The sequence below is a fragment of the Syzygium oleosum genome, unplaced genomic scaffold, assembly GCF_021117445.2.
Source record: "Syzygium oleosum isolate NSW1041296 unplaced genomic scaffold, Sole_v2.1 Sole_v2.20, whole genome shotgun sequence".
NCBI classification, from domain to species: domain Eukaryota; kingdom Viridiplantae; phylum Streptophyta; class Magnoliopsida; order Myrtales; family Myrtaceae; genus Syzygium; species Syzygium oleosum.
Genome location: NW_026607504.1, coordinates 3,563,010 through 3,625,422, shown reverse-complemented (window position 1 = coordinate 3,625,422; position 62,413 = coordinate 3,563,010). Strand labels below are relative to the sequence as shown.

The following is a 62,413-nucleotide window of genomic DNA, read 5'->3' as shown; positions in this document are numbered from 1 at the left end:
TTAAAAAAAAATTGAGACTCCATTTGTTTCGTGAAAAATGTGATATTTTTTGAAAATATTTTCCATAAAATCATTTTTCAAGAAAATGGCAATATTTTTCGGATTTTGGCCGAAACCTGAAAATGAACTAGAAAATACATTTCACCATTTGGTATAAAAAATCTTAATTGATTTTCCTTCGTGCACCCCTTTTTATCATTTTTATTTTTCAAAAACTAGAATTTTTAATTATTATTATTATTTTTTATTTTTGCTTCACTTTTGGCCGGCAACTTGCCACATGCGAGGAATGAGCTTGCCCGATTCCGGCTAGCTGAGCCTCGCCAACCTCGGGCGAAGTCGAGCTTGCCTGAGGTTGTCAAGCTAGAGCTCGCTCAAAGCCGGCAAACTCAAGGCTTGATCAATCGATGAGGCTCGAGTCTCGCCTAAGACCAGTGAGCTCATTTCTTGCTAAAATGAAGGAATAAAAAAAAGAAAATAAAAGAAAACATAAAAAAAGAGAAAAAGAGAAAAAATCAAAATAATTTCGATTTTTAAAATATATATTTTTTAAGGCAAAGAGGGAGAGAGTGGTGTGGGCCTAATGGGGTAGAAATGGATTCTAAACTCAACCCATTTAGACCTATTTATTTTAGGTTTAAAATTTTAAAACCCATTTAAAATAGGCTATTCAAAATTAAAGTGACCTATATATGATCAATTTATTTTTTCAATGGATCATATGTGGGTTTAAGATCCATTTTGACAGGTCTAGTATATTGCAATCAAGTCCTAAAATTTATCACGAAAGTACAATTGAGTTCTCAAATTTTCAAAAAGTATAATCAAGTCCTAAAACTTGTCAAATTGATCAAATTAAGTTCTTCCGTTAATTACACTATTTGAAATTTTTAGGGCTCGATTGCACTTTTGTGACAAGTTTTAGGACTTGATCGCATTTTTTGAAATTTTATAACTCGATTGCACTTTTGTTACAAGTTTTAGGACTTGATTGCACTTTTTGAAAGTTTTAGGACTCGATTGCACTTTCACGATAAATTTTAAGACTGAATTGCACTTTTTGAAAGTTTTAGGATTCGATTGCACTTTCACGACAAATTTTAAGACTGAATTGCACTTTTTCACGATAAGTTTTAAGACATTAAGTGAACTTATCCCATCTTTATTCTACTTGAGGACAAATTCTGAATGAAGTTTAGTAAAAGTGAGGCAAAACCTGGTTTCCCTTAATGTATAGAAGATATATCATTCGTATATAACTTTTTATTAGCATCATGCCAAGCAATTGAACAATTAATGAAGGGACTTTGAGGTTTCCATAGGTTCTTAGTCGCATGTTTCTAGCCTTGATTTGCAATTTTGAGGGTTTAATTTAAGTTACGCTAGAGGTGGTGCACCGGCTGTGTCTCTTTCGTGGGACAGTATGCGGATGACGAAAATGTTCAGCGACCGTCGACACCACGTGCCATGGAGAAAAATGATCAGCGAGCGTCGCACACCACGTGCCAATAGGTTAGACATGGACGACGAGTCGCGATCGCGGTGGTCACAAAGCAAATCAGTTGACAGCGATGTGGTGCGAGACGCGCGCTCTTATGCAATGTTTTGTTGTGGTGACGAGTTCATTTGAGGATTTAATGCGGAGATTAGTGCCGAAGGACAATAATATGTTGTCTGGGGATCGACGCAATCACCTCAATGCATCGGAATTGCTTCAACTTGGAGCAAACATTGGTCGCCCTCTTTTTGGCCCTTCCGCGTGACTTTACTTCTTGTTATAGCAATCTAAATAGGTGATTTCGATATTCCACATGAATCCCAATAGGCTGGTGGGGCGTGCCAGACAAAGTATTAAAATCACAGTGACTAGAGTGAAGTTCACATGATTCAAAACCTTGAGAAGTGATTGAGAAACCGAAATTTAATTCTAGGTCTATATTCCAATCTTCTCGATTAATGCATATTATATTCATGCTAGTACGAATGTTTGATCCTACTTTGTCGCTTTACTTCCCCCTTGGTAAATGCAGAGAATTGCTTGACAATTATGCATCCAAAGTGGTGTCGCAAGTAGTGTGTTGCGGGTGTTTCGGAAAGGGTACTGCTTTTTTGTTGTTGTAATGTTATGCAGGGTAAATAAGTGCTGCTGTCCATGATCACTATATCAATTTATTGGTTATAAATTTTGGCCGTTCTGAGCATGTCGTTGAGGTAAATTCACAGCTGCTGTGTTGCCTTGCTTTGTCCTCTCCAATTATAATCCTAAGTTCGATCGCTCTTTGAGACGGCGCCCCATCGTTGCGCCTTTGGGTGCCGACATCGAGTTCAGCCATGGGATTTTCACTGGTCCCCCAAAATGCTCGTGAACTGTGGAAGGAGTGGGAGCTGCGGTTCCTCGTCCTCCTCAGCTTGTTCCTCCAATTGACCCTTGCGACTCAGGGCAGCCGGAGGAAATCCATGTACAAGTACTGGATCCAAGTCGTAGTCTGGACAACGTATCTATCGGCCGACTCCATCGCGACCCTCACGCTCGGCGTCCTCTCGAACCGTCTGGCCAACATCAAGGAAGCGAAGGGGATGATCGATCCGAAGAGCCAGATCACAGCGTTGTGGGCACCGTTCCTTCTCCTCCACTTGGGCGGGCCCGACACAATCACCATTCACCGCATATGCCCTGGAGGACAATGAGCTATGGCTGAGGCAGTTGGCACGGCTTTGCGTCCAGGTGGGACTAGCTTGTTACATTTACTTCCTGGCCTTGTCGGGGACAACACTGTCGATATTAGCGGCTGGCATGATCCTGGTGGGGTTCATCAAATATGCAGAGAGGACATGGTGTTTTTGTACTTGGCAAGCAAAGATCGATTTCGAGATTCGATGTTTTCGCTTCCCGATTTTCGTCCCATATACCCCAGGATAATGGAGCAGTACACTCTGAAGACAGAGGAGGGTTACCGAGTCAGCATTGACGAGGTCACGGAGGTTCCGGTTCCGGAGGATCTCTCATTGAAGATCAGTCAAGCCGGCGACGAAGAGAAAGCCACGACCCTGGTCAAAGCCTATGAGTTGTTCAAGATCTTCAAGCTTCTCTTCATGGGCCTTATTCTCAACTCTGGCGACCTGGAGGCCAGTAAGCGCATGTTCAAGAACCCTGGCGCCATGGACTCAGCTATGGCTTTTGGGATTGTGGAGATCGAGCGCGGGTTCATGTACGATCTGCTGTACACCAAGGCACTGTTGCTGAACCGTGCTTGGGGCATCATTCGTTGGGTCATTAACCTCTCGGTGCCGTGTGCCGTGTTGGTATTCTTCTCCTTACAGGATAGGAAGGATTACCCCAAAGTTGACATATGTATCACCTTCTTGCTGGTAACTGTGGCTATTCTTTTAGAGATTTACTCGGTTCTTCTCGCAATTTCATCCGATTGGGTTGACCACTGGCGGCTTCAGAGACCCAGGGGATCCACAATTTCATCTGCCGTGGCTTTTCTCCGGATCTGCCCACACAAAAGATGGTCGAATTCCGTGGCCCAGTTCAGCCTCTTGGGATTATCTTTGCGGAAAAGAAACGGGATCTTCCGCAAGTGTCCGTGCCTCGCAAAGTTAGAAGAGAAGTTGGAGAAGAACTTCTGCATCGATTACAAAGTGTTCAAGACCAACATAAAAGAATGGATCTTAGGTCACATGAGGGCTACGATAAACGATCTGGAAAGGAAAGACGGATTGAAAATTGGGTTGACGGGTCTTAAGCTGGAGGCCAGCGAAGTACTGAAGAGGTCCAACAACGTTCACCTGAACTGGAGTGTGGAAGGTATGGAGTTCGACCAGAGCATCCTCATCTGGCACATTGCTACTGAGCTCTGCCACTACAAGGACCACGGCAAGAGGCAGGACCAAATCTCGGACGACGTCACAAACTACAAGATGTGTAAGTTGGTCTCACGATACATGCTCTATCTTTTAGTACTCCATCCTTCCATGTTGCCAACAGGGATAGGGGTGCTCCGATATGAAGATACTTCGGTCGACGCTCAGAAGTTCTTTGAGGACAAGCTAGCGGTGTCGTCAAAGAAAGAAAACAACATCATCTCATCGAATGTCAAGAAGTGGGTGAAGAAATTATTCAAGAAAGAGGAACATGCCCACCCCGGTGCTCAATGCTGCAAGAGGGCGCACAAGTCAACAGAGTCGCGTGATCTATGTGAAGTCTGCCATCTTCTGCTCCAACTGGGAACTAAGCTGCCCACCAGGAAAATAGGCGGTGGCAAAAACAGGTCGGTGCTGTTTGATGCATGCCATCTCGCATACCAGTTGAATGAAATCGAGTTGAAAAACTTCGGCAGGAAATGGGACTTGATCGGCAAAGTCTGGGCGAAGTTCTTGATATACGCGGCTTGCCAGAGCAATAGCTCCAAACACCGCGAGAGCCTGAGCAGAGGAGGAGAGCTTCTCAGCCACGTTTGGCTTCTCATGGCGCATCTCGGCATAGCGGACCCGGTACAAACTTCCGAAGCACAATGCATTACCAAACTGATCCTGAACTAAAAACTTTCAGGTGGAACGTGTCCCTTGGTTAACCTACAGTTGTTGTTTGAGTAAGATAAAATAAGTTAAGCTCATCATCTTGAGATGGTGAGGGAGTTATTTCAATATATGTTGTACTTGAGGAGTCAGGAAATAATGAAACTGTGAATCGGTTGTTCTTCACCAGAGGCATTACCCTGAAGCCAGCCAAATTGGGACGGAGAATTCGAGTCCCTCAAAGTGGTTTGTAACTTTAGGCATATCAGCACAGAAATTAGCCACTCCTCAAAAGTGTCAAGTAACTTTTCATGTTGATTTGCTTAGCAACTCCTTAGCAACTCCTTAACGTAATTGATTTTCACCCCGGTTTTTACAATTTTAATTTGGGAAAGCGAGTATGTATCTATATGCAAGACCGGGACTGGTAATTTTTTTAGAGCGATTCGTAAGTTGGAATTAAAAAAGAGTAAGTTTTAACCTATCATAAATTCGTCGCTAGCTTGTCTACGTGGTTAATAACATTTTACTTAGAAAAATCCAGTTCGGGCCAGTTTTTCCCTATTTAACACTTCTAGTTATGACTTTCTCCAAAAAGTTTAAAAATAAAAAAAATATTTTGAGTTTTGAAACATAATGAAAAACTCGCTCTAAATGGTTAGACCTGACAATATTGAATACTTTGAAAAGTTTCAAGTGTTTCATAACATATAAAAATCAAAATATGAGCGTCGCAAAATTCATGGAAAATTAAGAAGTACCTCTTTATTCCTTAAAGTGGCTAGTACATCTCACATTCAAATTTTAAACGGTTTGATTTTCTCTATCTTTTTTTATCTCCACAATATTATGCAGCAACTTCTCCGTCTACACTTATATTTTTTAGGGTTAATACCACAAATAACCCCAAACTGATATATCTATAACAAATTTATCTCAAATTAATTTTTTAACCATCAAAAGCCCCAAACTGATACATTTATGACAAATTTAAATTTTACAGTCAAATTACTGAATTGAATGACATGTAACAATTGACAGGTGTATTAGTTTGGGATTTTACTCTCTGTTTATCACATGTGTACTGGTTTGTAGTTGTTCGTAGTATTAATACAATCCAAAGGAAACTAATGGAGGGTAAATTTGTTAAAAATGTACTAGTTTAGAATTTTTTGTTGTAAAAAAATTAGTTTGAATTATATTTGTTAAAGGTGTACCAGTTTGGAGGTCCACATATAAAATGATTGGTTGACAATTGGAACAAAAAGAAAATGGCTCGAGGCTGTGAACCCATGTTAAGGGATAGTCGATGCAAAAGCTGAATTTGCTACGTGTGGAGAAGAAAAACATGTACATGATAGTCATTGAAATTACATATTTAGTTACCGTTTGTTTCGCAGAAAATAAATAGTTTAAAAAATATTTTTCTGAAGATGACGGCTCGTATCGCTTACAAAAATGGATGAAAAAAAAATTAAAATATCACCTATGAAAATGTTTAGATATACATTATTGTCAATAATGAAACATTTTTCGTTAACTAATTATTTCAAATGATATAAACGACCAATAAAGAAAGCACGCTCGGAATGTTCTGATTTGATGCTATTTGATTGTGCAGATGGTGTGGAAATAGCAATTAAGCTTGATTTTTTTTGTCGAAAGAAAATTATATTAATCACTCAAAAGAATACATGAGAAGTACATAGATTTCATGGCAAATCAAAGCAAAGTCCAAAATACTGCAAAACAAAGGCAAATCTAGAAAACAAAGAGGATGAGCAAGGAACGAGTAGGGTTAAGCATATGTTTGCTCCGGAAGAACAATTTGTAAAGTCAAATAATTCGCGGTCTATCACTAGATCTTAAATCTTCATCATTGATGAGCACACATCGGAAATTCCTTCTCCAATGACTACGGCGTTCCCAGTTAGCGATGCACATCTAGGTTTGGCTTCCTCTACGCCATCGCCGTATGGAGACAACAAAAACAGGTTGAACGAACATAAATCTAATATTTGGGAGAGCAAATCTTCGTGGTTCAACTAGATACTAGAGCTCCCGCGATCACCATTGAAGCTGGTGCAAGAAGGTTTGGGGTAGAAGAAGAAACCACTCCACTTAATTTAGATGAGAAATCGCTCCACTTGAGGGGTAGAAGAAGGAACCGCTCCACTTGGGAGTTGATTTTAAGGAGAACACTTTAGACTTTGGGGTTATGTGTTGCGATCACTTCTGGATGGCGACGCTCCGAGCTACAACCTGCGATCACTAGCGAAGAGAAAATATATTCTAATTTTTAAAACTTGCCATCTTAAAAGAGTCATCCAAGAATACAAGTTGCGAACACTTCTAGTGGGTGAGACTCCGAGTCTACAACTTGTGATCACTTGTAGAGACTATTATATAAACTCACCATCTTAAAAGAGTCGCATGAGGCTACAAGCTGTGAATACTTCCGGAGGGTAAGACTCCGAGGTTACAACCTATGATCACTTGCAAAGACTATGATATAAACCCACCATCCTAAACGAGTCATATGAGGCTACAAGCGGCGAACACTTCCGGATGGTGAGACTCCGAGGTTACCACCGTGATCACTTGCAGAGAATATATCAAAACAAATGCCTTGGTGGCATTGGCATTCTTGGTGCAATCAATATAACAATATCATCAAATTCGCAATTGAGTTAATATCATGCAAAAATTCCGAGATCGCATGGGTAAGTCAAACGGAATGTGTCAAATAACGTGCAACTAGTAGCAAAAGCGTGCTCGGCACAATCAATACAAGAAAGCATCAAGCTAAATTGATCTAATTTTGGAAAATTTTGAATGTCATTCATTATCATGAAATTGTCAACCAGTTTTGGTAAATGCCATCAATTATCAAATTCCTTTGGAAAAGAATTATCGACAGGATAATCTTGACATGTTTAAAGGTTTTGTTAGAAATGCCAAATGAAAGCACCTTAGTCGGAAATGTCTTTTCACAATCTCTCAAAGAATAGGCTTTTGATCCCATCTGTGGGAATTCAATCTAATCGCTGAAGCTGAAATTTTCGTATTACTTATTTATATTCTTCATACTTATTTATTTTTTCAAGCTGAAATTTTCACACACAAAAAATAAAATGGTGGCTCGTTGGGAAGGCCCAGCAGCCCATTTTTTTCCCTCCAGCAAGCTTAGGCACTTGCTGTAGCGGGGAAAAGTACCAAAAAAAGTAAAAAAACCTATTACATTGGTACCAATTCAGTCTTAAATCTTTCAATTGGATTAATTTAGTCTTAAACCTTTTTGCATTAGCCGTAAATCGCTGACATGGACGCCGGCGGTCTTAGTGGCATTGGCCAGCTCTGATGTAGACAAATTTTATAATAGGACCCGACGCCCTCGCCTGTGGCTGGCGAGGGCACGGGGGCCCTCACGCAGACCAAGCGAGGGTCGCCGACCCTTGTCTGTGGCCGACAATGGTCAGTCGGCGACTTTGCCGGCCAATAGTTTCTAGAAAAAGAAAAAAGAAAGAAAAGAAAAGAGAAAAAAAAGAAAAAAAATTAAAAAATCTGAAAAAAATTATTAAAAAATTATAAATTTTGTCCGTGTCAGTACTAGCCGTGCCATGTAGGACTGCTAGTGTCTATGTAAGTGATTTCCGGCCTAAATTGACTCGATGGACTGAATTGGTATCAATACAAAAATGTTTACAAATAAATTGGTCTAATTGAAAGGTTTAGGATTAAATTGATACAAATGTAATAGGTTTATGACTTTTTTGGTACTTTTCCTGCCGAAGCGTGCAAGTTTGGGCCCTACAGTGCCTCTAAAAGTTAGGCTCGAGCCCCACCAAGTATACCTAATAAGTAGGTTTGCCAAGGGGAAAAGTACAAAAAAAGTCTTAAACCTATTGTATTAGTATTAATTCAATCCTAAACCTTTTAATTGGATTAATTTAGTCTTAAACCTTTTTACATTGGTACCAATTAAGTCCATCCGGCCATTTTAGGCCGGAAATTGCTGAAGTGGATGCCATCCGTCCCGCTGGTTCTTTATCGAAAACCCATTTATATCAACGCTTAAATCGGAGCGAGTACGGGTCCAAAACGTGGACCAACTTGCCTTGACATTTTAAAATAACTTTAAAATAATTTTTCAAATTTTTTTTTGCTTTTTTATTTTATTTTCCTTTTCTTTATTTCTTCTCTTTTCTTTTTTTTTCTTTTCTTCCTCTTCCCTATGCCATCTTCCTCCACGATGATCGAGACAGAGGCCAAGGGCCGGATGCCCTCGCCGGCCACATGAGGAGGACCTTGGCAAGGTCTGTGCCCGAGCTTTATAAGCTGGCAAGATAATAGACAAACGGGCCCGTGCCCTTGCCGGATGGTCCGGCAAATCCGGGCCACCTTGTGAGAATGAGGCCTGGCCATCCTCCCTTTTTGAATTTCTACGATCATTGAGCGGACATGCCTTTGTCTCCGTGGCCTTTCTGGTCTGGCCTCTTTTTTTTTTTTTGCTTTGTCTCAACATGGTCTCCCTTCTTTTCAAATCCTTTTTTTTTTTTTTCATTTCTTTTTCTTTTTTTTTTTTTTTTTTTATGGCGGCTTTGCCCTTGCCAGGGGCTAGGCCTCCGCGGTTTTTTTCCCTGTTATTCTTGCCGCGCTTGTAGCCCTTAGGCCAGTTCCTACATGTGCTGACCGGTGAGGGTGCCCTCGCCCTTGCCGGCGGCCTTCGCCAATCATCGTGGAGGTTGGCGGCTAGCAGAGGGAAGAGGAAGGAAAGAAAACAAGAAAAAAAAGAAAAGGGAAAATAAAAGAAAAAATTAATTAAAAAAATTCGAAAAGTTATTTTAAAATGTTCATTCTAACGTTGGTCGTGCCACGTAGAATGGGTGGCGTCTACGTAAGCGATTTCCAGCCTAAATTGACCGGATGGACTGAATTGGTACTAATGTAAAAATGTTTAAGACTAAATTGGTCCACTTAAAATGTTTAAGACTGAATTGGTACAAATGTAATAAGTTTATAACTTTTTTGGTACTTTTCTCGTCTACCAAGTGATAGCACATTGCTTCCACACAGGTGTGATAACTTCCTAGTCCAGGGAGATACCCTTACCCTTCAATAACCCTTTCGTTTTCTTATGAATTTTTCGGAGATAAAATCAAGGATTCATATAATATGCTCCCAGCTGGATGTTCTGAATCTCATGATTTACTCATAACCAGAATAATATCCCGAGATCGCTACTTTCGGCTTTCGAATTTGGGTATAAATTCAACTTACTGACTAATTTGAGCCATCGTGCGATACAAGACGGTTTGAATTTTGATAAACACTAGTTAACACACCATAAAGTATGTGGTTTTTGAATAGGGGAATACATCAGATACCTACCTCTCGAGTTCCAAAATTGCGAATTGGTTTAAGCTCCGAGTGATTAGCGGGTCTTGTTTGCCACACTGGGTGATTAGTTGTTGTAAATAATAAAAGTTGAATGTAGTGAATTGAATACTGTCTATCAACTCACCGCTCAATCTTTGAAAACGCCTAATGATACACGTGATCTCTCGCAACCGCATTCATAGGACCGATACGATCATCTCGATTTTGCATGTAAAGAGGTAACATGTCTCTGCATGTGGACATCCTTAGTTGCAAGGTCAAAGATATAGTTCACCCACTAACATAACGTAGGAGAGAGAAAACATAAAAAAAATGATACGTCAGTATTTTCTATTAGCCAAATCGACGGAGTTAACGAGAGGACTTAATTGCATAAATTTGATAAGTTTTAAGTCTTAATGGCACTTTTTAGAAATTTGAGGAGTCAATTGCACTTGCGCAACAAGTTTTAGAACTTATGGCATCACTATAAGTTAAATATTTATAAAATTACCAAAGTGAATTCTTCTAGGTTCTAATTTGCGTTGCGCTTAATTTTACAAAATTGTATACCGCTACCTTGGATTTTCTTCCTTTTATCTTGTCCTTTACAGATTGCATAATAAATAATGTATGGTATGTGTCGTGACCCTCACGCAAGGTGCACCGATTAGGAGTTGATTAATGGATTACTAAGTTTACACCTTGCTCGGGCTCCTTCAAGCTCATACCAATTCACAACTTAGGTTCAATATTTAACATGCAAATCATTTTATTTTGGAATCACGATTAATCAGTTTATGGTGGGTTGATTGGAAAATGAAGTAAAGTATTGAGAGATTTATTTTACTTTTACGAACCAAAGATTAAATGGATTCGGGAACTTAATTAGACTAGATTTCTCTAATGCCCTATCGTTACATTTTCTCTCCGTTAGTTTCGGAGAGTAAATTTGTCATAGGTATACCAGTTTGGAGTTTTTGGTAATCAAAAAATTAGTTTGGTGTAAATTTATCATGGGCGTACCAGTTTGGGATTTTTCGTGGTATTAACCCAATTTTTTATGCCATGAATCCTAAATGATTGGCCAAAATTTAGGTGCCAACGGTATGAAGGGTGAGAGGCTTATTTTGCTTGTCTTATGATGTATAAATGGATATTTTTTTTTTGTGTGGGGATTGGGGGAAGGAGTTAGAAAATGCTTGGACCGGGATAAAGCGTATGCATATCTCTGGTCACAACAAAGACCGTTTTCCCACCACCACTAGTTATTTCAGACAATTTGAAAACTTAAGATTGGCCCTCGTGCACGCGCTACCTGAGTGTACGATTACTTTCGCGTCCTTCCTTCGAGAGTGAATAGATGAAGGATAACTATATTGACTGGCGAAGGATTATGTAGGATTAATCGATCGATCAAAGAAGATGCGGGCGCACGTCGTACGTGCGTATATGTTCATTTTCGCGTCCTTTGAGAGTGAATAGATGAAGGATCAACATATTGCCTCAGAAACGACTGCGTAGGATTATTTGGTTAATCAAAGAAGACGTGACCTTCTCTTATTAGAAATAAAGAGATAGATAGATGCCATATGTGCTGCTAACCTCTCGGGGAAATGAATATGAACAGTCGATTATGTAAAAGGCAAAAGGCCGGGATTTGGGACCAACCATTGCCTTGCTGGATTTCAATTAACAAGACTAAAGCAAAACAACTAAATAAGTGGATATTTTGCAATATGATAGATTGATGTTTGCAGCAACTTATGGAAGATAAAGCAAAGAGATGAACGTACAGATGATCGAAGAAGAGCAGTGGAGTGGCAGAAGGTGGATAGTTACAAGTTTCGGTTTTGAGTAGCGTTTTCTGTGTGGAAGAAGGTAAAATTGCACTTTTTTAGTTCTACTGGTTTCGCCTTTTTTGAAAGGAAGCAACCTACTACAACGAAAAAAATAATAATTATGGACTCTCAGATTCCACTCATATGGAGATGGTGCCCAAGGATATGATACTATGCTGCCTGGGAATCGAAGCAATCAACTCAATGCATCGGAGTTGCTTCAACTTAGAGTGAGCATTTATCCACTCTTTTGGCTTTTTTGCTTGTCTTTACTTGTTATCGCAACCCACGCAGGTGATTTCGATATTCCACATGAACCACGTTGGGCTGGTGGGGCATGCCAAACAAAGTGTTAAGATGACAACGATTTGAGCGAAGTTTATAGGATTCGAAATCTTGAGAAGTGATTGAGAAACCAAACTTTAACTGCAGGCCTATATTCCGATCTTCTCAATTAAAGCATATTATACTCATGCTAGTATGAATGCCGAAACTTGATTTTGTCGCTTTACTTCCCCCTCGGGCAAATGCAGAGAATTGCTTCACAATTATGCATCCAAAAGTGGTGTGGCGAGTACTGTGCCGCGGCTGTTTCCAAAAAGCGCACTGCTTTATTCGTTCCCGTAATGTTGTGCAGGGTACATAGTGCTTCTGTATCTGATTCCTTTTTCAAGTTATTGGTTATAAAGAGTGGCCGGTCTGAGGATGTTGCTGAGGTAAATTCGAGGCTAATGCTGTTTTGCTTTGCTTTGTCCTCTCCATTTATAATCCTAAGTTTGACCGCTCTTTGAGACGGTGCCCGATCGTTGTGCCCTTCGGTGCCCACATCGAGCTCAACCATGGGATTTTCGCTGGTCCCCCAAAACGCTCGTGAACTGTGGAAGGAGTGGGAGCTGCGGGTGCTCGTCCTCCTCAGCTTGTTCCTCCAATTGACCCTCGCGACTCAGGGCAGCCGGAGGAGATCCATGTACAAGTACTGGATCCAAGTCGTGGTCTGGACGACATACCTATCGGCTGACTCCATCGCGACCCTCACGCTCGGCGTCCTCTCGAACCGTCTAGCCAACATCAAGGAAGCGAAGGGGATGATCGATCCGAAGAGCCAGATCACAGCGTTCTGGGCACCGTTCCTTCTCCTCCACTTGGGCGGTCCCGACACAATCACCGCATATGCCCTGGAGGACAATGAGCTATGGCTGAGGCAGTTGGCACGGCTTTGCGTCCAGGTAGGACTAGCTTGTTACATTTACTTCATGGCCTTGTCGGGGACAACACTATCGATATTAGCAGCTGGTATGAGCCTGGTGGGGTTCATCAAATATGCAGAGAGAACATGGTGTCTGTACTTTGCAAGCGAAGGTCGACTTCGAGATTCGATGCTTTCGCTTCCCGATTTTGGTCCCATATACCCCAGGATAATGGAGCAGTACACTCTGAAGAAAGAGGAGGGTTACCGAGTCGGCATTGATGAGGTCACGGAGGTTCTGGCTCCGGAGGATCTCTCAGTTAACAGCAGTCAAGCCATTGACGAAGAGAAAGCCACGACTCTGGTCAAAGCCTATGAGTTGTTCAAGATCTTCAAGCTTCTCTTCGTGGGCCTTATCCTCAACTTTGGCGACCTGGAGGCCAGTAAGCGCATGTTCATGAACCGAAACATGGATTCCACGATGGCTTTTGGGATCGTGGAGATCGAGCTCGGGTTCATGTACGATCTGCTCTACACCAAGGCACTGTTGCTGAACCGTGCTTGGGGCACCATTCGTTGGGTCATTAACCTCTCGGTGCCGTGTGCCGTGCTGGTATTCTTCTCCTTACAGGATAGGAAGGATTACCCCAAAGTTGACGTCTGTATCACCTTCTTGCTGGTAAGTGTGGCGATACTTTTAGAGATGTACTCGGTTCTTCTCGCAATTTCATCCGATTGGGTTGACCACTGGCGGCTTCAGAGACCTGAGGCATCCACAATGTCATCTGCCGTGGCTTTTCTCCAGATCTGCCCGAGCAAAAGATGGTCGAATTCCGTGGCCCAGTTCAGCCTCTTGGGATTATCTATCAGGAAAAGAAACAGGATCTTCCACAAGTGTCCGAGGCTCGCAAAGTTAAATGAGAAGTTGGAGAAGAACTTCCACATCGATTACAAAGTGTTCAAGACCAACATGAAAGAATGGATCTTAGGTCACATGAGGGATACGGTCGATTATCTGGCACAGAACAGATCGAACGGCGGGTTGACGAGTCTTAAGATGGAGGCTAGCGATGTACTGAAGACGTCAAATAACGTTCACCTGAACTGGAGTGTGAAAGAGATAGAGTTCGACCAGAGCGTCCTCATCTGGCACATAGCCACTGAGCTCTGCCACTACAATGACCATGACAAGAGGCAGAACCATAGCTCGGAAGACGTCACGAACTACAAGATGAGTAAGTTGGTCTCTCGGTACATGCTCTATCTTTTAGTACTGCATCCTTCTATGTTGCCAACAGGGATAGGGGTGCTCCGATATGAAGATACTTCGGTCGACGCTCAGAAGTTCTTTGAGGACAAGCTAGCGGTATTGTCAAAGAAAGAAACCATCACCATCTCATCGATTGTCAAGAAGTGGGTGATGAATTTATTCAAGAAAGAGGAACATGTCCACACCAACGTCAAAAGCTGCAACAAGGCGCACAAGTCAACAGAGTCCCGCGATCTATGCGAAGTCTGCCATCATCTGCTCCAAGTTGCAACTCAGCTGCCCGCCAAGAAAATAAGCCGTGGCCAAAGCAGGTCGGTGCTGTTTGATGCGTGCCATCTCGCATCCCAGTTGAACAAAATCGAGTCGAGGGACTTCGGCAGGAAATGGTACTTGATCGGCAAGGTCTGGGCGAAGTTTCTGATATACGCGGCTAGCCAGAGCAAAGGCAACGAACACTCCGAGAGCCTGAGCAGAGGAGGAGAGCTGCTCAGCCATGTTTGGCTTCTAATGGCACATCTCGGCGTAGCGGAGCCAGTGCAAACTTCCGAAGCACAGTGCATTACCAAACTGATCGTGAACTAGAACTTTCAGGTGGAAAGTGTTTCTTTGGTTAATCTACTGTTGTTGTTTGAGTAGGATAAAAGAAGTTAAGCTCATCATCTTGAGATGGTGAGGGAGTTGTTTCCATATTTGATGTGCTTGAGGAGTGGGGAAATAATGAAACTGTGTGTATCAGTGGTTGTGAACCCAGTTTGGGGTTTTTCACCCGGTTTTTACACTTTTAACTTTGGGAAAGATTCTACCAAATAAAAAAAAAAAACTTTGGGAAAGCTAGTATGTATTTATTTGCGAGATCAGGCCTGGTAATTTTTTTAGAGTGATTCGTAAATTTCAATTTAAAAAAAGAAAGAGCAACTTTTAACCTATCATAAATTAGTAGCTAGCTTGTATATGTGCTTAATGACATTTTACTTAGAAGAATCCAGTTTAGGGCTGGTTTTTGCCTTTTTATCACTTCTAGTTATGACTTTCTTTAAAAAAATTAAAAAATGTAAAAAATTATTTTAAGTTCCTAAAAAATAATGAAAAACTCGCTATACATGGTTCCGCGTGATAATATTTGAATACCTTGGAAAGTTTCAAGTTTTTCATAATATATAAAATTCAAAATTTGAGCACCGCAAAATTCATGGAAAATTAAAAGTAACTCTTTATTCCTTAAATTGGTTAGCAAATCTCACACTCTAATTTTAGACGGTTTGATTTTCTCTGTCTTTCTGTTTATCTCCACAATATCATGCAGCAACTTCTCCTTCTCCACATATTTTAAAGGTAAGTTATGGCTCTCGCAACTGACATTTCCTTGCTAATTAATTCTCATTTTACGAAATTTTAATACAACGATTGTTTATAATCCATGGCCTTGATGGCCACGAGCTAAGGTGCCCTTGCCTCGCCCTCTGCCGAGCCTGCGGACACTATCACGAGGCGTGGCCAAAGGTGAGGCCTTCGCGGCCCTCGTCCATTGGCCAGGGAGCTCCGGCGACCCTCGTTGGCCACGGTGCAAAAAAAAAAGGAAAAGAAGGAAGGAAAAGAAAGAAACAAATAATTCGAAAAGATTATTTAAAAATGTTCACGTCAGCGTCGGTTGTGCCACGTAAGATGGCCGGCGTGCACGTCAGAGATTTCCGGCCAAAATTGGCCATATGGACTTAATTGGCAAAACGTGAAAATGTTTAGAACTGTATTAACATAATTAAAGGATTTGTAATTGAATTGGCACAAATATAATAGGTTTAGGACTTTTTTTTGGTAATTATCCCCTCAATTCCCGACCCCGCGCCATCAAGCCTTTTTGTTGTAGCAGTCCAACTCGCCACTGTATTGACGAGCCCGGATCACCCACCGTCCAAGTAGCTTTTTGCCGTGAGGCAAAGTCCAGCGAGCTTTTTTCGTGCAGGTTTCCTGACGTTCACTGGTTGGTGATTCAATCTCGTCACCATGAATAGTGCCCAACGCAGCCTTGCCTCCTCCTCCTCGCCGGTGTACCTCACCACCGGCCCTCACCACTTGCCAGTCGTGCGCCTTCCACCGTCTCTGAGCCCGCCGCAGCCGGTCCGTTTTGGAAAGAAAGTCCTGCTTAAACCAAATTCAATATGTCTATTTCATTGCCTAATTTGCAACTATCGAATCTAACATGATTTCCCATAGATTTTCAAGCATTATCCAATTAGGGGATTTTATGTATAAAAATCATTATAATCACTAATTGAACCGAGAGACTTCTAAATCATTTTTTTGACTATCTTGATTTTTCATGTTGAGTGTTGATGAATATTGCATTGTGGGTTTGATACATTTCATATTTCTTTTAATTTGATGCGCTTTCTTATGTTGAAATACAAAAAAAAAAAGAAAAAGAAATTGCCCTACATTAGGATAGAGTAGTTTCTTATTTAGAATTGCATGTTTAGGAAGTATGTGATAATTTAGCAAATTTTCCAAGTTCGAATAGGATTCAATAAATTAATTCCCAGTTTAAATTAGATAATCTCACACTTTCAATAGTTTTTATATCTTGAATTTAGAAGAAAATCAAACAAAAAAAAAAACATGTGCATATCATATATAGTTGCCACGTCATCTAGCCATGTCATTGTGCCATGTCATCACGTTTGCCACGTCATCGCCATGTCACATTTTTCATGTCATTTATATATTGCATGTTTAAGTTCATTGAATTTAAATTGCATGCTGTGTTAGAATAGTTCATTTTTCTTTGCTTATCATCAGAATTAGGTTATATAGATTGCATATTACATGTCGTGTTTAATTATTAGCATATATAAATTTTGATTGTTTCTCATACATTGAATATAGTTTAACTTTAATTTTAAAAGAAAAACCCCAAAAAAAAGTTAATTAGAATTACGTTAATTATCTAGAAATCGTGTTAGGCTAGGCATTGCATTTTTAACCAACACTTTGCATATATTTGGAAATTGATCTTAATAAGGTTGTGCTTTGCTTGCGTAAGGTATTTAAGTTCTTGCCCTATTCTAGCAATTTACTTATTTCTTTGGTTTATTGAGTGTTAGATTATTGATTGCGTACTCGCATGATCATTCTTGTATGTTGGTGGTTTAGGCTTAAAATTAACGAAGACTGCTTGCAAAATATTTTAATAAAATAAAGAGAAAAGGTACTGAAAGTATGTTGGATTAATCTAATATAATCAAGTCCTCGAATCTATTGAATCTCTAGTTTATAGAAAAAAATAATGTTCCCACACTATACTTGGATACTAATTGATCCATAATAGATTAGTGGCGACTCCTAATTGAATTGCATGTTAAAATCAATTCGAAAGTTGCGATTGGTAGGGCTTGGAAGAGTCCATGCTAAGTCTTTGAGCGTAGTAGTCTATTAGTTTTCCCTTGGGCGATTCACCTCTGAGAAGGTCGCGACATTATTAATATTTTCTAATTACTGAATTACCGACGAGAAAGTTACCTTTAAGAATAGGTCATATATTTTATGATACTTTGGTAACTAGCTCAAACAAACGTCGGTAAACAATGAGAAAGATTAATGAGATTTAGTATCCTAAGTCAACAGATAGTTCCCATCACCATAGAATAATCTTCACGACAGTGCATCGGTGAAATGCCCAGAAAAGCAAAAGAAACCGCACACCCCAACGCTTCCCATCCTTCAAAAGCCAGTAATCCACTGGCTTAATCTCACTCACAGAAGTACCTGCATAACTATATTCTAAGACAGACATCATCCCAGTGTTTCTCGTTAACTTCATTCTCCTTTATTGCCCATATGTTTTCTTTTTCTCAGCTTCATCCCAGATTTTTGTTTCAGGGGAGAACTGAGTTAAGTTGGCCATCTGGACGATTCATCCCTCACAGTAGAACAAAATTCTGCTTTTTCCGAAGTAGGCTGGTTGTGGTTCGAGCTGCAGCCCGCCCGCTCGACGCTTTCGACCTCGTTTCTCCCTAACCGTGCACGAAATTAGCGGCTTTCGAACCGTAGCTCAACAATGGATCAACATATACACCCGGTTCTGTCAAAATATACCTGACGAATTCGCACGGTGTTTCTTGACAACTATCGATCCAAACATTATCGCTTTCTTCTTTCTTTTTACCTCTTTCCTTATGATACTAAATGTGAAGTGCATAATTAAATACGCAAATGACTTTTACATATTAAAAATGGAAAAGTTCAAATCAAATTATGTTCGAGTTACAGTTTGATTTACTTCTTATGAACGGTCAGTAATCTAAAATAGACAGCCAGATAGACAGATAGACAAATAAGTATCATAGATCAGCGGACGGGGTCCGGAAATAGAAAGACATTAGTACACACGACACGAGTGATCGAGTTTTCCTTTATTTATTACTAGCTAACAAAAGCGCGCACGAAGTAGTCATGCGCGACCGTACGCACTTATCACTATAGTCACTTCCATGAAGGCAATTCCTCCGCAATTGCTCCTTATTGCATATATAACTTGCTTGGCGAGATCACATGGTCTTGATCTGGACGGACTTGATGACGAGCCCTGCCCTCCACCTTCCGAACAGTTGCTCCATGGCGAATTCCATCTTGCCCACGTTCTGCGCCGTCATGTTGAACTGCCCGACCTCCAGTTCGTACCATGGATCGTTGTCTTGTAGTTTTTTTCCGGGCAACTCCGCCTGCCGCTCTTGGTAGGTACCGTCCGGGAGAGTCAGTCTCAGGTTCACCGACTGTCCGTTCATGGTGCTGTAGGGCGTGTTATCGATCCTCGTCCGAAACGAGACTTTGTACGGAACATTCGGCGAAAGATTCATCGTCCAGAACGACCCCCTGACTTCCAGCCACCTTGTCTTCACCACTTTTGCCATTTCGATGCCATCACTGGAGTAGTTTTTTTTATTCGAACGTTATTGATCAGGATAATTATTACGTCTACTGTTAGTACAATTATTTGTTTTTTACACATTCATCGTTGGATGGGTGACATGTAGATAAATACGGTCACATAACGATGAATGTGTAGAAAGTGCTTTATATCGACAGTAGACTCAAAAAAGTCTTTGCTAAAACTATTTAGAGATCGATATTAGACAAACTCTATATGTCGATGGTAAGCAGAAATCAAAAGTTAAAAGCATATTAAGAAACCAATATATAAACTTGACCGTTCCTTATTAATTAATTACCAGATTAATTAAATATTTTTTTTAAAAAACGACAACTCTTCTTGATTAATGGAGTCTAGTAGGTACTTGGTGAGAAGGTAACTCTGCAATTTTCCATACACTATTTTTCTTTGGTACGTGTAATCAACACTTTAGAAATCAAAGCATTCCATATTAAGTATGCTTTGCAAGTGTCTCGGGACACTTGTTAACAAAAACCAGTTTACTAATGATCCATATTAGTTAGACAAAAAAATCTATAAAAAAAATAAAATTGGATGCCATATTTATCATGAAATTATGAATTACTGGAACAAAAATGCAAGTAATAATACTTAAAAATGATAAATAGAAATAATGGCTAATAGGTCAGTATCCATCACTCCGTAATAATACAATGATATCTCATAGAATAATGGGTATTCTTAGAGAAGCTCAACGGGCTTTTCTTCCTATTTACCTCTTCAATCTCTTCTCCTCCTTTATCATTATTTTTAATATGGCTAACTATACAGACCTATTGACACCTAAATTTTGCCAAATTCATTTAAAGTTTAATTGTATAAAAAATTAGGGTTTAATTTTTAACCCCTAAACCAAAATATTTTCGTTAAAACTGGGGGGCATATAGACTTTAGGTGCATTTGCGTTAATAGGATCTATTAGAGCATAATCATAAAAAAAAATAAATTAAAAAACTTAATTAAATTAAATTTGAAAAATTAATTTTTACCAAAAAAAGAGAAGAAGAAGAAGGGCTTTTCGGGCCGGTTCAACCCGGTTCGAACGGACCGGATCAGCCGGTCCATTTTTTTTTTTCGTATTTTCCCACGCGGGCCGGCCACTTTTCCCCTTGGCCCGGCCCGCGACTGTTCACCTTCTTCCCCCTCAATGTGGCTAGTACGGGGGAGAAGAACAGAGCAGTCGGCAGGGGAAATGCAGGTCAGAGGAGCAGATGGTGCAAGGAGGTAGCATGATCCGCGAGTCGGGAGATCGGCCGGCCGCAGCAGGCTGACGGTGACAGGGGCCATGCGCGCCTGCTGGCTGGCCGGCCTTAAAACGGGGAACCGAGAGGGGGAGTTTCTGAGAAAAGGAGAGAGAGATCCCGGGAGAGAGTGAGGCCGAGAGCGTTGGAGAGCGAGATCTGAGTTGAACGATCCCCCGTCGGTGACCACCACGCCTCAACCGTGGTCGGCGAAGCTCCGACGCACCCCATTTCTCGGGGTAGGTCCCGGTCCCGAGCCGTTGTCGGGTTTTGTTTGGTGTGATTCGGGTCGATTTCCCTAGGATTTCGGCTCGGAGGCGTGCGAGGCGACCGGACGTAGTTCGATCTATCACTTTTGCCCCCGTTTGCCGCCGCCGAGCCGAAAAGGGAGTGCCGCAAACGGCCGCCCCTCCTTCCCCTGTTTCTGTTGCGTTCCCGTGTCTCGGGCTCACTGGCCGGAGCTCGCGGCCGTCCAGATCGCGCGAGTTCCGGCCCGTGACGCCTCGTGCTTGCTCTTGCTTCTCCGTGCATCTTGTGTCGATAATTTTGGTTCGTTTTGAGCCTCGATCGAGCCTAGAATCACTCGTTTTTGTAGCGAGCCCCAACTGTTCGATGTTATGCCTGAACCAAGCTTCTTGAATTTGTCTCTGTTCTGTTGCGTTTCTTGTGCTGGAACGCCGGATGGTCCCGGCCGGCCGCCGGTTGCCACGGCGGTGACGCGGGCAGAGGAGGCCCACAGATAGGGCGACGGTCCGGGCGTGACCGAGAGAGGAGGCAGCCAGCCGGTCCCTCGCCGGGATCTGGCTGGTTCTCGGCCGGCCCGCCTCTCGTCAAGGCTTAGACGGTCCCAGTCGGCCGTCGGTCGCCATGGCGGTGATCCGGACGGAGGACGCCCGCCACCCCTCGTCGGGGTGGCTACGCAGACGGGTTAGGCACCGGTCGCCGGCATTAGGGCTAGCCGCGAGCGTGAGGAGGAGGCGCGAGTCGGGTCGGCGATTGGTAGTCGGGTCGGTCGAGCGGGTCGTAACCGGGTAGGGTTTGGCTCTAGGATTTCGTTTAAGTGGGTCGGAATATGTATTGGGCCGGTATATTTAGGGCTTTGGGGTTTTATTTTCTTGTTGGGCACTGGGCTTTTGTTTTTTTAAAAATATTTCGGGCTGGGCCCTTTCCCCATTTTTTTTAAAAAATAATTTGCCAGACCGGGCTCAATAAATGAGCCCGATTCGGTTGTGGACCTGGGCCGGCACGCCCGGGTCAGTTCCCATCCGGGTCGGATGTGGAGATCCGACTTGGGTCTGTTTTTATATTATATTATTATTTTAATAATTAAAATATTTTTGAAAAAATTTTAAAAAATTATTAAAAAATTAAAAAAATTTCGAAAATCAAAAAATATTATTTGGCCTTTGGAATTGGCTTTTCTTGCCCTTTTGCGTGATTAGTGTCATGTTTGATTGCATGTTCCTTAATTCACACACTTTGAATTGCGCGTTTAATTTAACATTGCATGTGGTTAATTAGGCATGTTAGGTTCATGTATTGATTATTGCTTTCCTTAACTTAGTTAGGGATGGAATTTTGAGATTTCCAATTAGTGTGAACATGTCAGGCAGTGATTGAACAAGGTTAGGTACCGAAAGGGCATTAGTTGATTAATTAGTGCAATCAAGTCCCCGTACACATTGAATCTCCGGTTTGTAGAAATAAAGCATTTCTCCCATGCTTTACTTGGGTGTCTAATCGATCCACCAAAAAACTGATTAGTGGTGACTCCTAGATGAAATTGATTCGCATGTTAATAATTTAAACCTAAGTTGCGAATTGATATGGGCTTGGGAGAGCTCGAGCTAAGTTTAACTTAGTAATCCATTAGCTAAACCCTTGGGTTGCAAGACCGGTTCAGGGAGGTCGCGACAATATATATATATATATATATATATATATATATATATATATATATATATATATCTTTATTTATTTATTCATGAAAGACAAAATAGCATCTCTACTCTCTCCCGTATTTTTCCCAACCACCGTAAAGCCCAACACCCCTAGAAACCCATCATACTCTGTCCTTATTTTTCATCTCACTCAAAAAGAAAACATATAAAAATTATAATGAAAAGCAGAAAATATGAGAAAAGCTCAAGAATCTTATAATTTGATATAATTATAACTCGGTTAGGTTTGATCAATTAAGTAAAAAGGATAAAAGCGACGAGAAACTACAACTACAATATTATGACAAATACATTAAAGTTAATAGTACAAATAAAATTTATCAAGATTTCAGAGACTAAAATAGGTATTATTTTCTAATATTTGAGCAAGTCAAATCGGTCATAGTATATAATGAACTTACTAATGTTGATAGCAATATTTAAAGATGAAACTAAAATTTTATTCATTAAAAATATCTTGCGCTCTTAATTTAATTGGCTCATCGCGCCCATATGAAGGCAAAAATGAAAATTTAGATACCAAGACCGAGGAACGGTTCCTTCTTTTCTATGGTGGGATTTAGTCGAAGAGTTACAAATTTACCTCTACCTTGAAAGTACATATATAGGAAAAAAATAGGGAGACTTCAACACCATAATTTGTTTGGGTTTGAAATTGTCTAATCATATTATTCTGGGTTTGAATAAAGTAATGATTCAATGATTCGAGACTATAATCGATGTATTGCTTTCGTTTTTTGAGTTTACTATTCAAATTTTTTCGATGGTTACTTCTCGATTTATTCATAATATCGAAATATTTTGCAAATATTGAAGATTATAAGCGTGCGTAGCATGGGTACGAACACTAGTATACAAGTCAAAATCCATATCTCAAATTTGGTTGGTGAAATCACGTGGACATTTAACGTGTTCAAGTAGAACAAAAAATTTTATCTCGAGGAGGTGAAAAGAAATAACCCTAGCCATCTATCTATGTAGCACAAGAGGGTGAAACATCAACAACATTATACACAAAGAATAATTCCACGAATTACCAATTATAAGAAAGAAGATAAAGATCAATCTTTTTGTATACTTGCATTAATACCCTCAACCAAATTTCTGTCTCTTTCTATGGTTTCCCCCAATTTTTTTCCCAAAAGAAATCCCCGTAAAATGCCTTCCTTTATCTTTTTTATGTTCCCCTTTATCCGATGTCATTCATGCTATACCATAACATGAAAAATCCTAATTAGAGTCGTAGCGTAAGGCGAGGTGCACATTATGATAGAAAGATACATACAATATTTTTTTAGCGAAAAAAAAGAAAAAGATACGTACAATATTTTGTTCTGAGGATTCGAAAGTACCTGTCGGTCAACCATTGCCAATAGACAGGTCTATCGCTGTTGGTGATGTTGAGTCCCCTAGCATAGATTGCGAAGCAGTCATGTCCCTTGTCAACCCAATACCTCTGCCACAGACAGCGTTTCGAAATGTGAGCAGGGAAAGCATCTATCAGTGCGTGTGCGTAGGTCAAAGTAGAAGGAAGAGGAATTCGAAACGACATTTTTGAGTGATCGTACGATATATGTGTGTACACATGCGCATACTTGTGCGCAGTTAAAATTATCACTGAAACACAATATTGTTTTCTAGAGCAATGTTCGGAGCAAGTGAGAAAACGCTATTCGTGTAAAGACCTATCTCGTCCGACGGATAAAATATAATAAATTAGTTAAACATGAAGAGGAAGAGATGCCGATGCCATTGAGTACGAGTTTGAATCAATCGACGACCACATCTCTTTGACATGTAAATTACTTTACTCCATAACAAATGAAGAAAAAGGGACACGCACATGTATATACACGTATGTACGGACGTTCAAATGCAGAGAAGAATTTGTGCGTCTTTCTAATAGCGAGTCTCTGAACTTTTCCGCAAAAATGTATATACATGCACCTGTATATCTTTCATATATATCCATTATATGATTGAGAGATCGAGAGAGAGAGAGAGACAAAGGCCTTGCCTTCTTCTTGTCTTTGTAATCAACGCCAGCACTGAGAAGTTTATCGATCCTCTCCGGGTTGTTTTGGTACTCATTAGGATCGACGTCTTGGCCAGCTTCCATCAAGAAGCCGATCTGCCTGTACTTGCTCATCGCCCAAGATTGTTGTGCCATTTTGTTCTTCAGTAATGTTTGATGCCGATCAATCCATCAAGAGAGAGGGCTTCTATATATAGTACCGAATAGCACGCACTTATCAGGGTTAGTTCGGTCTTTTCTCTGTTCACGATGGGAATAATTATCCACCTTTCTTCCTTCCTTCTTTTCGTTTTCTCTTCTTTTTTTCTATCTCTTTTTTTTTTAAAGGTTAATACTACGAAAACCCCCAAATTGATACATTTGTGATAAATTTATTCCAAATTAATTTTTTGACCACGAATAACCTCAAACTGGTACACCTGTGACAATTTTACCATTTGTTAGTTTTCGTTAAATTTTAACGTTAAATTTATGAGTTGGATGACATATGGCAGTTGACGAGTGTACTAGTTTAGAGTTTTAGCCTCTGTCTGTCACAGGTGTACCACTTTGTGGTTTTTTGTTATATTAATCCAATTTAACGGAGGGTAAATTTGTCACAAATATACTAATTTGGGATTTTTTGTGGTCAAAAAATTAGTTTAAGGTAAATCTGTCATAGGTGTACCAGTTTAGAGTTTTTTATGGTCAAAAAATTAATTTGGGATAAATTTGTCATGGATGTACCCGTTTGGGGTTTTTCGTAATATTAACTCTTTTTTTCTAAATTAAGGTTCCGTGGAATTGATGATCTCTCATGGATAGATACTTCTTGTCTATGCAAACCTAACTCTCTCTCTCTCTCCCTAAACGAATAATTATTAATAGTTTCACAGTTGTCTAAATCTAAATCATCTGAAAAGCTCACAGATTAAGTGCGCGCAAGTTCAAAATACCAACCCGATATACCTACGCTTATGACAAGTACACTTGTCTTGTCCAATTTGATCTTGTCTACTTTGCTAGAGGAATATTGTGTCGAGAGCCACACACATGTTGTACGTGATCCCTTTTTTTCTTTTGATTCAAAGCGTCTCCTTTTAAAAGTAAAGAATAAAGTTTCGGACTCTAAAGCTCATGGTGGAAGAAGAGGGTCACATGAGATAAGTACTGGATTCTCCGTTTGGGCCATTCACCACAAGTTATTCTAAATCTCTTATGATCGTCAATTTCTTGTGAGAGGAATAATTATGCAGAGAAGAATCCAAACTCCATAGTTAAACGGAGAAATGAGACGATGTACCTGTTAAATTGATGAGGTCCACATACAAAAAAGATTGATTGATAATTGGAGCAAAGAGAAAATGGCTCGAGGCTATAAACCAACGTTAAGGGATATTCGATGCAAAAATTGCCTTGTGGAGAAGAAAAGCATGTACATAAGACTCATCGAAATTACATATTTAATCGGTCATTGGTGCTCTTAGAAAATTCACTCTATAATGAAAGAGTTACTTTTGCTAAGACTGGTGGAGCTTATGAAGTATTGTTAAATGCAATTTGATCCTCTTAGTAGAGGACTTCGATCATGCGATATGATGTTTGCATGGCGAAAATGAAAAAGAGATTTTCCACGGTCGATGTACAGCGCAAAATATTATGCTTCACTATCCAAATTACAACTTGAGGAGAAAGAAAGATTCTAATTCTTTTAGAAAAGAAAGCACGTACGGAACATTCCGATTTGATGCCATTTGCCTATGCAAATGGTGTGGATGTAGCAATCAAGGTCGGTTCAGTTCGTGAAAATGTTTCCAGTTTTTATTTTCATTGAAAATTTGAGAAAAGAAAACTTGTGGTTCTAATATAGCTCGTTGTTGGCGGAAAATATTCTCCTTTGAAAATATTTTCCAAGTCATTTCTGGAAAATGTATATTTTCCGCCAAACGAACGGAGCTTAAGTGAAAATAATATGACAATGTTGTTTTTATGAGCAACTTTTAATATATGAAAAACATTTTTATTCGATAATTGAATTGATCTTCTTTACCGCAAACATCCAAACAAACTTGAGGAACTGGTTCCAATCGTGTAACAAAAAATTGAGCTAGTATACATTTTCAGAAAAGATTTTTTCTTTTAGGACTCAGAAAAAAGGGGGAAAAATGGAAATATAAGTTGCTTGTTTCTAATAAGGTTCGACTTATGAATTGCCAAAAGAAGAAGGAAGGAATTATTCCAAAAGTGTCATCTCACGATGACTTATCACATACTTGTAAAGGAAAGGATGAGAACTATACTTTGCCCACCGAAAGATCAGATTCTTTGATAGAGGAGTCACAACAACGTTCTTATGGAGACTTCACAATGGAATAACTAATGCTTTTTAGGTTGCCGGATAATGCAAAGCGGGGAACAAAAGACATTGTCTAGTCTATGTGCATGTTCTCGTTCAAGGTATGCTATGTACTAGTATTCCATTAGAATGAGATGTTATGAAAGAGAAAAAAGATGAGATTCATACAATTGCAATATGTTATATTTTAGGAAAATGACATAAATTATCCATGAACCTTTGTCCAATATGTAATGCGGTCTTTAAACTTTCAATTTATTAAATGTAGTCCATGAATTTTTGGTACATGTTCAACTTAATCCCTGAAATATATGAAAATGTTTAATGTCATCCATGCACTTGAATTAACAAAAAGAGAACATAACATTGAACATTTTTCATATAGTTCAGGGATTACATCGACCAAATTGAAAGTTTAAGAGTTACGTTGCACATTGGGCGAAAAGTCAAAAGACCGTTTGTGTCATTATCCCTTATATTTTTAGAGAAGAATATCATACTTTTTGAAGTCGTAAGATTAATATGTGGTATTTCCATTGATATGAGCACAATTCAAGGGTCTTAATGGCATTATCTCCAAAAAGATAGCACCATCTTTGATTCCTTCTCATGAATCAGATAGGGCCTTGAAGGCTTGGTCTCTAATGGAAGATGGTCGAGGTCTTGATGACCCGAACATTTGGTAACGTCTTAACAACTTGTTCCTGAGGTCCTTATGACAGAAATTTTGATTGAGGTAATGATGACGTAAATCTGATAGGTTTTTGGGTTTTCGAAATTCTTTATATTTCAGGAACATCTTAATAGCAAATCTACAAAATTTAAGGTCTCCATCTATTCTGCCTAAAATGAATTGAGAGGCCTCCTATTTATAGAGTAGTTCGATCAACATTTACTTTGATTTAAATAAATATCCAATCTATCTTGAATTTGATTGGATAAATGTCAATCAACCAATATCTTAACTCAAGTTCAACTGTTTTGCTCATGAATACATATCCGAATTTGATTGGACAATTACACTCGCAAAAAGGAATTGCTGAACATTAAAATATTTATGCAGAATTTCGTAATTGGCTCATATTTTCGCTATTTATAAGAAAGAAACTACGTTCAAGATAAGCTGTGTTAGTGGAGTGTTCAATCTTGAAAGAAACTCTTCCAGTTTTTAGCCAGAGACTTTGTACCCGAGCCTCTTTTTCTTTTCTTTTCTTGAATTCAAAGTGTGTCTCCTTTGAAAAGTAAAAAATAAAGTTTCATATTCCAAAGCCAATGGTGGAAGAAGAGGGTCACCTGAGATAAGTATTAGATTATCCATCCAGCCGTTCACTCCAAATTATTCTGAATCTCTCATGGTCGTCAATTCCTTGCGAGAAGAATAATTATGCGGAGAAGAATCGAAACTCCATAGCTAGACTGTGAAAGCGAGACAATGTGCGTGTTAAATCGACGAGGTCCACGTATGGAATGATCGATTAATAATTTGAGCAAAGAGAAAATGGCTTGAGGCTCTGAATCCATGTCAAGAGATATTCGATGCAAAAGATGAAATCGCTACGTATGGAGAAGAAAAACATGCACGCAAGACTCATTGAAATTACATATTCAATCGGTCATTGGCGCTATCGGCAAATTCGCACCATATATGAAATCTTGGTTGTTGACACATTAATTTTGCTGACAATAAAAAAATGAAATACATCGAATCGATAAAGCTCTAATTAGGCCCAATACTTTCTAATCCATTTAGCATTAGTCCCCAGACCCATTAATTCTTAGGTTTAACCCTCTCATTAGCAAGGAAGCCTCCCAAGCCCACATATCAGATCAGTTTCCTTCACTGTGATGCAAGAAGATTTCTGAGCTGGAGGCTGATCACGGACTCTGTTTTGCGTCATTGGAGATTTTCCTCCGTTCACAAGCTATGAAAGTCACCGTCAAGCACCGTCCGGCGCCGTCGTTCTCCATTACGTTGCCGCCTCGAGTCTCCCCTGTTCTGCTCTGTTCTCTGGCCGAGAAACTCGAAGAGCCTTGTTCGCCGTTGATATCTCGTTGCCGGCTCGAATCTTCACAGGCGAGGCATCCTGAAATTTTCTCTCGTCACTTCGACTGGAAATAGCGACCGAGAGCAGCTCCTCCTCGTTAAGCTCTTCCGCCACCATGTTGGCGTCCCTCATTCGGCCTGTTCTACAGCACGAGGCGGTCAGTTCCTGGTCATAGTTCCTTCAGGATCGATATCACTCGACAACGATTAATGAAGTTCCCGTGGTTGATTCCATCACTAATCACAGCTCTGTCTCCGCTTGTTAACCAGGTAACCTCAAACCCCTTTTGTTCTTTCCAGAGTTCTGAGTCCAAGATCCGTAAATAGGCGTATTAGAAAATCACTTAGAATCATGGCCAATTCTTGATGATTTAGCCTGTCATCATCGTTGATGTATCGATTTTGGATGAGAAAATCACATTATTTCCATGTCTATGCTTGGTACTTGATAACGCACACGAGTTGCTCGACAAAATGTTTCATAGATATGACTTAGAAATATCTTCGGCTTCCATTTTGATGTGATTTGTGCGAGACACATTGATTGGTTAGATATTAAAACTGATTTTGATGCACAGTGAGGTTGCCGAGAGCTTTACTGAGCTTGTGTTCCTTTTGTTTTATGTACTGTATCTTCAACGATGGCCGTCCCGTGGTGATCATCGGCGAGGAAAATAAACGAAAGTTGCCGATATGCATAGTACCGAATCTCTGGACATGTACTTAAATGCCTGAAATTCCCTTGGTAGTTCTTAGCATTCTGGGTACGTTCTGCAACATCGAGACTCTGTCGTCGGAAGGCCAACCGATGGAGATGGTGGTTTGGTGGTGGTCGCCGGTGGTGTGTATGGCTCGGTCATGATAGCATGGGTTTAGTGTTAGTATAACAAAAATGGGTGGTTTATTGTATGGTTATAATAGGTAATGGGTTCAGAGTGATTGAAGAAGAAGATGGGCTGAGTTTGGTTATATTATAAAATGGGCTTACTAATTTCAATCGAGTAGGGCTTGATTAACAAGCCCATCTTGAGCTTATTTTTGTGTATCCCAAATCCGACTATTTGCATTTGGACTGAACCCAAGATCTAAAATAAAAAATAAATAAAAAAAGTAAAAATTCGAAAATGAAAAGTTTGAAAAATGGCTAGAAAATAAGCCTTGACTAGGTCGTCGGACTTTAGAATTAGAATTAATTTAGTTTCATTTAGTTAGTATATAAATAGTTTAGGGATTCTATTTTTAATAAGTTTAGGTTTAGGGTAACCCCAAACTGGTACACTTGCGATAAATTTACCCCAAACTTATTTTTTGATCACCAAAAACTCCAAGCTTGTACACCCGTGACCAATTTATCCCATACAAATATTTTGACCATCAAAAATCCTAAATTGATATACTTATAACAAATTTACCCCCCTTTAGTTTCTGTTAAATTGAATTAATATTACGGAAAATCCCAAACCGGTACACCTATTACTAACGGAAGGTAAAATTCCAAACTGGTATACCCATCAACTGCCACATGTCATCAAACTTAGCAATTTGATAGTAAAATTTAACGAAAACTAACGGAGGGTAAATTTGTCACGTGTACTGGTTTGAGGTTTTTGGTGGTTAAAAAATTAGTTTAGAGTAAATTTATGACCGGTGTACCAGTTTGAGATTTTTCGTGCTATCAACCCTTAGGTTTAAGCAGTTTAATCTTTTAGAAGACAAATTTGATTTGATATTAGCTCATAGGGGTGCTTGTCCTTAGGCTTAATAACAGGGGGAAAAGTGTAAGAAAAATCCTAAACCTATTATATTGGTGCCAATTTAGTCATAAACCTTTTGACATAGTGCTAATTTAGTCTTTTCGGCTAATTTTGGCCATATAGTATTGACGTGGACGTCGGCAGGCTTATGTGGCACCGCCGGCACTGAAGTGGACAATTTTTAATAATGTTTTAATAATTTTCAAATTTTTTTCTTTTTTATTTTTTTTCAATATTTTTTTTCTCTCTTTTTTTTCCCTCATCTTTCCGATGGGCAGTGAGAGTTGACCTCGCCTGGCAAGGCCGACACTCACCTAGGGGACACTCGGCGAGGCCCACCCTCGCCCAGGCAATGCTTGGTGAGGCTGACCCTTGCCGGTCACCAGAAAGATGAGGGAAAAAAAAAGAAATGAAAAAAATATTGAAAAAATTTAAAAAGAAAAAAAATTGAAAATTAATAATATCATTAAAAATGTTCACGTCAACGCTGGCCGGCTTACTTGGGACAACTGACGTCTACATCAGCAATATCATGCCAAAATTAGCCAGAAGAACTAAAGTAGACTATATTAAAATGTTTAAGACTAAATTGACATAAATGCAATATGTTTAGGACTTTTCTGACATTTTTCCCTAATAACAAGGCCATGTTATGTTCTTTGTTCGACTCATATCGGGTTACTTTACTGTACTTTACTTTTTACTTGTTCTTTCGTTACTATCTTTTATGAATTGATTGTGATAACCTTTTATTACTTTTCTCAGTTTTGATTTGTTTGTTTTATTTGAATGGTTGGGTACATTTTAGGTCCATAATAAATACTAAAAAAACTTTGCATGGACACTTAACAGACGAGATCCTAAGGATTTATAATTTGGTAAAAAGACTGTGTGAACACTTTAGTTGCCAAATAATCAAGACGAGATCCTAGATTTCTGATTGCGTAGGATGTGAGGTATTTTCCCATACCTTATTTGGTTTCTAGCCTTTAGTAGCGACTTCCTTATATAAGATTTTCATAGGTAAATCAATTTAAAATGAATTTCCCCACGTCGCATGAGGCAAGGGTGGAGAATCCACACCGATTGGGGACCGTTGGTGCTCAAATCAACATTACCTTTAAACCTATAATCTCTTGGACCATTGGGAGGGTTGCGACATGGTTAAATGTAATTTGATCTGTCTAGTAGAGAACTCAATCATGCGATATGATGTTTGAATTGTGAAAATGAAAATGAGGTTTTCCACGGTCAATGTACAGCGCAAAATATTATGCTTCACTATCCGAATTTCAACTTGACAAAAAAGAAAGATTCCAATTCTTTTAGAAAAGGAAGCGCGCATGGAATGTTCCCACTTGATGCCATTTGACCGTGCAAATTTGGTGGATGTAGCAATCAAGGCCGGTTCAATTCGTGAAAATGTTTTTAATTTTATTTTCATTGAAAACATGAGAAAAAAGAATCCTGTGCCTTTAGATTGTTTGTTTTCTTGTAAATGACGTGTTTGATTCGTAGAAATAAATGTTCCCAATATACGTGAAAATATAGTGAAAATGTTGTTTTTAGAAGCAGCTTTTAATATATGAAAAACATTGTTTTTAGTGCGGTCTTTATTCGATAATTGAATTTGTCTTCTTTACCAAACACCCAAACAAATTAACCTGAGGAACTGATTCCATTAGTGTAACAAAAAATTGAACTAATATGCGTTTTCACAGAAGATTTTTCTTTTTTGGACTCAGAAAAAGAAAAAGAAATTGGAAATAGAAGTTGCTTGTTTCTAATAAGGTTCAGATTATCAATAGCCAAAAGAAGAAAGGAATTATTCCGAAAGTGTCATCTCACGATGACTTGCTACATACGTGTAAAGAAAAGGATGATAATTATATTTTGCCAACCGAAAGATCTGATTCTTATATAGAGGAGTGACAACAACGTTTATATGAAGCTTTCACATTGGAATAACTAATGCTTTTTAGGTTGCAGTAAAATGCACAGCGGGAGAAAGGACATTGTCTATCCTAGGCGCATCTTCTTCTTTTTCTTCAAGGTGTACTATTTACTAGTTACTTAGCCCGCGCTTTAGACCGGCATGCATTATCTATATGCATACTTTCGATAGTGTTCCATTAATATGAGATGCCGTGTAAGATTAAAAAGATGCATTTGTCCAATGGCAAAATTTTATATTTCTATGGGAAAATGTCATACTTTTTGAGGCGTAAGGTTAATAGGTGGTATTCCATTGATATGAGCACAACTCGGGGCGCTTTTTGATAAGTGCCGGAAAAGTTCTAAATATTTTGTATTGGTGCAAAATTAGTCTTAAACCTTTTTTTTGGTGCCAGTTGAGTTCTAAACCTTTCGTCTTCGTGCTAATTAAGTCCTTCCGGCCAATTTTGATCGGATATTGCTGACGTGGACGCTAGGTGGCGTACGTGGCATCGTCGGCATTGATGTAGACAATTTGTAATGATATTTTAATATTTTTTTCTATTTTTTTTTAATTTTTTCATTTATTTCCTTCTTTTTTTCTTTTTTCCTTTCTTCTACCTTTGGCCGGTGACCGGACACCGGCCACTGGCCATGCCCGGCCGCCTGGCCTGGCTGCCACAGGCGAGGCCGACCCTCACTTGGGCAAGGACGAGCCCCCTCGCTAGATCTGGTGAGGCTGGCCCTCGCCTAGGCCACGAAGGCCTTGCCCGGTGTTGCCTTCACCCGGGTGACGCCCAGCGAGGCCGCCGTTGTCTGGTCAAGGGCTGACCTTGCTAGATTTGGCGAGGAGAGCCCTCGCCGGGGCATGCCCTCTCTAGGCAGGGGTCGGTCGGGCCTCGCTTGTGGCGGACGACGGTGGCCTCGCCCAAGCAAGGCTAGGCGGCCGGCCATGACTGGTGGTCGGTGTCCAGTAAGGAAAGAAAAAGAAAAGAAGGGAAAAAAAAAGAAAAAAAGAAAAAATAAAAAAGCGAAAAAAAATATTAAAATATTATTACAAATTGTCCAAGTCAGCGCCAGCGGTGTCACGTAGGCTGGTTGGTGTCCACATCAGTAATATCAGGCCAAAATTAGCCAGAAGGACTGTATTGACAAAGACAAAAGGTTTAAGACTCAAATGACAACAAAAAAATGTTTAAGACTAAATTGGCACCAATACAAAAAACTTAGAACTTTTCTGACACTTTTTCCGAAGGGCTTAATGGCTTCATCTCCAATAAGATAGCATGATCTTGGACAACTTTTCACGAACCAGATAGGGCCTTGAAGGCTTGGTCTATAATTGAATATGGTTGAGGTGTTGATGACCTGAACATTTGGGGAGTTCTTGATGACAAAAATTTTGATTGGGGTCGTGATGACCTAATTCCGATGGGTTTTTGCCTTTTTTGAAGTTCTTTAATTATCGGGAACTTCTTCATAGCAAATCTACAAAATTTAAAGTCTCCATCTATTCTTCCCAAATTGAATTGAGAACCCTCCTATTTATAGAGATTTCTTACCAATTTTTACTTTGATCTAATTAAATATCCAATCCACCCTGAATTTGATATGGAAAAAATTCAATCAACCAATATCTTAACTCAAGTTTGATTGTTCTGCTCATGACTACATATCCTAATTTGATTGGACAATTACACTTGCAAAAATGAATTGCTGAACAATAAAATATTTGTGTAGAATTTGGCAATTGGCCCATGATTTCGCTGTTTATGAGTACATTAAAGAAACTACGTCCAGAGTAAGCCACGTTAGTGAAGAGTATAATATTAAACACTTTCTATAATATATATATATATATATATATATATATATATATATATATATATTTCCAGGTATAAAATTCAAAACGCCCACAATAATGATATACTTTCTCATTATGCAATTTCTAGCATTTATATTCAACATATATAAAATATAAAAATGGGGAGATGATAGAGTATGATTAAAAAAATAATTGTCTGATTTATCTTTTTGTCAAGTTCAAACCCAATAAGAGATAAAAATCTTCATATAATTTAATTTAATCTAACTTCTAGAAATTTAAATCCAGTAAGAGATATATACCTTATCGAGTACTTTGGCTTGTCCCAAAAATATAGATTTTCCATTGTGATTTTATGCAACACGGGCCTACTTAAATACTCAAATGCTTTCTGACCCAAAAAAAAAACTTAAATGCTTGGCAAATCACTTTGCAATATAATGTTATTGAGCCCCCCCTTTTTTTCCTAGAATTCAAAGTGTGTCTCCTTTTGAAAAGTAAAGAATAAAGTTTCATATTCCAAAGCTAATGGTGGAATAAAGTACCAGATTCTCTATTTAGGCCGTTCATTAAAATTTATTTTAAATTTCTCGTGATCATCAAATCCTTGTGAAAAGAATACTTATGCGGAGAAAAATCCAAACTCCATAATTAGATGGTGAAAAAGAGACAATGTGCATGTAAACCACTTACGGAATGATCGATTGATAATTGGACCAAAGAGAAAATGGCTCGAGGCTCGGAACCCATATTAAGGGATATTCGATGCAAAAGCTGAAATTGCTATGTACGGAGAAGAAAAACATGTAAGCAAAGACTCATTGAAATTACATATTCAATCTATGACCGGTGCTTTCGGCAAATTCTCACCGTATATGAAAGAGTTACTTTTGCTAAGATTAGTGTAGCTTATGATGTCTTGTGAGTTGACACCTTAATTTTGCTGTCGATAAAAAAAGAACCAAAAATGAAAAAAAAAATTGAATTGATAAAGCTCTAATTAGGCCCAATATTTCTAATCCAATTAGCACTAGTCCCCTTAATTTTCAATCTGGGCTGACCCATTAATTCTTAGGTTTAACCCTCTCATTACGTTGCCCCCTCGAGTCTCCCCTGTTCTGCTCTGTTCTTTGGCTGAGAAACTCGAAGGGCCTCGTTCCCAGTTGAAATCTCGTCGCTGGCTCGAATCTCCACAGGCGAAGCATCCTGAAATTTTCTCTTGTCGCTTCGGCTGGAAATCGCGACCAAGAGCAGCTCCTCCGCGTTAAGCTCTTCCGCCACTGTGTTGGCGTCCTTCATTCGGCCCTGTTCTATGGCTGAGAAGCACGAGGTGGCTAGTTCCTGCTCATAGTTCCGTCAGCGTCGATTTCACTCGACAACGATTGACGAAGTTCCCGTGGTTGATACCATCACTAATCACAGCTCTGTCTCCGCTTGTTAACCAGGTAACCTCAAACCCCTTTGTTTTTTTTTTTTTAGTTCTGAGTCCGAGGTCCGTGAATAGGCGTATTAGAAAATCACTTAGAATCATGGCCAAGTTTTGCTGATTAGCCTGTTATCGTCGTTGATGTATCGATTTTGGATGAGAAAATCACATCACTTCCATGTCTATGCTTGTTACCCATGCACACGATTTGCTCGACAAAATGATTCAAAGATGTGACTTAGAAATAATTTCGGTTTTGGTTCCAGTATTTGTCCGATCTGAAAGCATATTAACGATGTTCACAGGATGTGTGTATTTCATAGTTGCTGAGAGTGAAGCTGAAAATATTTTTGTTATGTTGGATGCTTCGTATATTCCTCTGGCGATCGGTGGTTGTCGCCGGTAAGAGGAGAAAGCTTGGAGTTGCTGGTTTTTTGCTCTTAGTCAACTGGAGTCTTCACTGATAGGATCGATGGTAGGTTGAAGGTGAAAATAATTGCTCAGATGGTTTTCAAAGTACATAAAATCTTGCCGGAGTTTTATCAGCGACAAAGATCTCAAAGATCTGAAAGCTATAGTTAGGATATCGATGACGAGATATCTGGAAATTACAACTACGTACAGGAATTGAGAAATAATTGAAAGATTATATGTTTTTTTTTGTTTGTGCGTGAGCAATTATTTGTAGTATCTACAATGTAACTGTGTATAAGATTATCGTGGCCGCGATATCTTATCTCCAAGGGTTTCTCCCTTGAAATTGCGCCTCAATTTTCCATATTTATTCGTTGCCACTTTGGATCTCATTTGAGTCGTTATCTTTTCAAATTCGCTACCTACCCATGATTCGCTTTGATTCATTGTCTTATTTACAAGCAGTTTTAGGCTCGAATTTCACTACTCCTGGATTTCGTGCCCACTTCACCCACTAAGCGGCTAACTTTTAAATAGTTCTTCATTTGATTGTTTATCAACTTCTTTCAATCGGTGTCTTTCCCAACCAGTTTTGTCAATCGTCAACCAGCCATTTTCGTATGTCGATAGATGATCATAGTCGTCGACAAAAATTCTTGCAGTCAATATGGCCATTGACAAGAGCCCATGTAATCGGTGTCTTACCAATGGCCAGACCTCATCCAAGTCGCGTGCTCAATTGAATCATTGTCATGCCGATGACTTGGTTAATTTTCGGTGTAAACAAGTGTGCTTAATGATTCTAAGCCATCGAAGTTTTAATAGTAAATCATTTGTTTACTGTGAGAGTGACTTACTTTAGTGTCCAGTGAAAGTGTGCTTGGAACATTTCATGGTATTCTCTAGTTTAGTTTAGGTTTAGGTAGATTAGTCTCTTAAAAAAATTGGATTCGATTTCAATTTGGCTTACGGTGGATATTGTCCCATGGTTTAAAAATGAGGCCTCGTGATATTTTTTACCCCGACTCGTATCAGCTATTTTGCCGCATTTTATTGTTTACTCGTCCTTTATTATTATTATTATCATCATCATCATCATCATCTCTTTGATGTGTTGTTTTGGATTCCTTATATGATTTTCATGTTACAATTCCTTTGGTCTCGTTAGACGATCAGGACACACTTTAGGCTATTCAAATTGAACAATCATGCATGGACACATGGTGAAAAATACCTTAGGAATTGAAAGGGCATTAGTCGAAAATTTGGTATAATCAAGTCTTCCTACTAGGATCTCTGGTTGCATAGAAAATGAAATACCCTCCTATATCTGACTTGGCTTCCCAATAGGCTAGTGGCGACTCTTTTCTAGGATTCAATCCCTCATCTTTAGATCTTTTGGATTTTGATTGAATTTCCCAACGTTGCATGATGTAAAAGTTTGGGAGAAGCCATGCTGATTGAGAACTATTGGTCCATAACTCAACATTACCTTCAAACCCGCTTCCTCGGAGGTGCAGCCCGCTCCGGGAGTTCACGGCATTTGTAGGTTGCTCCATTAAGCTATTTCGACAAATATGAGCTAGATTTATCATTGGACAAGTTTAACCGTACAAGCAAAGCGAGGCCTTTTTTCTTGATACACGATGACCAGCGATTCACATAAATCTTTCATGTTTTAGTAAAAACACATACAATATTATTTAAAAAAATCAGGATCCAAAAGGTGATTATTGAGTACTTCTGCTCGTTCAAATGATATATATCTTTCATTGTAACTTTATGCAAGACCGGCCTATTCAAATACTCAAGTGATTGGTATGCAATATACTTTTCTGGAGCTTCCCCATTGGTAGAGAAAGTGCTCAAAAGATGCAATACTTGTTAAGAGGTTCACAGCATATATGAATCCCACCAATGAGGGCAATGATCAATACATCACCATATGATTTCTGGTCAACTATTCAATCTCCCTTCTATTGTCATTTCTTTTTGGTGACTCTTTCATCTCATTCTCGGTACTTAGGTAATGCACATTTTTTTAATTTTTGTTCTTCATGGCCTGCAGTACTCTATGAGGTGAAAAGAGTCCTGATAGTTTCTAGTTTGCTAAAACCATCCACTTTTCCACTATAATTATTTATCTTTATCTAAAAGTACTCGGATACAATTTCGTAGCTCAAATGGGTTGTTTTGGCTTTTCACGTAAAAGTTTGAATTGTTTCTTTTTCTTTTTTTTTTTTCAAATTTAGGCAAATGATGGCCACCGCCCCATCGCGGTGGCCACAGGCGAGGAGGGCTGCCAGCCCTCCCGCTTGTTTTTTCTCTTTTTTTTTTTCATCTTTTTTTTAAAACTTTTTAAAATTTTTTTAATCTAATTTAACTATTCAACCAAAAAAAAAAAATCTAATTTAACTAAAATTTATGTTAAAATTATTTTTGGACGAAAATGCTCTTGACCACCCGGAAAATTTGGCCGGCCGGCGAGCCAGCGGGGTTAGGCCCTTGTTTGAAACTATTATAGTTGCTTCAAGCTTTTATTTGAGAAAATAAGGGCACTTCATGTTCTTATTTGGAATTTTTCCTTTTTTTATATTAGCTTTTTAAAATAGATTTCAAAAGAATAAAATAGAAGAAAGTGGAGGACAGGTGTTACGGCAGTATAAAGTCTTGAAAGAAACTCTTCGCAATTTTGGTCTTGACTTCATTTTAACGAAGGCATTTCTTTTTCTTTTTCTTTTTTTAAATTACGGGAGTTCTATTACTCTTAAGTTTTGAGAAAGGACGAAGATGTGTCAAACAATGAGAGCGCCACTAGTCAACTTCTCGATGGACTTCTACTATGTGCGACAAAATACTTATACAGTCACTCGGTTTGTGTACAGTAGTAAAAATAATAAAAAATTAATGTTGCAATACTCTAAAGCATTTTCTAATGATATGGCCATGCATGATTATATGAGACCAGCAATCAAACGTGCGTTTATATTAACAGGTTTAGCAAACAAGGAAAACAACTGAAGAAGAGACTTGGCTGATAATTATTAAAAGTTTAAGTATATCATTCATTTTGAGTAGACAAAGTAATGATCTAATCAAACATTAGATGACGTAAAGTACGTGTAACTTCTTAAAATATGGTATGATAGTTATTATTACTGCTATACTAAAGATAAAGACTTCTCTTAACTTACAACTACCTAATCCACCAGGAAATATCAAAGGCTATTTCAATCTTTGGATAACTTATCTAAGTTCTCTAGTAAACCCGTGAGCGACTTAGGAGAATGTGGTTCTTTACCTCATAATGAATTTTTAAAATTTCATGTGGAGATTAAATTTCTTTAGATAAGTTAATTTTCGCTAACTTATGTGTTTAAAATGGGAATAAAAAATTTAATTATGGTAAAGTCACGTTCTTAGTTCTATTGGTTTTGCCTTTCTTGAGCACTAGATATACAAAGGCAAAAACGGGTTCTAAGCAGATTTTGAGCAATCAGAAAGCCGTGGATGAATACAGAATATAACGACCTGTACATGTTCATGGAGTTCAAGTGAACGCAAAGATTTGTCGTCTTCCCATCAGAGTGGTAAAGGGACTAAATACTATAATTAGAATATTCCGTTCACGAGATCCGGTGAAACAGAAACGAAATTCCGGAAAGATTTGCTTATACTGCCAACGCAAGTTACATATAGAAGTGATCGGTCGACCGAAATGAGCCATGAGGAGCTAACACATGTTACATATGGTTCACTGAGAGTCGGGGTATGATGAGTCAATCCTGCTTCACCAGCAGCTCGGCGATTGCTGGGACATACGGTATTTGGAAGTGATCGGTCAAGCCGAAATGAGCCATGAGGAACCAGACGTGAGTCAGGAACTCCCCTCCTCGTCGTAGTTGCCGGGCATGTTGAACCCCCTTGCACTTGACAGCCGCGTAAACAAGCATCTCCACCCACACATTACTTATAATGTCCCATTTCTTCTCTCGGTATTCGTCTTTGTTCAGCTGCGACGCGAGCCGGCATCCCTGGTACAGGGCGAATTTGCTCTTATCTCCTTTCGCCATGATCGCAGCTAGTTCTGTGTTAACGTTTGTGCGCAGCTCATTGCAAGCTTCAAGTATGTTGGATTCGGTCTCTACAGCCATACGGGTTTTCTTTTTTGAGTCAGGCTCCTTGAGCAACCTCATCGCAGTCGCGTACATTCCTCGGAATCTGATGCGTCCGACTCCAACAGGCAAGAGAAAAGGGTACATGACCAAAAGATACATCATATACCGAGACAATTGCTTGCTCATTTCGGGATCGCCTGCAGGAGCTTCCTTATCTTTCGGGTGGCATAAGAGCTCGGTTGCAATGTGCCAGACGTAGATGCTCTGGTCGAACTCTAACTCGATGCTCCATTTAAAATCGTCCAAGAACTCATGCTTTTTCAGGATGAGATATCCCGGGTAGGTCCTTACGGACTGGACTTCCTTCTCGCTTTTTGCCTGGGACTTGAAATGCTTGAGGAGCCGTCCTTTTAGATAGTCCGTTATTTCCAAATTACCCCTGTACAAGAACTTCAGAACCTTCTGGTCGACGTGTAGCCGCTCTAAGATTGGATGGCACGTGAGGTGTTTCTCTTTGAGGGCGAAGCTTAGCAGGTTGTACTGCGCCATAGAACCCGACCACCTGCGCCTGTTATACAGTGGTTGTAACCGCTCGACAAAATTCAGGACGGAGGGCTTGTTGTCCTTCAGCCAACAAGCGGCTTCGTCAGAGAAGAGAAGAACGAATAACGCATAAATCTCCAGGAGAATGGCCACCCCGAGCAACAAAAAGGTCACATAGATATTGAGCTTGGAGTATTTGTCCTTGTCTGACCTGGAAAAAAGCACCAAGACCATGACGGTGACTAGTACACTCACAGAGCGAAGAGTAAAGCCCCATTTATTGTGGATCACCATCGCCTTAGTGTAGAGCTTATTGTACATGAGTCCCAGTTCAATCTCGATAACTCTGAATACCACCTGAAAATGTTTATCCTCGAGTAGTAACATGCTAGTGTCGCGGTCCTCGAAGCTAAGCACGAGATCTGCGAATAGGCGCTGGAAAATGTTGATCAGGTCTTCGGCGACTGCCAACTCGGCTCGGTTGCGCTCCTTCATCTTTTCAGGTAAAAGATCTTTGTCCCCGAAAAGGCGCCGGAAAAAGTCGGACGTCCCTCTGGCTGCGGCTAACAAAGACTGGCTGCACTTACTCTTTCCCTGTTTTTCCTTCCTCTTCTTCAATTCATCGGACAAGAGATTTACATCAGGAGACGAAAGATCCACGCCCGCCTTCGAATTGTGTTCCGCGTTCACTCCACGTACCTCAATCACCTCATGCGGCGTGACGTCATAGCCCTCGGCCTCCTTCAACGTATACTCCTCCAGGATCTTTGAGTAATGGAGAGGAGGGTCAGGGATCGAGTCCCTGAACTGCTCGCTACTCGCAGCACGGAGGACGTAAACCCTCTCGCCGTACTTTATGAGGCCGGAGACGAACATGAGAAGCGAAAGCACTGTGAGATCATCAGAGCCTGTCAATGCCTGGAAGAAGATGAACAGCGTGCCGGTCGTTTGGACGAGGAGCCCGAGCAAATGCCTCATCCAGAGCTCGTTGTCCTCTAGGGCGTAGGCCGTGATGGTGTCGGGACCGCCCAGGTGCAGCAGCAGGAACGGCGCCCAGAACGCAGTCATCTGCGCATCTGGGTCCAGCCCCTTGGCGGTGGCACCGAGCTCGCTCCGCATTTGCTTGAGCCGGGTCGCGATCTTGCCGAGCGCGTATATCGCGACCGCGTCAGCCGCCAAGTAGCACGACCAGACCAGCGCCTTCAGCCACAAGTCGGGCCGGTACTTCCGGTGACGCCCGAGGATTATGAGCAGAACTTGAATGGTGAGGCTGAGGAGGACCAGGGCTCGCAGTTCCCATCCCTCCCATAGTTCCTTCAGATGTGAAGACATTCCCTCCATTCTTTACGTTTATCAGTTTTTACCGAAAGAAGAAAAACTGAAAATCGTATGCTTAATTACATACCAACTTGCATAAAAGAATATAATGGTGACAAAAGTGTTTGATTTTTCTGAAGTTGCAGTCGGTACTGTCTCCTAAATTTTGTTTGGGCTTGCGAGAGAGAGTTTACAAGGAAGAGAGAGGAGGAGGAGGAAGTGAGAGAAAATATTCCTCTTTCCCGATAGTTTGCCCTCCCAGGGAAGAGCAAGTATTTAACCCCATAAAAGTGGGTCCATTCACGTCGATTCAGCTCACAAAAGTTCTTCGTACACAGCGCGGGACCTCGGATTGACATTGACGGTGGGGGAAGATGTGATTTTTGGCAAAAGGATGTAGCAGCTTCTGTCACGTCTGACAAAGAAAGAATACCACAATTTGCATTTCATGTATTTCTTTTTTTGGTCGAAGCATTTCATGTATTTACAAGCTACAAACTTACCACCGATGTAGATTAGACTAATCAGACTGTAATTAATCATCTTTTATCAAAGGGGCAAATGCATTGGAAGCCCTAAAACTTGTCATGAAAATGCATTTGAGTCCCAACACTTTTAAAAAGTGCAATTAAGTCCTAAAACTTATCACAAAGTACAATCAAGTCCTATAACTTTCAAAAAGTGCAATCAAGTCATAAAACTTATTAAATTAGTCAAATTAAACCCTTTCATCACTTGCACGTTTTGAAATTTTTAAGACTCAATTGCACTTTCGTGACAAGTTTTAGCACTTAATTATACTTTTTGAAAGTTTTAGGCGATTGCAATTTCATGATAAGATTTAGGACTTGATTACATTTTTGAAAGTTTTAGGACTTAATGCACTATCGTGATAAGTTTTAAGACTTTCAGTGTACTTATTCCTTTATCAAATATCCAGCTTATGACATAAAGACTCGACTGAAGCAACGAGCCCACTAGAAATTCTCTTGGACTAGAAGATGCAACTTGAGACACATTCTCTAAGTAATTGTGCTTTTAGTAAATCCTTGATGTGTACTCTATGTCCGATGTGCGTGTATCGTACATTAATGTAGATTGGAGAAAAGGAGGACCATGATGTTTGTGGAGGAGGATAGAGAAGCAAGTCAAGTGATTAATCGTTTTCCTTAATTGGTCATCAGTCATATATCATACTACACACATCTTCGTTGGGAAAAGTGCCAAAAAAGTCATAAACATTTTGCATTTGTGCTAATTTAGTCCTAAACCTTTTTTTTTTGTACCAATTTAGTCATAAACCTTTTGCATTGGTGCCAATTCAGTCCTAAACTTTTTGTATTTGTGCCAATTCATTTCTAAACTTTTTGTTTTTGTACTAATTCAGTCCTTCCAACTAATTTTGACAGGATTTTGCTGACGTGGACGCTGACCGGCTGGCGGCCATTCACCGATGCTGACCTGGACCACTTTAATAATATTTTAATATTTTTTTAAATTTTTATTTATTTATTTATTTATTTTATTTTTTTCCCCCTTCTCTCCCTCTTTCCTCCAGCCGGACAGACGATCGGCCAGAGGCCAGAGGCTCGACCTCCCCCAGCCGCTGGCGAGGATTGCCCTCGCCAGCGACGGCGAAGGCGAGCTCGCCATGGTCGGGCTAGGCACGACCTCACCGAATCTGGCGAGATCGGGCCTCGCCCGGCCATGGCGAGGCTCGCCTTTGCCGTTGTTGGCGAGGGCGAGCCTCGCCGGTGTCGGCTTCTGGCCTCTGGCCGGTCGCCGGTCCAGCGATCGGCTGGAGGAAGGAGGGAGGGGAGGGGAAATAAAAAGAAAAGAAAAAAGAAATAAAAGAAAAAAAAAGAAAAAAATTAAAATATTATTAAAGTTGTCCATGTCAGCCTCGGTGACCGGCCGCCGGCCGGCCGGCATCCACGTCAACAAAATCTAGCCAAAATTGATCGGAAGGATTGAATTGGCACAAAGACAAAATGTTTATGATTGAATTGGCACAAATGCAAAAAAGGTTTATGACTGAATTGACACAAAAAAAAAGTTTAGGACTAAATTGGCACAAATGCAAAGGTTTAGGACTGAATTGGCACCAAAAAAAGGTTTAAAACTAAATTGGCACAAATGCAAAAGGTTTAGGAACTTTTTGGCACTTTTCTCTATCTTCGTTTATCTGCTTTCCTTCATCGCAGAAAATTATTTCGTGACAAAAAATTCGGATTTTATTTTCCATTACAGAAAATTTCATTAAGTATCGGTAAGTATTAAATTTGACGATCTGCCTTCCTTCACATCATCATCATGACCATTGACTTTCCTTTTTTGAGATATCAATTTTTTAATAACTTACTGATACTTTTAGGAAATCACATGATAATTTACTAATTACCAACTTTTGTACTGACTTACCAACTTTATTTGCATAAGTTAATAACACTTCGATAATACTAACTCTTGATGAAATTGCCAATCTAAATTAGCGTGACTTACTAATTTCTATCATATTAATTTCTTTTTTTTTAAACAAATGTCATATTAGATTATCAACAAGTTTTGAGTTACCAACCCTCGTTTGAATTGCTTATCAATGTTTATTGTTATTTTTTCTTAATTTACAAACTTTTATATTAATTAACCAAATTATATTTTGTCTACATTAGCAACCCCACAAATTTAATAACTCTTTTTAGAGATTACCAATCTATAGCATGGCTCGCCAACTTTTCTCTTATTAAGTTATCACATAGTATTGGGTTACTAACTTTTATTTGAGTTACTTGTCAATGTTTATTTTTTGTAATATACCAACTTATCTTAGCTTTCATAATTTTTTATTTGATTTTCTTACTAACGCCTTAATTTGCCACATCTTTCTAGAAGTTACCAACCTTGGTTAACGTAACTTACCAATCTGATTAGATTACCAACTAATTTTGGTTACTGACTTTCATATGAGTTACTTTCAATGCTTATTTTTTTTTAATGACCAACTTGTACATACCTTTCTTACCTGTGTCTTAAATTTACTAATCTCAATATGAAATTACCAAATTTAATCTGAGTGGCCTATCAGCTTTTCTCGAAAATTATAATGCAAACAACATTCTTGGAAACTCCTTCGGAGACGTTGAACTACTGACTCTATAAGTCGGTAAGTTACCAACTAGTTCTGGGTTATTAACTTTCATTTGAGTTAATTACCGACGTTTTACTAAGTTTTTTATTGGATTGACGGCTTATTTGGTCCAATTAATTACTTATTTAGTAGATTTAGGTTACTAAATCATGCTTGAACCACCAACATAAATTTATAATAATTTACAAACTTATGTTTACCCAATAGGTTTACCAATCTTTATTTGCATGACTTATCAAATTTTCTTGTTCGAAGCTATCAACTGCTATAAGCCTAGCGGTGTGATTTACTAACCAATTCCAATTGATTGTTAAAAATATTTATTAGTTCATGATAAGTTACCACGCTTTATAGTAGCTTGCTTTCATTTTAAAGTTAGCTACTTTTATATGAAATTACAATCAAAATTTGAGTCACTTCCCATTTTCTAGTTGTGGCTAAGTAAGCAACTTGGTAATAATGAAGTAACTATTATTTGTTAGGGAAAACTTCCCTATGATATTTTAAAATTGACAAAACTATCTATCTCTAATTATTAAATGACATATATAGATGTTGTTTATTTCAGGTGATGTTGATTAAGGAATGCTTTGTCACCATTAACGGCATTTGAAGTATTAGTGGAAAGACGCCTAGAAGCTGGATGGACCTTGATAAAGGGTGAACAAGTCTAGGAGAATGAACTGTTTGTGAATATTTTGAGAGACCATGATAAGCTGAATAGATGAGTAAAGTCTTGATTGCTAGTATACTCGAGATCACTAATAGATAGCTGTTACCCTTTCTATGCTTGAAGAAGTCGATAGTTTGATCTAGGTGGTCCTTCGTAGAGGAAAGTAGCATTCAATAAAACTTCTTCTCGCCTTCGAGCAGCATGTGACATAAGATCCCCCTTTTAGTGCACACCTCTAAGCTCTCTCCCTAATCTATTTTTGAAGTTAATTTTCAGTCGGCAGCTTGGATAGACCCACTAAATTGCTGATAAAGGTAGATCCCTATGCCAACCGGAAGGAAGATTCTTATCACGTGTTTACGCTACTTTAATAAGAAGACCAGATATTCCTTCGACTTAAATTGAAGGTCAAAAGGATTAATAGCTAGCTTCAAGGCCTGCAATTCTAGAAAGAAGAACCAGAGATAAATTAAATCACTTCTTGCCGATTTTGCTCACTGAATTAGAGGAACATGAGATTGACAAAAAATAGTTAGACTCTATTTAAGGAAACCTTACCATCGTAAGGAATATCAAACTGTATGGGCGGCCAAATTTCTGGTGATTGTGTTTATCAGATTCCAATGGCTAATTGATCCTCTTGAAGATTCTCAATGACTAATTTGGAGATTGAAGACCTATACAAGAGATTCAAAGCAAGCTAGAAAAATGGGTGAAAATTGAGAAAGTTATACTTCTGAATTTGCCTCGTTCTCTCTCTCTCTATTACAGACTTGCCATTTCTTACTTGTGTTTCACTCTATTGAGAGTTCTTGCTGATTGTAATTTGTGAATTGAGAAGTGTACAAGTGTAAAAGTAGTGCTTGTGTATTGATAGTGCGATCTATCAGCTTCGGGTAAAAGTATCATTGCTTCTGTGTATTACTAGTGGATTACAGTTTTGTTGGTGGCTGTTAATCTAAGAGAGCGAACCTAAGCATAATATAAGCCAAACCACTATAAGATGTGCTTGCAATGTGACATTCCGAATTTCGGTCCATTTTTGGGATTTATAAAACGTGTAATTCGTCAGTGCGCTTATAATAAAATCTCGCCCGGGAACTGATCACTCTCGGTTATTGTTTTTAAAATTGAGATTTCGCTAGAATCGCACTCGATCGAATTTGGCCGTTATTTAGAGACCAAACTTTGGTGTGGAATTTCTCGGAGTTCCGGGATGAATTTAATTGGACGGTGTCGATATTATTGTGGCCAGCCTCGATATTGCCCAGGATATGTGGAAAGTGAAATTTCAACCGGATGCGAATTTGGACTAGTAGACCTCTCTCGTAGTGTGTTTTATTTGTTTTCTTTTGGCCCTTTTTCCTATTTATTAATTAGGATTTTCGGGGACCGTTAGATTATTTTCGAATTCGAACGTGAACCATTGGATCGCGATCATGACGTTGACTTTCTTTTTCTCTCTCTCCCTTTGCCGCGCCTATCCCCTCTCTCTCTCTCTCTCTCTCTCTCTCTCTCTCTCTCTCTCTCTCCTCCCCCATGCAACGTCCCCTCATGCACGTTCCCCCCTGCCATGCAGACGTGCCCCTGCCTCCTGCCCCCTCTCTCTCCTCCTTTTTCTCTTCCCCTTCCTTTCCTTCTTCTTCTTCTTCTTCTTCTTCTTCTTCTTCTTCTCTGGTTTTTCTTCCTCCGCCCGACTGTTCTTGCTTGCTGCTCGCCGCCCGACCAGTCACCACCGATCGCCCCTCGCCGTCCGCCTCACGCCACCGTCGTCCCGACCGAGCCGCGCCGCTGTCCGTCGCCGCGACCACCTGTCGTCGGCCTGCCCGCGTGGCATGCGAACAGTAGCTCGCCACTGCGTTCACTACGGCTAGGCTCTGCCGAGCCGCTGGCCAGCCGCCACGCCGTGTCGCCCCGACCACCGCCGGCTCACCTCCTCAGCCCCAGCCCTCCCTCTCTCGCCACCACCGCCCTCGGTTGACCTCCCCCTCCCCTTCCGCACCGTCGCTGTCGCTGCCACCGTCGTCGCCGCATCGCCGGGATCAGCCCGCCACCATCGTCATCCCTACTGCGCAACGACGACGCAGCTGTCCCCCTGTTTGGGCCGATCCAGCTCGCCGCCGCGTCGCCATCGCTGAGCTCGTTGTCGTCGCAGCTGCTCATCGCCGCCGCCCTACCGGCCGGCCCGGATCCAGCTCGGGCGGCTAACCAGCCCCGCCCGGCCAGCCGGCCCGGCCAGGCTCGCCAAGCCAGCCCGGGGCCCAGCCCGCGGCCCAAGTTGCCCTGGGCGCGTGGCCGAGCCGTTGCCTGCTCAGCCCAGGCCATTGCCTAGCCGCTGCCCGTCGCCTAGCTCGTGCCCGAGCATGCCCTTGCCCGTAGCCGAGTCGCTGGGCTGTGTGCCGAGCCGTGGCCGAGCCCCGCGCTCGTCGCGCCCTCGCCCGTGCTGAGTTAGCACTGTTCACCCGGGCCATTTTGGGCCCGTATGGATTTTTCCCAGGCCAAACTTAAGTAAGTGACTTCCTAATCCCTACTTAGTACTTTGAGTATTTATAGACTTGTTTAGGGGTTAATTAGTACCGGTTTAAGGGCTAAGCTTGGATTAGGATCAATATGTGAATGTGATAAATTGTTAGATGAAATTGTGGTGATTATGTGGCACAATTAGTGGTTGATTTATGTGGGTGCGATGACCGATTTGTCGTGGTGTTTGTGGGTGAAATTGACATTTGATTGGACCGACTTGAATGTCGGATGGGTGGGCTTGTTTGGTGAACTCGTGATTGGAATTTGATTAGTATGATGCGTGAGAATGACAAATGGAATTATGTGGCACGTGTACCTGTAAGTTAATGGACTTGAGACGTGTTGACGGTGGTCAGTAGAATGAAAGTTGATGGACTTGAGACGTGTTGACGGTGGTCCGTAGAATGAAAGTTAACGGACTTGAGACGTGTTGACGGTGGTCCGTAGAATGAAAGTTGACGGACTTGAGACGTGTTGACGGTGGTCCGTAGAATGAAAGTTAACGGACTTGAGACGTGTTGACGGTGGTCCGTGGAAGGAAAGTTCGATCTGAGGCGTGTTGACGCGGGTTGTGTAAATGTATGAAATGTCCAGTGAGGGACGGAGCCCGGCTTGATCTGAGGGCTGACCTGAGGTGTCACGCCCCAAACCCCATCGAGCTCGCGACATCCCGCTCCGGTCGAAATAATGCGACGTCCCAGGAACGTCGCCGACCCAACCCAAACATCGAGCCACATGCGGAAGCGAATAATAAAACCCCGGACAAATAATGACGACAACGGGGTAGAACAATGTAACAGTCCAAAGAACTACATATTCATACAACACCAAATATACAAACATCATATTCCGACATAAATACGAGACTAACATCCTCAATCACCGTTTAAACAAAAGATCGAGGTGCGTTAACTTAACTTCCCTATGGGTCAACCCGATTTACACAACCCCTAAAACCCTAGGGAAAAACCTAAGGATCGCCCTCGTCCGGTGCGCTCAATTTCGGCAAACTCGGAACTCACTGCGGCTCCAAATGGGCACCAACAGCAGCTCCCTGACTTCCAAAAAGAAAAGGCGCACTTCCGGGTTTAGGGCCGGGTCAAAGTGGCGGTTATACAACCGTGAGACGAATCTCCATAAGTGTACAACCCCAAACCCCACGTAGGCACTCACGTCCGCGCACGAAAACACACATAACACACAACGATCGGCCAAACTAACAATCACATGCGACCCTACCGGAATCCATCACGCACGTTCCGCACGTTAGACAATAACACAGCTAACACATCACAAAGAAGGAATCACGACGCGCGCGTGCCTCAATTATAAGATAGAAACCACTTGGGCACGTCCCATACCGTGCCTAGCAGTTTCTACCCCATAATTAAGCATCACATCACGCGATACAAACACACTCGCACGCTACTCACACCATGCGTCACTTTCCACAATCCTCTCGCTTGTCTTGCCAAATCCCACTCATTCTCAACCTTTCCACCACTACCGCGCAGCGTAAACGCATCGGAGCCAACGGTCTTCCCTCGTCGGGCATCATCGTCTCACCCGGGCCGGGCATCGTCACCTCGTCAGACGGCATCGTCCCGTGCAACGTACACGCCAGGACGGAATCCTACACACACTTTCCTTCTACCACGCCCGCGTAAAACGCATCGTGCCAACGGTCTTCACCACGCCAGGCATCGACACCCTGGCCGGGCCGGGCATCGTCACCTCGTCGGGACGGCACCGTCCCGCGTAACGTACACGCCCCAGACTCCGACCTTTCCAACCAATCCTACATTTCCGTACCCTCTTCCACTCAAACCACACTTGCCACGCCACCACACAAACACACCGCCAAACATACACACTTCACACACATTTCACATTTACACAACCTCGTCACACAAACACCGCACGAACACCCAATCACACATTGTTGGCACGCGAATACAATACGCGAATGCACTACCACACCACCACACTTCACGGCCACACACACGCGACACATGGCCACCCACAATCAGCCCAAGCCCAAGCACAATCCCAAATCGCCACAACCACACAAGCCATATCACAACACACACGATCAACACACAAACCAGCATTTCTCCACACCCAAACGTTATCAAATCGTTCAGGCCCTTCACGACAATTTCACAAAATCTCGGGCCGGACCTAACAAGTATTAACCACACGACAAACAAAGACCCCAAAGCGACCTAAAACCACACATCACAGCCATCAATCAATCTTTTTCGCCCTCAAAATCACCATATCTCACTCCCGGCTCTTCACGGCACTTTCATAAAATTACGAGCCGGTCCTAATGGTACTAACTGCGTATCGAACAGCCACTCACAGCACATCACACGGCATATCACAGCCAGCAAACAGTCCCTAAAATCACTTAAACCGAACTTCAAACGAGTCTAGAAATACCCGAGGTCCTAAATGACATTTGGGAAAACACTTACCCAAAAAGGCGAGACAGACGGGGCTGGAAAGGGCCGGGACAGCGGCAGCAGCGGAGCGGCGTCGCCGGCGATGTACGGACGGCGTGAACAGTGCACCCGTACGGGGACGCGATGAACAGTACACTCCCGTACGGACACTGTACGGACAGGCTGGGACGGTGGCCAAAGAGGTGCCGGTGACAGCCGCGGCGTCCGACGGTCCGGCGTGAACAGTGATCCGTACGGACGGGTGAACAGTACCGTACGGACACTGTACGGACTACGCTGGACGGCGACGTACGGCGAGGCTGGACGGCTGGGTGTCGACGGAATGGCGATCGGAGCTCCGGCGAAGCTCCGGCGGTACTGTTTGCAGACCGGAAAGAGAAAAACAGAGAAACAAGGCTGTTTTGGACAAAAACTGGGGCTGTGGTGGCTGCACAGAGGTGGAAATGGTTGCTGGTGATGTTGGCTTGGTGGGGGCAGCACCGGCTGGTACTGTTCCGGCGTGAACAGTACCGAAAATGGCAGAAACGGGACTGCAGAACCAGAAACGTGAAGAAGAAGAGGAAAATTCTGGGAAAATATGGCTGAATGGGTCTGCACGAGAGAGAGAGAGAGAAGACTATCTGGTCAAATAGGTCAAAGATAGCTTAGTGGGATCCAAGTGTCACAATCTAGGCCCATTGGACAATTTTGCCCCTAATCCAAGGGCCCAAATTTGATCCAATCCAATAATTTAGGGGTAGAATGGTCATTTGCTCTTAACCATGGTTGACCAGACCTGGTTTGGCCTTAACTCACCTTGGTTAATCCCAAAATTAAATCCAATTTTCGGAATTAATCAAAAATGGCCTAGGGGCATTTTCGTAATTTTCCGATCCCGAACCGAAATTCCAATTTTCGCACATACGTGTTCCATATGTGCGTGGCCAACATAATATGGCGTCGGAATCGCGAAATTCATCGCGCAAGCCCTCGAAAATCCACGTCAAAGTCTCGGGAATAAAATAATATTATTTTTCCAATTTTTGTCGAAATTCCAATTTTTGGCCAAAACCACTCCTGGTATGCGTGGCCACTCAAAAATGGCGTCGGCCTCGAAAAATAACCTCAAACGACCTCGAATCGCCATCGGTGACCGTAGGGGCAAAATGGTCATTTTCGGGTCCCGGACCGAAATCCATTTTTTTACGTAAATGGTGGCCCCAAGGTTGGCCAAGCCAAAACGTCATCGGCTGTCCAAAATTGTCACTTTCAAAATTCTCGATTCCGGGCCCGAATTCCAAGAAATGACTAAAATCGAACAATCGCGACTTTAGCTTATCTCTCGCTAACGGGTGGCTCATTGGAATTACGCGCTCTCGACCCGTGACCGACACTAAGTCAAATCACGTTTAGGTTTACTCCACCCGGACGACCTCGGTTGTCATATAATTGCAGTCCTGCTCGCTAGTGCCACTTTGGACACGATCAATCAAGTAGATCGGTCTCGGTTGGCTCAAAACATTCCCTCGTCAATCCATATGGTCGAAGATCGAACCCGGTCGAGTTCTTTGGTCGTGCGAACTCAATCCCGTAATAGCCTTACCCCTAAGGTTAGCATCCCGAGAATGCGCATTTCCGGGTGAGATTTCACTACAAGTGCATTGGCCAAAATATTCATTTCATAGATCCCGGGAAAAGGATCGAAAATTCAGACTGTTACATGAGGCGTATTGACGCGGGTCGTATGAATGTATGAAATGTCCAGTGAGGGACGGAGCCCGGCTTGATCTGAGGGCTGGCCTGAGGCGCAGTGGCGCGGGCAGTGAGAATGGACCTGAGGCGCAGTGGCGCGGGTTGAGAGAAAGATGTTCGGCCACGCATGCGAATTGAGTGTGATTGAATTGGCTGGTTAAATGTGTGATTGAATTGGTTGGATTGATTGAGTGCAAGTGTGGTTGGTGTTTGAATGATTGTGATATGTTATTGAGTTACTATTATTGCATTATCACGTTTTGACTAACGTACAGAGTTGGCATACATTCTGATGGCAAAGGTAAGTACAATGATATGAGCTCGTTATGTTGTTGGCTAGATTGCATGTACGACTTATCTAGGTACGCATTGGCCTACGTGGGGTTTAGGGTGTTGCTTATGGTGTTGCTTATTGAGACTCGTTCTCACAGTTATTATATAACCATTTTCAGATCCATGACCGTGAGTGACTGGAGATGCTGCAAGGGTATCTCGGAGATCGAGGATGGGTCAAGTACCCTGTATTTTGAGTTTCCCCCCCTTTTGTAGAGGAGTTAAGTTTATGAACCACTGTCCCTTTTTTATGAACGTGGTTCTGTTGTTGTAGCCTAGCTTGGGGATTGTCTTTCTGTGAACGTTGTATGTATCTGCCAAGTGTAAGAATTACAATTATTATTTCGTGCTTTTGCCACTTCTTGTCATTATTAATTGTTTGGGTTGTTTCAATTTGTTTCCACGCGTGCCTAATCTCCGATGTTTGGGTTGGGTCGGCGACGTGCCTGGGACGTCGCATTCAATGATCGACCATCGAGGGGTTCGCGAGCCGGTTGGGGTTCGGGGCGTGACATGCAACATCTTCCATCTCTTTACTCATTTTCAATATTTATTTGATTGAAGCATTGCCTAAGATATTGTTAGACTTTGCGAATCAACCTATTCACCATCGTCTAGCTTGTAAGTTAGCCACAACATTTGGTATCTAAGTAGGTTGCTCAAATTTTGTAACATCCTGAATTCGACCTACTTTCGTGATCAATGAAATAGATGTGTATTCCTCATTTCTTTTTAGTGAGTCTCGCCCGAAATGGATCCTTCTCGGGATACTGACCAATAGGGAATGGCTAACTAGGAAAATGGTACGTGGACCTAAGAACTCGACCGCGAATCGAGTCCGATTCAGAGAAACTACGAGGAAATATTTTGAGCCAATGTGGGCCGATCCAAGGAGGGTGACGGATTTGGTTTAGCCAACGACGTACGATCGGAACGCGGGTGATTCCGCATGACCGAGTGTACGCGTGGCAAACGATTCTGAACTTATCCCGAACGATCGCGACCCCCCGGAACTAGCGATAATCCTCGTATTCCCTTGGAAGTTGAGACCGTCACGACTCGAGTAATCCTAAGTCGATACGCGTAACCCCTAAACAGCCACCCATTAGTAAGAGACGCTAAAATCGCATTTGAGCGAAATTGATCGTGGAATTGAGTCTGGACTTGAGTGTTGAATTTCATAGACGTACGCGACTATTTTTGCAAGGACAACGTCGTATAAGTGTGGCCAATTATATTGGAGATCGGTAGAGTCGAAAATTGAAAATTCGGCCTGGGATCGAAAAATTACCGTTTTGCCCCTAAGCCTATGAATGGGTTCCGAATTTTAGAGATGTTAATTGGTTTTATTTAGTCTATTAGTGCTGAAAATCATTGGACATTAGTGCCCCCATCACTCTTGCTCATTTCCCAAAGTGCCCCTAGATATTTTGTGTAAGAATGAATCATGGCCATTGATCTTGATTGGATGTGATTGGCCTCTGAATGGTGGCCCATTGATCATCTTGTGAGTGGAGTGGGTAGGATAGATATTTTGAGTGGGGTAGGCCACCAACCCCCACCAACCCATTTGGATAAAATCTTGCAATCTCTCTCTCTCTCTCTCCCCTCTCACTCTCACTCTCACCATCACCAACCGGCCAACTCCTCTCTCTCTTACGTCTCACTCTCTCCCCTCTTCCTTCCCTTGGCTGTGAGGAGCAGCCACCGCCGGACCGTCGCCGCTCGCCGGAACCGCCCGCCGGTGCCGAGCGCCGTTCGCCGCCGCCCCGGTGTCACCACCACCACCCGACCGACTCTCTCTCTCTCTTCCTCCTCATTTCGGCACCATCACCATCATCTCCCCCTTCACCGCCCAGCCCAGCCGGAGCACCACCACCGCCGCCGTTCACCGCCGAGCGCCGCTGTGAGGATGCCAAAGCGTCGCCGCTGAACCGGTTTGATCCATCTGCTGTTCGGCCCGTTTCTCTCCTTGTCTGGCCCACATTTGAAGCTTGAAAACCTAGTGAGTGGAAACCCTAACCCTTAATTAGGATTATGTGCACTTTAGACAAGTTTTAGGGGTTATTAGGGTATTTTAGGGGTTATTTAGTGTGGGCTGAGCATTGGCTGTTTTGTGGTGATTTTAATAGCCTAATGTGATGATTTGGAGATGGATTAGTGGCCTAGGGTGGACTGATTAAGTGTCTGTCCATTGGGGTTTTAATTGGGCATTGTACGGCTAATATGTGGTTTGTTCGTGAATTGCCATGTGTGATTGGTTGGGCCATGTGGTGGCTCTTTCGAGTATTGAATTGTGCTTGATTGTATGATGCCATGTTGAGTGTTGATGTGCTCGTAAATTGAGGGGCATGGCGGGCCTTGAGTGTGCTCAATTATATTGATTAATCGCATGAATTCGGGTGCCAAGTATGTGTTATGGCTGTTTTGAATTCATTGATTCATTGGGCGTGCTAAGAGGTGAATTAAGCATGTCGTGGCATAAATTGAGCATGTGACTAATTTAAATTGAGTGCCCGAGTGTGATTGTTATGGCCATAATTTGTGCATATCAAGCATTGGCATAACACGTGCATAATGTGAGTGTGCACGATTGCAATGAGCGTGTGATCGCCTAAATCGCCCAGATAGGTCGTTTACGCGGGGTTCAGACAATAATTGGTGGATTGCGCTCGTGTGATCACATAAACCTTGAGGCGTCGTTTACGCGGGGAAATAACCCGTCCTGAGGCGTTTAACGCGGGACGATGCCCGGATTACCGGAAGATGGCCAACCTGAGGCGTCCCACATGCGGGTTGTGTCATGAGCCTGATGCGTATTACGCGGGCCGAAGATTGATCGAAAAGTGATAGACCTGATGCCTTTAATGCGGGTAGGACCTGATGCATTTAATGCGGGTCGGTGAACAAATGGAAAGTTGGCACGTGTGCAAGTGTGCAAGTGTCCATTGAATTGTGCAAGCATAAGCATGACATTGGCAAGTGTGCGAAGAGTGCATAAACGAGTGCAAATATATGTGTGGCATGTGACAGTGGCCAATTGACATGTGTATGTGCATTGCTGGGCATAGTATTATTATCATTATGTGCCTAACCTGCAGGGTCAATTATATGTTGGATTTGGGCCGAGGGCCTAAGTCAAGTGATTACTCATCCGTATGTTTAGTTGATACTTGTCCGGGAGGTGCATGTTAGCCTAGTTTCGGTTTAGGGGGCCTACTCGCTGAGATTTATTCTCATTGTTGTTTAAACCCCACTTTCAGACTCCCGACCTTGAGATGGTGGATGCGCCACTCCGTTTTGGGATCCCGTATCGTATAGAGCGATCGGTGACGGTACACCCCTTAGGGAACGGGGAGTCGTATATTAGGTATTTCAATATAGTTTGGGTCGACGAGGGCGGGCCACATTTCCAGGCCCATCCTTATATCGGTTGGTGTTTTCGGGACGAGTTCGGCACCCATGGACCTCTTAGGACCTTCGACATCCCATTCAACATATTAGGCCAGCCGGATCCGCAGGCCGCCGATGGAGAGGTCGTGAGCCCCGTTGCCACGCCTGAGGAAGATTCCGGCGACCAGCAGTCATCGTGGTGATGGATGCCGAGTCCGAGGGAAAGGAGCCGATGGACTGGGAGTCCGACATCGAGCCGGAGCCCATGGAGCAGGAGCTAGAGCCGGAGGATGATTCCGGGGGAGAGTCAGTGGACGCCGAGTCTGAGCCGGATTCGATGGATTCTGAGCCTGAGTTGTCTGATGACTCGACTGAGTCCTCAGAATCCGACTCGGACTGGTTGCCCTAGGATTTATCCCTGACCATAGTAGGATAGGGCCAACACTTTTTGGATAGGTGCCTTTCCTAGGTTTAGTATCCTGACCGCTTGAGCCACATACCCCTTTTTGATGTTAGTGGCTTTTGACCTATTTTGGTTGGTGTATATTGCCTGGCAATAGATATTGTAAATCCCTGTTATTAATGCCAGTTGTATTTATTGTATCTACTGTTCCCTTGGTCATGCTGTTTTATTGTACGAGTGAAATGTTGCTTCCGCTTGTGCTTTGTTCTCTGATATGGGTTTTGGTCGGCGACGCATCCTGGGACGTCGCACACTAATCGACCTCGGTTGGGTTGTCGCGTGCCGTAGGGTTCGGGGCGTGACAAATTTTTTGAAGTGTTATAATTTGAGAGCATTAAGATCTTTTATGGCTAACTTTATGGGTATTTATTTTTGTGAAGGAATTTGAATTTCTTGACCTCCTTTGTTTGAAGGGGCTAAGTATACTTATTGGAAACTCAAGTTGAAAGTGTTCATTCAATCCACGGATTATGAGCGGTGAATGTGATAGAAAGAGGTCCATATATTCTAAGAAGAGGAAGTGCAATCCCTAGAAATGCATCAGTAGAAGCTGCTGATCTTACTCCATAGTTTGTATTATTGTTTATCTTTTATTGAGTTTAATAGAATTTCTCTTGCAGCTTGGCTAAGGAAATTTGAATTATGTTTGCAGTTACCTGTGAAGGAACCGATAGAGCTAAAGAGACCAAGATAAACGTATTGTTTGGAGATTATGAAACATTCAATATGGAGTCACATGAAGACATTAAGGAAATGTTCATGCGCTACAACAAGATCGTGAGTGGACTTGCTACATTTGGCAAGATCTATACAAATGAGAAACATAAAAGCAAGGTACTTCAAGCATTAACAAAAGAATGGGTTTATGTGAAACATCCATTTGTGAAGCTCAAAAACTTCATGAACTTACTAGAACTCTCGTGGTTTATGAAATTGAATCTAACTAAGAACCAATAAAATCTTAAGGTAAAAATTCCATTGCATTTGTAGTCAACTCTTTCCATGAGGAGATGGCTCTATTAGCAAAAAGATTCAAAAGCTTCGTGAGAAAAAGCAAAAATTTCGAAGGCAAAAAGCAAATGAAGGCAACCAAAGAAAGAATATTCTCCAAGCACAAGGAGGAAAGCAAAGAGCAAGCAGTTTAATGGCTGACATCCAATCCGAGGAAGAAGAGGTAATTATATCTGAACTTAAATATGATAAAACGCAAGCTATCTGATATAAATGTATGATGCGCATAAAAAAACTTCGAAAAAAATATTCCTCAACTGAAGAAAAACTTTCTAAACTAAAACGGCAAGATATTTCGCAAAAAGGAGGACATCTTAAAGATTTGCAAAAAAATATCTATTCAATCGGAAATCCTAGAAAAGATTTTATCTCTACAAATTCCTTATTGTAATAAATCAGGTTTACGATTTGAACAAGAAAAAAAGGTTCAAAATCCCTTTCCAAAGGTTAACGAAAGATTGAAGGAAAAACCTCACGTAATGTTTATAAAAATCACTATGCAATACAGTAAGGAAATTAACAGCTGCTCTAATTGCGGAGATCCTAACCGTTTTAAACGACAATGTCCGAATGACTTGATAAAGGAAAATAAATTTGATTGGAAATTTGATGGGTCATCTAACAGAAAAGGACCCAAGTACGTTTGGGTACCAAAGAAAAGATGAAATTGTTCTCTGTTGTAGTGTACGAAGAGAAAGAATGAATCATATCTTGGCAACGGGTGCTCACGACATACGACTGGTGATTCTTCCAAGTTTATAAGCCTCGCCCAAGTCAATGGAGAAAATGTTACCTTTGGAGGAAGTGGAAAAGGTAAGATCGTTGGCAAAGGGATCATCATTCTGGAAAATCTAGTCATTGAATATATGTCTCTTGTCAAAGGACTCAACTATAATTTAATCAGCATAAGCCTACAATGTGATGGAGGATTTTATATTGGCGTTGAAGAAGGTAAGTGTGTCATGGTTATATTATTAGACATAGAACCTAATTCGATCAAATGTATTGTATTTATAAAGGATGAAATAAACATTTGGCATATAAAACTTGATCATATTAGTATGAAACATATTTCAAAGGTATCCATTAAAGAGTTAATGCGTGGTTTACCTAAACTAAACTATGAAAAGATTGATCTATGCATTGCATGTTCATTAGGAAAGCAAGTGAGAAGCTCATTCAAATCCATAAACTCTCTTTCTACTGGCAGAGTTCTACAGCTATTACATACGGACTTGTTTGGACCAACTCGAAACCTAAGTCTCGGTGGTAAGAAATTTTGTTTTAGTAATAGTAGATAACTATTTCAAATTTACATGGTTCACTTTCCAGCCCATAAATCAAGAAGCGTTTCACTCTCATAAAATTTGCGAAAAGGTTCAAAATGAAAAGGGTTATAGTATTTCTTCTATTAAAACTGATAATGGGGGAGAATTTTAAAATCAAAATTTTTTCTGATTTTTATGATAAAAATCAAGAAGCGTTTCACTCTTGAACACAACTTCTCTTCTCCTTACACTAAGCAACAAAATGAAGTTGTTGAACAAAAGAACAGATCTTTTCAGGATATGGCTAGAACCATGTTGATAGAGAGTGGTGTTCCTTCATATTTTTGGGTAGAAGCAATAGCAACTGCTTGTTACATTGTAAATCGAGTTTTTCCTAAGATCATTGTTGGAGAAAACCCCCCAATGAGTTATTTAAATATAGAAAACCAAACATTTCATACTTTCATATAAAATTCATACTTTCATATTTTATATGCAAGTGTTACATTCTTAAGAATGCAAACGACAATATTGGTAAGTTTAGTGCAAAAGCAGAGTGTGTTTCTTGGTTATTCTACTATATAAAGTGTTTAACAAGAACTCGCAGGTAGTAAATGTGTCAGTGAATATCAGGTTTGAAGAAAATCGGGAGTTACGAAGAAGAGGAACATTTTCAACAGGATGAAGCACCTGCCTCTATCAATCAATATTTTCCTAGGGAAGTACAAGGCTCCAATTTAGTACGTCTACCGAAGGACTGGAAGTACAGATCAAGTCACCCAAGGAGCAAGTCCTTGGTGACATAGGCGAAAGAATTAAAACCAAATCATCGCTCAACGAACTAACGAACACTTTGATACTAATATAAAAAAATAGAACCAAAAGATGCGAAAGAAGCAATTGTAGATGAAAATTGGATTGAAGCAAGGGATTGCACCAATTTAAGGTTAATGAAGTCGGAAAGCTTGTGCTGAGACCAAAAAATCATCCTATGACACAAACAAAATTGTCATTTTAGAACAAACCAGATGATAAATGCAAAGTGGTACATAATAAAACCAGGTTTGTAGCAAAAGGTTATTCACAAAAAGAATGAATAGATTATTATGTAACTTTTGCTTCTACAATTAGATTAGAAGCAATCAGACTATGACTTGCTTATGCATGTTACTATGATTTTAAACTATATCAAATGGATTTGAAAAGTGTAGTTCTAAATGATTAAATCAAAGAATAAGTATTTCTAGAGCAGGCTCTAGGTTTTGAAGACTCTGGTAGAAGCAACTAATGTATATCAACCGAAGAAGGTGCTTATGGACCATAACAATCCTCAAAACTTGGGTATGAAAGGTTAAGTACTTTCTTCAATGAAAAAAGCCTTGAGAAAGGTAAAGTGGACACAACCCTATTTCTTCAAAAGAAAGATAATGGCATACCACTCATTCAAATTTACATGGATGACATCATATTTGGTTTTTTAATGAACTTAAGTGAAAAGATTACGCAAAAATCATGCAAAGTGAATTCGAAATAAATTCTTCTTGGGGACTTCAAGTGAAACAAACTTTTGCAAATTATCAACTTTTCTTATCAACTATTTTAGAAGTCTACCACAACACTGCAAAATCCGTTTTAGGAATGAAGTAATATAATTGTCCCCCTTCACCTGATTTAAGGTACTGTAAGATGTGATAAAAAGATATAAACTTTTGATCCAAAGCCCTAGTTTCATTGCCACCCTTACCAGGACATTTCTTTGTGAAAACATGCTTGAATCTTGAAGGAAGCACAATGACATCGTGGTAGTAATTTCACTTTATCGATCGTACATAAGCTATTTAAAATGGTCGTAACTTGTTTGCACTTGTAACTAATAATTTACCCTTGTGGAAGTAACTTGTCTATAGAGTTTGCAATATAATAATGGTAACACTTATTAACCGATGACATAGTAAAATACCTCAAACTGTCATAAGTGATGGTATCTATGCTTAGTAATTGTCCCCAATAATTTTAAGTTTCCTATAAGACCTTGCAAATGATAAGTTTATGTTATGACCAATGCATAAACTATAACGAAATTAAAACCGAGAATAATAAAAGAACACACAGATTTATGTGGAAAGCCTTTACTAGAAAAACCACGGGGAGAGAAAAAGAAAAATCCACTATGGAAATTCAAGAGTTACAAAAGGTAGCTCAAGAAACCTTAAGACTCTTTCCGTCTCTACTTCAAAGCTAATAACTTGAGAAAAGTAATATTTATATTGCTCAAGTGTTGGGCTACGGGCTTGGGCCTAACAGACCAATCCCTCCGCTACCAATACTAAAACCTCCATATATTTTTCTCAAGTCGGGTCCCCATAAATTTCAATTTGGGTAACAAAACTCAATTTGGGTTGAATACCCTGAACATAATTCAAGATATACTCAACAAATCCCTACCTTGCTTGAATTCCTCAAATAGACATAAGCAACAAACAATCTTCTCCTCCCATTATAGTAAAATTCAGCTACAACAAACATTAACCAAATCCAAGCAATGCTTGAATTTGGCAATAGGCAAGACCTTCCTCAACATATTAGCTTTTCTGTACCAATTATAGCCATCGGCAATAATGTCTTGAATAAAATGATACCGTACATCAATGTGCTTTGTCCTCTCATAATACATCTAATTTTTGGTAAGATGTATAGCACCATGATTATCACAATGAACAATAGTCACACAATGATCCACACTGATCTCTCTAAATAAGCTTCTTAACCATACGACCACTTTAACTGCCTCTGTAATAGCCATAAATTATGCCTTTATAGTAGACAAAGCAAGAGTATGTTGTAAAGTAGCTTTTCAACCGACTACACAACTTCCAATAGTAAAACTATACCCAGTCAAAGACCTCATCTTATCAAGGTCACCAACATAATCAGAATCAACATATCTTGTAAGAGTGTCATAAGTTTTCCAAAACTCTAAACCAAAATAAGAAGCACCTTTCAAATATTTTAAAATCCTCTTCACAGTTTGTCAATGGACTTTGCTTGGACATGATAAATATCTCCTTACCACACTGACAACATGTGAAATGTTGGGTCGGGTGCAAACTATAGGATACATAAGGCTACCAACTGCATCGGAGTGTGGAACATGTGACATATAATTTTATCTCCTTATATGTATGTGACATAAACTAGCTGATAATCTAAAATGAGCAACAAAATGAGTACTTATTGTTTTGGCATCCTTCATGCCAAAACGATCTAACACCTTCTCAATGTAGCTTTTCTAGGAGAGATACAATTGTCCCT

General features: G+C 40.7%; 4 protein-coding genes and 1 long non-coding RNA gene across 5 annotated transcripts; 2 read left to right on the top strand and 3 right to left on the bottom strand.

The window, feature by feature from the left end:
- Positions 1-2,187: 2,187 nt before the first annotated feature.
- Positions 2,188-4,707, top strand: LOC115683632 (uncharacterized). Its single transcript, XM_056320304.1, has 2 exons — positions 2,188-4,274; positions 4,344-4,707. The coding sequence occupies exons 1-2, from the start codon at positions 2,692-2,694 to the stop codon at positions 4,543-4,545; spliced, it is 1,785 nt and encodes a 594-aa protein (XP_056176279.1). The 5' UTR covers positions 2,188-2,691; the 3' UTR covers positions 4,546-4,707.
- A 7,716-nt stretch (positions 4,708-12,423) lies between these two features.
- Positions 12,424-14,945, top strand: LOC115683613 (uncharacterized). Its single transcript, XM_056320200.1, has 2 exons — positions 12,424-13,606; positions 13,733-14,945. Exons 1-2 carry the CDS (start codon positions 12,581-12,583, stop codon positions 14,777-14,779), a joined length of 2,073 nt encoding a protein of 690 aa, XP_056176175.1. The 5' UTR covers positions 12,424-12,580; the 3' UTR covers positions 14,780-14,945.
- A 3,578-nt stretch (positions 14,946-18,523) lies between these two features.
- Positions 18,524-24,561, bottom strand: LOC115683718 (protein PHLOEM PROTEIN 2-LIKE A1-like). The gene is made up of 3 exons (XM_030608308.2): positions 24,362-24,561; positions 23,697-23,800; positions 18,524-19,114 (listed from the first exon to the last, which is right to left on the bottom strand). The coding sequence occupies exons 1-3, from the start codon at positions 24,512-24,514 to the stop codon at positions 18,739-18,741; spliced, it is 633 nt and encodes a 210-aa protein (XP_030464168.2). The 5' UTR covers positions 24,515-24,561; the 3' UTR covers positions 18,524-18,738.
- LOC130140586 (uncharacterized) lies at positions 20,136-21,596 on the bottom strand. The gene is made up of 2 exons (XR_008818556.1): positions 20,610-21,596; positions 20,136-20,409 (listed from the first exon to the last, which is right to left on the bottom strand). It is a non-coding gene; the product is annotated as an uncharacterized LOC130140586 (long non-coding RNA).
- Positions 24,562-39,773: 15,212 nt separating the features above from the next.
- On the bottom strand, positions 39,774-42,315 carry LOC130140656 (uncharacterized). The gene has a single exon (XM_056320586.1). It carries the CDS (start codon positions 42,112-42,114, stop codon positions 39,892-39,894), a length of 2,223 nt encoding a protein of 740 aa, XP_056176561.1. The 5' UTR covers positions 42,115-42,315; the 3' UTR covers positions 39,774-39,891.
- Positions 42,316-62,413: the final 20,098 nt, after the last annotated feature.

Bases quoted from the DNA above. Each gene is read 5' to 3' on its own strand.
- LOC115683632 (XM_056320304.1), top strand. From the start codon at position 2,692: ATGGCTGAGGCAGTTGGCACGGCTTTGCGTCCAGGTGGGACTAGCTTG. The intron at 4,275-4,343 runs GTCGGTGCTGTT...AAACTTCGGCAG, and splicing joins ATAGGCGGTGGCAAAAACAG to GAAATGGGACTTGATCGGCA.
- LOC115683613 (XM_056320200.1), top strand. From the start codon at position 12,581: ATGGGATTTTCGCTGGTCCCCCAAAACGCTCGTGAACTGTGGAAGGAG. The intron at 13,607-13,732 runs GTAAGTGTGGCG...GCTTTTCTCCAG, and splicing joins TCTGTATCACCTTCTTGCTG to ATCTGCCCGAGCAAAAGATG.
- LOC115683718 (XM_030608308.2), bottom strand. From the start codon at position 24,514: ATGGCACAACAATCTTGGGCGATGAGCAAGTACAGGCAGATCGGCTTC. The intron at 23,801-24,361 runs GCAAGGCCTTTG...TGTCTGTGGCAG, and splicing joins ATTACAAAGACAAGAAGAAG to AGGTATTGGGTTGACAAGGG. The intron at 19,115-23,696 runs GTACTTTCGAAT...AAACTACTCCAG, and splicing joins TGGCAATGGTTGACCGACAG to TGATGGCATCGAAATGGCAA.
- LOC130140656 (XM_056320586.1), bottom strand. From the start codon at position 42,114: ATGGAGGGAATGTCTTCACATCTGAAGGAACTATGGGAGGGATGGGAA.